The following is a 72,089-nucleotide window of genomic DNA, read 5'->3' on the forward strand; positions in this document are numbered from 1 at the left end:
CTTCTTTCCACCTTTCTTAATGTGTGGAATACATCTGGACTGTGCTTCTAGAATGGTATTTTTTGACAATGACCACGCCTCTTGGACATTTTTTACTTTTGTAGCTGCTCCTTTCAGTTTTTTTCTAACAATTTTTCTCATTTTATCAAAGTTTCCCTTTTGAAAGTTTTGCACGAGAGCCTTGGATTTGCACACTGTTCCTTTTCCAGTCATTAAATCAAATTTGATCATATTATGATCACTATTGCCAAGCAGCCCCACCACCGTTACCTCTCTCACCAAGTCCTGTGCTCCACTGAGAATTAGATCTAAAATTGCTCCCTCTCTCGTCGGTTCCTGAACCAATTGCTCCATAAAGCTATCATTTATTCCATCCAGGAACGTTATCTCTCTAGCGTGACCCGATGATACATTTACCCAGTCTATATTGGGATAATTGAAGTCTCCCATTATTACTGCTCTACCAATTTGGTTAGCTTCCCTAATTTCTCTTAGCATTTCACTGTCCATCTCACCATCTTGACCAGGTGGACGGTAGTATACCCCTATCACTGTAGTCTTCCCTGACACACACTTTTATGAATAGGAACCACATCTGTTCTTTTCCAGTCTTCGGGAAGTCCTCCTGATTCTAAGGAAGCATTGAAAATGTCAGCCAGCGGAGCTGCAAGGACACCTCTCAGTTCCTTTAGTACCCTTGGTTATATCACATCCGGCCCCTTTGTCTTATCTGCTTTATGTTTAGTTAGTTCCACATGAGCACACTCTTCTTAAAATCAGTTGAGGTTTACCTCACTTTCAATCTTATTTGTGTTTGTTTTATGTGGTCCTGCTCCAGGCCCTTCCACAGTGAACACCAAACAGAAATATTTGTTAAGCGTTTTTCCTCATCAGCGTCTTCATATTCCTCCCCTTCACCTTGAGTCTCACATTGCACTTTTGGATTTCCTTCTTTCACTAACATATCTAAAAAAAGTCTGGTCCCCCTGTTTTTCCGTATTTGCTATTTTTCTTCTCTTTGCATTTTCACATTCCTGATTACTTTCCCAGCTTCTCTTAATGTTTTCACATATTGTCGCCTGTCTTCCTCCTTCTGTGATCTCTTTTAGTTTATGACTGTGAACCTTTTCTCACTTACACTTTCAGCTGCTTCTTTAGAAAACCATAATGGTCTCTTTTTCCTCTTCCCTTTATTTACTTTCCTAACAAACAGTTTAGTTTCCCTTGTGATATCTCCTTTTCCCCAGATCTTCCCCTCCAGCTGACGACTCCTTGAGCTTCTCCCCCATTCTAACAAAGTTACATTTCCTGACGTCTGGGACCCTCACCTTAGAGACAGAAGAAGAGAAGGAAGATTAAGGCTGCACTGAACCATCTTTCTCACATCCCTCATTACTTCCTGATATTTCTCTTTAATATAAGGAGGATAATTTCACAAGGGACACTCAGTATTATGCACAGAAATGGCCATTTACAAAGGGAATATATTTATCCAGCCCTGAGAGACTGCAGAACTTGTTACTTCATTGGATATCTCCAAAGATTTGTGGTAAAGTAGCACTGACAAAATAAAAAAAAAGATGTGAAGGGGCCTGTGTCCCAGTCCCTCTCCTCTTCCTGCCAAATTTCCTACATATCTCCTTGCCGGGCCATTCACTCCCCAACATCCAAGCCCGTTCAGAATGTAAAAGTGATGATGAGGGATCCGCTGGTTAGCCCAGCCCATCCCCTTCCCTGGTTACTGTTTAAAATAAAAATCTGAATATTTCAGGCTCCCTCCTCCCCCCTCCCCAGACCCCTGTTGAACTGCCCAGACCCTAAAATCTCCAGGCAGGAGTGAGTTACACATTGTCAGGAGCTCCCACAGTTTATTCTCCCAGCAATGCTAGAGGGCGGGCAGCATGGGATACCCTGGGGCTGGGGCCCAGGAACACGGGGTATGTGAGGGACCTGATAGAGAAGTGGGGGTAAATAGTGGGGCATTTTCATCACAGCATAAAGGATGGGCAGCTTCCCTGTGAGAAGCAGGAAGAATTTCAGATGCTTCATAATTGGCTCATTCAAGATGTTGGCAGTTCCTGGAATTCCTCCTATCTGATGCTTCAGAGGTTACTGGAGCTGCAGACATTACTTTAGGACCTGTGTCTGGAAATGGAGATAGGTGTGGCTTTCCCCCTGGATCCTCATGATCGGGCAGTGATGAGGGAGATGATGTAAGTCCAGAAGGCCTTCAAGGATGCCCTGGAGGATCTGAGCTCCATCAATGACACCCTAGGTGGGGTCATCCCCATAGTAAATGTTCTGGATGAGAAGTCAGAGGGTTTCTGTGAGAAAGAGGCATTGAAAGCAGAGATTTTACAGTTTGAGGACTCCTTGCCTCAGCAGGAACAAGAGGGAGAGAGAGGGAGACCTCTGACAGCAGACAGTACTTACACGCTGGCCAATGGGTGAAAGGAAAAAGAATTGTTTAAGATAAGTTTGATCAGCTGAGCTAAGGATGCATTCAGACGTTAGTCCTCAGGGTGCTCCCACTGACCCCACATCATGTGACTATAAAACATCTGTGAGAACAGGAGAAGTAGACAACAGATGCCCAGGCTTGTGGTAAAAGAATTAGGGTCACAAGGGAAAGCAAGTTGTTTCTCAATCTGAAGTACTCTGTAGAAGTGAGGAGAGCGTGCGTCTCTTGAAGCAGGCTCTCAGATGTGCAAAAAAACAGGATCAGTATGGAAAGTCATGTTTATAAAGGGAGAGGGATAGACAGAGGGAGAGAATTCTAAACGTCTAGGGGTAAAAGAGCCTTGCAGCTTTCCTGGACCCTTTTAAATAACAGCAAAGCAAAATATTATACTGTATTATAATTATATGGTTTTTGCCCTTATTATCTCTGCACCGTTACTTTCTGAATCTTAACTGAGCAAATAATAATAAAGGATTGCATTTCCTGGAATCTAAAGAATCCTGCCTCAGGGTGTGAGTATGGTGTGTTGTGTTTCAGTGCAGCCGGTCCTGTCAGGGAAGTGCCTGCAGGATACTGGTCTTGTGCCCTGGGTACTGGGTCTCACCAGGGCTGGCTTGCCTGGGGGATACTGACCTTGTGTCTAACCACACACAGTGAACCTGTACCAGGGGCTCACAGGATGTCACTTAAATAAAGGAGATACTGGTGGGTAGGGGGTGTGAGCAGGAGCACTAGAAGCAGAGACACAGTGGGTGTATAGTGCAGGAAAGAGTGGCCACTACAGAGAGTAGTATGAGCATGAGTGCACCCTCTCAGTTACCACTTCATCTCCCACCTCAATGTGCCACAGCCTCGCTGCCCTCACAGGACATCTCTCTTGATGCCGGCCATAGCTAGAACAGCTGCAGCTGTAAATGGCTGCAAATAATTATCCCAAGCCTCAGTTTCTGTAAACAGAGGTGGGATTCACACACAGAGCTTTTGATATGTGCAATGTTAAGTGTGTGCCAGTCAATAACCCCAGGAGCAGCCAGGAGGAACTGAAGCACAAATCAATCATTTTCAATGTGAACCTATGCATGTTACCCCCTTAATGTATCTGTAGATTTAAAAGGATCCAAACCAGAGATCAGTGAATACAAACACATACACTCATTATTAAAACACAACAGCTATTGAAACTATTGTCAAATAGTAAATTGCTCTTACCAAGAATGATATCAAGTCATCATAAATATTACCCTGAAAGAAATAGAAATGGAAATGATTTACATGCACATCTTGAAGAAGCCCTGAGTCAGATCTTTTGATCCCCTGGTCATCTGGGAGAGGGAATCTGTGGAAGCAAACGTCATGGCCCCTTGGTGTCATATTCAAGCTTGACTCCAAGTGGCCGGATTTAATGCCCATCATTGCAGGGTCCCAGAAGGAGCCCGGGTGCAAGGTCTCGGGCCAGGACTTCCTCTGCAATGATAACACTGGATGTGATGAGGAGCACAGCAGGGGTTGGGGATTATAAAACAGAGGAAGATCCTGGGGTAATTGTGAATGAGGGCTCATGGCATCAGGAGTCCCTCCCTGCTTCCAACTGAGCGGGAGACCCAACGGAGCAGGAGGAAACTGCAGGGCAAGAGAAAAATGTACATCTCAGAGTTCCCCCCAAATTACCAAACCAGGATATAGCGGGATAAATATAAAACTAACACCCAAACACACACAGACTTTATCATCTCTAAATCATTCCAGCCCTGAATTCTGAGGGCAATTTCAAATGATTTTACTGAACCTTTAGCTGGGTAAAAGTGGGGGCTGACATTTGCCCTCCCCCTCTGTGGGTAAGAGAAGCTGCATCCTGCATAAGAAGAAAAGAACATAAAAAGTTGCCATACTGGTCAGACCAAGGTCCGTCAAGCTCAGCAACCTGTTTCCAACAGTGGCCAATCCAAGTCACAAGAACCTGGCAAGGACCCAAACACTGAATAGATCCCACGCTACTAAACCTTATGGATTAATAGCAGTTTATGGACTTCTCCTCTAGGAATTTATCCAAACTTTTTTTAAACCCAGTTACACTAACTGCTGTAACCACATCCTCTGGCAATGAATTCCAGAGCTTAACTATGCGCTGAGTGGAAAATAATTGTCTATGATTTGTTTTAAAAGAGCTACTTGCTAACTTCATGGAGTGCCCCCTGGTCCTTCTATTATCTGCGAGAGTAAATAACTGATTACATTTAACTTTCATGATTTTGTAGACCTCTATCATATCCCCCCTCAGCCGTCTCTTCTCCAAGCTGAACAGCCCTAACCTCTTCAGCCTTTCCTCATAGGGGAGCTGTTCCATGCTTTTTATCATTTTGGTCGCCCTTCTCTGCACTTTCTGCAGTGCAACTATACCTTTTTTGAGATGCGGCAAACAGAATTGCACACAGTATTCAGGCTGTGGTCTCATCTCTGTTTAGTATATTGTCCACCAGGATTACTAGCCCATAATTGCTCTCCTTGCTCTACTGTTCGCCCTTGGCCGGAAAAGACTATTATCCTAGGCAATTTCAGCTGCACCTTGATTTAATCCATTTCTCTAATTCCATTGAACATATCTCAAGTGCCATGAATGCCCTTGCCTGGCATCAATTTATTTCTGCTCCTACTCATAAGCCTGGACACACCCTAGACTTGCTCTTTCTAAATCCTTCATTTTTCCCTGCTCAGATCACTACTTAATCAACACCACCATTAGATTTAATCATTCCCAACTTAACTCAGCTCCCCCACTTGCTCCTATTCACAAAGGGCCAGATTTTATAACAAGCGCGCGGGTGTAGATTTGTTCGCGCAACCCGGCGCGAACAAATCTACGCCCTATTTTATAACACGCGCACGCTGCCGCGCGCGTGTTATAAAATCCAGGGACGGTGCACGCAGGGGGGTGCACAATTGTGCAAGCTGCGCACGCCGAGCCGAGCAGCCTGCCTCCGTTCCCTCCAAGGCCTCGAAGGGAACTGTCCTTCTGCCCCCCGCACCTTCCCCTCCCTTCCCCTATCTAACCCACCCCCAGCCCTAATTAAACCCCCCCTGACCTTTATTGAAGAAGTTTCGCCTGCCTCCGGGCAGGTGTAACTTGCGCGCGCCGGCTCTCCATCCCCCAACCCGGGGGCTGTTCCAGAGGCCTCGGTCCCACCCCCCCGAACGCCCCCGGACCTGCGCCCCGTCCCCGGCCCCACCCCAGAACGCCCATTTTTTCAAGCCACATCACTTACGCGAGTCCTGGGGCTTGCGTGCGCCGCTGAGCCTATGCAAGATAGGTTCGGCGCGCGCAGCATGAGGCAGGAGTAGGTTTTCGGGGGTTGTGCGCGTATCTTATGCACGCACCCCTTTGAAAATCTACCCCAAAGGAAACCATGCGGAACCATCTGCCTTTATATAAATATTACTCCCTTTAATTTCTTCTAGACCTGCTGCATTTTGTTCAATCATTGGTCATAAAACCCTCAGTCCTACCTATATATTTTTATTGATATAAAATATTATAGATGTTTTTTAAAAAGGATTTATGTTAGCACTCTTTCCATTTCATTGATTTTATACAAATGATTCTATTCATTTGCCGCTGACTTTGGCCAAACATTTCGCCAGCAAGACAAAAATATTTTACATCAATGCTGGCGATCTGAGTTCTTTTCTTCTGTTTCCCATGGACATTTAATCTGGCCGTCAGCAATTGAATGAATGTTAAACATCTCGTGAAAGTAATGTTTTGTTTTGTTCAAGTCTTCATGCTTACTTTCAGTAGCACCTGTTTGTTTGGAATTTTTCCTTTAATTTCTGACGTACCTGATACTGATCCTCATGAAATGGTGAATACATGGGATTCTGCTTTACTTAGCACTATTGACAAACTCGCTCCCATTCGAACATTAACCAGTAACAGAATCCGCTACGCACCCTGGTATACTCGTAACTTAGCTTTGTATTAAAAAAATTACATCAGTCAAAAGTGTTTGGAAAAAACACAAAACTGCTAGGAATCTGAATCTTTTTAACAATCAACTCTCATCATATGAATCTGCCCAAAAAGCTCACTTTTCAAGACACATTCAACATGCCAAGAAAATCCTAAAGTCCTGTTTAACACTGTTAAATCTATTACACCACATCATAATCATATCTGAAAATATCCCGATGCCAGCTCTTCATATGAGCTTATGCGTCTCATTTGGAAAATTCTTTCACTCAAAAATTCAAAATTTAGTTGACACATTTCCTATCACATTGCTGATGCTTCCAACCGTGTCAGTACTTTGGACACATTTGAAACTGTCACCAGCACATAAATCTAACAAATAATCACCAAAATGAAATCTTATACGCAGACCTCTCTCACCATATTCCACTGTTCTTCTCAAACTCTTCATAGATAATATAATATTACCCATTGCTAACATTGTTAACTCTTTCTTATCCTCTGGTAATCTCCTGGATTCTCTATAAATTGCTATTAGCAGTCTATGGGTACACCATCAATCAAACTGATTGACAGCTGAGGTAAGGATGACAAGCAGCCAATCAGCATTCACTTCTCTTATAAGCCCTGCCCACTCCCCGCCCACTCCCCATAGAAGTCAATGGGGGCATAGCCACACCTCCCACTTCCTACTGCCCTTAACCCTGCCCCTGACCACAACCTTAGCTCTGCCCCAGACCCCGCCCATGCTCCTCCCCCCAATAGAAGTGAATGGTGAGGCCCCTCCAATGCCCTGCCCCCAAACCGGTCCCCCCCATGATGACACTGGTTGCCCTGCCCACACCCTGCCCCAAGCCACACCCCCTATGATGTCATGGGTATGACATCACCAGAAGTCCACCCCCTCACCACCACGCTCACCACACTCCCTAGAACATCATCAGAAAGGGTCCTGTCACTTTTTTAATGACGACAGAATTAATGGACTCTGGCTGTTTTTGATGATCTCACTGGAAGTACAATCCAAAATTCCCAAAACATGCGACCTAGAACATCAGCAGAAATGTTCCTGATGCTTTTTACTGACAGAACCGGAAGCATGCTTTGTAGCTGGAAGTATGCATTTTTCTAGCCCCTTCTGTTTTTTAAAAAGGTTACAAGTGGTGGGGTGGCAGGAAAACTGTGGCTCATTCTGTACACAAGGATTTGGTTTTATGTTTAAACAATTTTTATTAGATTTTTGCAACCTTAAGGATACAACATTAGTAATACAACACTGAAGAGGGGTGGTTTCTGCCCCCTCCTCAGAATAGAATCACAATAGATGCAAACATTCCACACAATGCATAGGAAGTCAGCAGCAGTCAGAGTTCCACCCAGGTAACACACACAACAGCAAGGTTAATCCTTAACTACAAGGCTGCGGGCACGATGTGGGAGAGATTGAAGATCATTCTGCCACACCTTCAAAAAATGCCTTTGGCAGCGAGGAGAAATTCGAGCTACCATTGACTCCATGGTCATCATTTTATGGAAACTGTTTCTCCAGGCCCAAAAGGACGGACTATCAGGCAACCGCCAGTCAGAAAGGATCATTTTTTTCCCCACAAGACAGGCTTTACGTAAAAGCATACGCGACCCAGGATCTCGTATCCAAATCAGTGAAATACACCCAAATAACAGCCGGAGGGGGTAACCGGAAAAGCAACATCTATCAAATCAGCCATGTACTCTGCCACTTTGCGCCAAAAGCGTTGTATAGCAGGGCAAGTCCAGAATACATGGGACAAAGTCCCAGAAGCGTGCCCACACTGGAGGCAGCTGGCTGAGGGTGCTGTAGTTAGTAGAAAGGCCACTTCTGGTGACACATAGGCCCAACTGAGAAACTTAAACTGTAACTCTCTATATTACATATTGGCTGAGATCCTGGAAATACGCCAAAAGCATGTCTTCGAAATATTTTGTGTAAGGACAAAATCACCATCCCCGGTCCAGCGGGTTTCCAAAATAGAACACATATCCACTTCAGCATCTTTTTGTAGGCGCTTATAATATACTGACATGGATGGGGACTTAGCCCCCTCAAAGCAAAAAACCCCCATCTAGGTTATGAAACACCAAGGGATCTCTAGTACCATCAGGGAGCGCTCTTAAGTAATGTGCAATTTGAATATAAGGGAAAGTGTGGGTGATTCCAAAACCATAAATCACGTGAAAATCCTGAAAGGATTAGGGATGTGAATCGTGTGCCCGATCGTCTTAACGATAGGCTTCGGCTGGAGGGAGAAAAAAATCTCATCGGCGGAGATGTGAATTGGAATCGGTTCCGATTCACATCGTAAATTTTTTTTTAGTGAGGCCCGACCCTTTAAAATTGACCCCTTACCTTCCCCCACTCTCCTGAACCCCACAAAACCTTTTACGAGTACCTGGTGGTCCAGTGGGGGCACGGGGACCGATCTCCCGCTCTCATGATTTTAAACACCTCTATCATATCCCCCCTCAGCTGTCTCTTCTCCAATCTGAAAAGTCCCAACCTCTTTAGTCTTTCCTCATAGGGGAGCTGTTCCATTCCCCTTATCATTTTGGTTGCCAGAGGATGTGGTTAGTGCAGTTAGTGTAGCTGGGTTCAAAAAAGGTTTGGATAAGTTCTTGGAGGAGAAGTCCATTCATGGCTATTAATCAATTTTACTTAGGGAATAGCCACTGCTATTAATTGCATCAGTAGCATGGGATCTTCTTAGTGTTTGGGTAATTGCCAGGTTCTTGTGGCCTGGTTTTGGCCTTTGTTGGAAACAGGATGCTGGGCTTGATGGACCCTTGGTCTGACCCAGCATGGCAATTTCTTATGTTCTTAAATAGTTCAGAAATTTCACCATCCGGTCCAGGTGGTAGAAGTTTGTCAATCTGGCCTATTACATCTTCCAAGGTCACAGTGATTTGTTTCAGTTCGTCTGACTCATCACCCTTGAAAACCATCTTTGAAACTGGTATCTTCCCAACATCCTCATTAGTAAACACGGAAGCAAAGAATTAATTTTGTCTTTCTGCAATGGCCTTATCTTCCCTTAGAGCCCCTTTAACCTCTCGGTCATCTAATGGTCCAATCGACTCCCTCACAGGTTTCTTGCTTTGGATATATTTTAAAAAGGTTTTATTATGAGTTTTTGCCTCTACGGCCAACTTCATTTCAAATTCTCTGTTCGCCTATCTTACCAATGTTTTACATTTAACTTGACATTGCTTATGCTTTATCCTATTTTCTTCAGATGGATCCTTCTTCCAATTTTTGAAGGATTTTTTTTGGCTAAAATAATCATTTTGCCAACCTTTCTTAATGCATGGAATACATCTGGACTGCGTGATTAGGATTGTATTTTTAAATAATTTTCATGTCTGTTGAACACATAGGGCCAGATTTTCGAACCTACACTTGGGCACGCACAAATCTACGCCCAATTTTATAACATGCGCGCAGCGGCGCGCATCATAAAATCCGGGGTCGGGGTGTGCAAGGGGGTGCACACTTGTGCACCTTGCACGTGCCGAGCCCTAGGGGAGCCCTGATGGCTTTCCCCATTCCCTCCGAGACCACTCTGAAATTGGAGCGGCCTCGGAGGGAACTTTCCTTTCACCCCCCACCTTCCCCTCCCTTCCCCTATCTAACCCACCCCCAGCCCTATCTAAATCCCCCCCACCTTTATTATTTAAGTTGCGCCTGCCTCCGGGCAGGCATAGGTTGCGCACGTCAGCCGAGTGCTGGCGCACGATCCCCAGGCTTAGCAGGCCTTCAGAGGCCTCTGGCGACGCCCCTGCCCCGCCCCAGACACACACTCCCTGCTAGGGATGTGAATCGTGTCCTCGATCGTCTTAACGATCGATTTCGGCTGGGAGGGGGAGGGAATCGTATTGTTGCCGTTTGGGGGGGTAAAATATCGTGAAAAATCGTGAAAAATCGTGAAAAATCTAAAAATCTAAAAATCGCAAAACCGGCACATTAAAACCCCCTAAAACCCACCCCCGACCCTTTAAATTAAATCCCCCACCCTCCCGAACCCCCCCCAAATGAGTTAAATAACCTGCGGGTCCAGCGGCGGTCCGGAACGGCAGCGGTCCGGAACGGGCTCCTGCTCCTGAATCTTGTTGTCTTCAGCCGGCGCCATTTTCCAAAATGGCGCCGAAAAATGGCGGCGGCCATAGACGAACACGATTGGACGGCAGGAGGTCCTTCTGGACCCCCGCTGGACTTTTGGCAAGTCTCGTGGGGGTCAGGAGGCCCCCCACAAGCTGGCCAAAAGTTCCTGGAGGTCCAGCAGGGGGTCAGGGAGCGATTTCCCGCCGCGAATCGTTTTCGTACGGAAAATGGCGCCGGCAGGAGATCGACTGCAGGAGGTCGTTCAGCGAGGGTTCCGGCGCCTCGCTGAACAACCTCCTGCAGTCGATCTCCTGCCGGCGCCATTTTCCGTACGAAAACGATTCGCGGCGGGAAATCGCTCCCTGACCCCCGCTGGACCTCCAGGAACTTTTGGCCAGCTTGTGGGGGGCCTCCTGACCCCCACGAGACTTGCCAAAAGTCCAGCGGGGGTCCGGAAGGACCTCCTGCCATCCAATCGTGTTCGTCTATGGCCGCCGCCATTTTTCGGCGCCATTTTGGAAAATGGCGCCGGCTGAAGACAACAAGATTCAGGAGCAGGAGCCCGTTCCGGACCGCTGCCGTTCCGGACCGCCGCTGGACCCGCAGGTTATTTAACTCATTTTGGGGGGGTTCGGGAGGGTGGGGGATTTAATTTAAAGGGTCGGGGGTGGGTTTTAGGGGGTTTTAGTGTGCCGGCTCACGATTCTAACGATTTATAACGATAAATCGTTAGAATCTCTATTGTATTGTGTTCCATAACGGTTTAAGACGATATTAAAATTATCGGACGATAATTTTAATCGTCCTAAAACGATTCACATCCCTACTCCCTGCCCCTTTTTTCAAGCCCCAGGACATACACACGTAACCCTTTTAAAATCGGCCCCTTAACCTTTGCAGCTGCACCTTTCAGTTTTTTTCTATTTTCCTCATTTTATCAAAGTTTCCCTTTTTAAAATTTAGTGTTAGAGCTGCAGATTTACTTATTGTCCCCCTTCCAGTTATTAGTTTAAATTTGATCATGTTATGATCGCTGTTGCCAAGTGGCCCCACCACCGTTACCTCTCTCATCAAATCCTGCGTTCCACTAAGAATTAAATCTAAAATAGCTCCATCTCTTGTTGGTTCCTGAACCAATTGCTCCATGAAGCAGTCATTTATTACATCCAGGAACTTTATGTCTCTAGCAAGTCCTGATGTTACATTTACCCAGTCAATATTGGGGTATTTGAAATCTCCCTTTATTATTGCACTGCCAAATTGGTTTGCTTCCCTCATTTCTCTTAGCATTTCATCATCTGTCTGACCATTTTTGTCCAGGTGGACGGTAGTATACTCCTATCACTATACTCTTACCCAACACACATGGGATTTCTACCCATATAGATTCTACTGAGCATTTACTCTCTTGTATGATCTTCATCCTGTCGGACTCTATACCCTCCCAGACATAAAGTGCTACACCCCCACCAAGTTGATCCTCCCTATCATTGCGATATAATTTGTAGCCTGATATAGCACTGTCCCATTGGTTATCCTCCTTCCACCAAGTCTCTGTGATGCCAATGATGTCAATCTCATCATTCACTGCTATACGCTCTAACTCTCCCATCTTACTTCTTAGACTTTTAGCATTGGGATACAGACATTTCAAAGTGTGTTTTTTGTTTGTTTTAACAACCTGCTTTTCAGTTGTTTGGGGCAATTTGGAAATTTTTAGCTTGGGTGATTTTTTACATATAGGCACATGGACTTTGTTTGCTTTTAATGGAACCTCTCTGTTGGGATGCCCTAACTCTCCTTTCATTAGTATCCTTCAAGGATACATTTCTCCGAACCATGCGCTGCTGAGCGACTGTCGGCTTTCCCCCTTGTTCTAGTTTAAAAGCTGCTCTATCTCCTTTTTAGAAGTTAGTGCCAGCAGCTTGGTTCCACTCTGGTTAAGGTGGAGCCCATCCTTTCGGAAAAGTCTCCCCCTTCCCCAAAGGTTTCCCAGTTCCCAGAAGCTTTGTGCAATGTCAGGTTTGAGTGCACTCAGTCAGTAATCAAGCAAGTATTTTCAGTGTTAACTTATACAGGTTACCCCCTTAATGTATCTGTAGAGGTAAAAGAAATCTAAACCAGAGATCAATGAATACTCACACACACACACACACACACACACACATTATTATTATGTAGAATGTAAAAAATAAGATTTAAGTAACTCAATAGTTAGTGAAACTATTTCTCATATAATAAATTGCTCTTACCCAAATACTTGCGGTCTGTGGAGAAAGTTTTCCCTGAAAGAAAAAGAAATAGAAATGATTAAAATGCACATCTTGAACAAGCCCTGAGTCGCATCTTTTGCTCTCCTGGTTATCTGGGGTAGGGATGCTGTGGGTGTAAACTTCACGACCCCTGGGGGGAGGGGGAAGAGGTTCATTGAGTGACCTCTGGTGTCATCCTGAAGGCATTGCAGGGTCCCAGAAGGAGCCCGGGTGCAAGGTCTCGGGCCAGGACTTCCTCTGCAATGATATCTTTTGGTCATCAATGTTACAACGTTATTGTTAAATTTTGAACTTATGTACACTGTTCCAAGTTTCATAACCTTGTTCTATGTAATGCCTTTTGGCAATTTTCATGTTCTGTTTCAATGTAAACCGATGTGATCTTTATTTCATATAGGAACACCGGTATATAAAAATCTAAAAATAAATAAATAAATAAATAAATAACACTGGATGTGATGAGGAGCACAGCAGGGGTTGGGGATTATAAAACAGAGGAAAATCCTGGGGTAATTGTGAATGAGGGCTCATGGCATCAGGAGTCCCTCCCTGCTTCCAACTGAGCGGGAGACCCAATGGAGCAGGAGGAAACTGCAGGGTAAGAGAAAAATGTACATCTCAGAGTTCCCCCCAAATTACCAAACCAGGACATAGCAGGTAGGGGTGTGCATTCGTTTTGAACTTAAATGTAAAACGCAACTTATTTTTTTTTTTAACTTAAAAAAGTGATGAGGCGAAAACGATCGGATTTCCAACTTATTCAACATAGCTATGTTGAATAAGTTGGAAATCGCGATTGTTGATCCTAAATAAAAATTTAAACCCCTCACCCTCCTTAATCCCCCCCCCAAGACTTACCAAAACTCCCTGGTGGTAGAGCAGGGAGTCAGGACGCCATTTCTGAAGTCCTTTGCGAGGAGCACGTGACGCGGCGTCACTCCGACGTGACGCGGCGTCACGTGATTCCCCGTGCGATCGCTCTGGGATCCTCATTGCACCCAAAAGGAACTTTTGGCCAGCTTGGGGGGGTCAGGAGGCCCCCCCAAGCTGGCCAAAAGTTCCTTTTGGGTGCAACGAGGATCCCCCGGAGTGATCGCGCGGGGAATCACATGATGCCGTGTCACTCCGACGTGACGCCGACGTCACGTGCTCCTCGCAAAGGAGGTCAGAAATGGCATCCTGACTCCCTGCTCTACCACCAGGGAGTTTTGGTAAGTCTTGGGGGGGGCGGGATTAAGGAGGGTGAGGGGTTTAAATTTTTATTTGCACGTATGGACATAGACTCAACTTATGGAATTCTCCATATGTCCATATTGACCGCAAATGGGACCCACTTTCGACTTATGGACTTATGAACATAAACTTTTGCTCTGCACATCCCTAATAGCAGGATAAATATAAAACTAATACCCAAACACACACAGACTTTATCATCTCTAACTCATTCCAGGCCTGAATTCTGAGGGCAATTTCAAATGATTTTACTGAACCTTTAGCTGGGTAAAAGTGGGGGCTGACATTTGCCCTCCCCCTCTGCGGGTAAGAGAAGCTGCATCCTGCGATGGCAAACAGAGCAGACAATTTTGGGTTTTCCATTTAAAACCTTTAGCTCAGGGGTGGCCAAGCTTTCACACACTAAGAGCCAAGGGATCAGATTGCACAGCACTAAAGAGCCTCAGGTTTTCAAGGAATGAGGGGTGAGGTGGGGGGAGGGGAGTCCCCCCTTCCCCATCAATCTCTCTCTCTCTTTCTCAATCCCTCCATCCTGTCCACCTCAAGTCTCTTTCCATCCTCTCACCCTGTCCTCAATAGTCTCTCTCTCAGTTCCCCTCCCACTGCCCATCAGTCTCTCTCAATCCTCCCTTCTCCCTCTCACTCTCCCCCTCTCTTCTGCCCAACATCTTTCCTTCTCTCTCTCTGAATCCCGCACCCCGTCCCTGCCAGTCTCTCTCTCAGCAGTGCCTGCATAGCATTCCCCATCCCCACAAGCACGACAGGGGCTCAGCGACCTCAACATTAACACCTCCCTCCCCACCCAATGTGATACTTCTTCACCCTCATCTCAGCAGCAGTTTCCACTCTGTCCCTACTCCTTCTGACCCCTCCTTTTCAATGCCCTCTCAGCTCTCTCTCACACACCTCTCCCATCCCCACTTTCTGGCCCTCACAAATTTACCCCCTCTCCACCAGCATTCACCGCTTTTCAAGTCACCTCCCCCAGAGGTATTCAGCTGCTCGCCCCTCCCGTGTCTCTCTCTCAAGTTCTTCCTACTCCAATCACCATCTCTGTCTCTCTCATCCTACCACCCCCATCTCATCTCTGGCTTCATTCTCCTCCCTGTTCCATCACCCCTTCTGCCTCTGTTTCCTCCTCTTCTTTCACCAACTCTGGCTCTCTTGCCCTCCCTTCCACCTTCACTACCTATAGCTCTCTCTCACCCACCCTCACTCTCCCTCCATTTTAAACCCTCTCCAACTGTCTCACTTACACATACACCAACCTCACCGCCTCTCCACCACCATGACACCATTTCTGTTTTTATGCCCCCACCCGCTAAATCTCCATTGCTGGCATCTTGCACACATCCCCCCTCCCTCTGGCTTTCTCACTCCTCTCTACTGCCTCGCCCCATTCTACCCCAATCTCTATTTCTCTCTGATGCCCCCCTCCACTCCCCAGTCTTATACAACACCCAATCCAGGTCTATTTCTTCCATGCAAACCAAGGTCCCCTCACTCCTGTGGCAGAACAGGGGCAGTGTGGCCATTGGGGAGGAATAAGGTAGGGATGTGAATCGTTTTTTGACGATTTAAAATATCGTCCGATATATTTTAAATCGTCAAAAATCGTTAGGGCCACGATACAATACCAATTCCCCCGATTTATCGTCAAAAAATCGTAAATCGGGGGAAGGGGGAGGGCAGGAAAACCGGCACACTAAAACACCCTAAAACCCACCCCGACCCTTTAAATTAAATCCCCCACCCTCCCGAACCCCCCCCCCCCAAATGCCTTAAATTACCTGGGGGTCCAGCGGCGGTCCGGAACGGCGGCGGTCCGGAACGGGCTCCTGCAATTGAATCGTGTTGTCTTCAGCCGGCGCCATTTTTCAAAATGGCGGCGCAAAATGGCGGCGGCCATAGACCAAAACGATTCGACTGCAGGAGGTCGTTCCGGACCCCCGCTGGACTTTTGGCAAGTCTTGTGGGGGTCAGGAGGCCCCCCCAAGCTGGCCAAAAGTCCCTGGGGGTCCAGCGGGGGTCCGGGAGCGATCTCCTGCCGCGAATCGTTTTCCGTACGGAAAATTAGCGCCGGCAGGAGATCGACTGCAGGAGGTCGTTCAGCGGGGGTCCGGAACCTCCGCTGAACGACTTCCTGCAGTCGATCTCCTGCCGGCGCCATTTTCCGTACGGAAAACGATTCGCGGTAGGAGATCGCTCCAGGACCCCCGCTAGACCCCCAGGGACTTTTGGCCAGCTTGGGGGGGCCTCCTGACCCCCACAAGACTTGCCAAAAGTCCAGCGGGGGTCCGGAACGACCTGCTGCAGTCGAATCGTTTTGGTCTATGGCCGCCGCCATTTTGCGCCGCCATTTTGAAAAATGGCGCCGGCTGAAGACAACACGATTCAATTGCAGGAGCCCGTTCCGGACCGCCGCCATTCCGGACCGCTGCTGGACCCCCAGGTAATTTAAGGCATTTGGGGGGGGGGGGGTTCGGGACGGTGGGGGATTTAATTTAAAGGGTCGGGGGTGGGTTTTAGGGGGTTTTAGTGTGCCGGCTCACGATTTTAACGATTTTCACGATACTTTAAACACCCAAACGGCAACAATACGATTCCCTCCCCCTCCCAGCCGAAATCGTTCGTTAAGACGATCGAGGACACGATTCACATCTCTAGAATAAGGTGTCAGACAGTCCAATTTAAATTGCTGACATCAAGGAGATGGGGAGGGATAAAACATTCACCTTATCCTCATCTTCCTGTTATGTTTTGTGGGTATGTGGACCCTTGGCCCGAGATGAGAGTTGTTACCACCTGTGGGGGAGGAGCTCCACAGGTCTACACCGTCGGGAGGCGAGGTCAGGCACAGCAGGGAGCTCTAGGTGAGACTGTGGAGGGGTCCCGAGGAGCCAGGACAGATTCCCACAGTAGGTAGACAGGCTGGAGATAATACCTGGGCAGAGACCCCCTAGGGGGAAGGTGCTAGGCAGGCCACAGAGCGGCAGGTGCGAGACTGGCCGTGCAGGAGGTATTCCAGAGAGGGAACCCCGAGGTGCGGAGCTGTACAGCGAAGGAGGTGCTGATGCAATGATGTAGGCCAACCCATGGAGCAGGGAAGCCTTAATCAGGTCTCCAATGATGATGTATGTTCAACCCCGAGGAGCGGGAAGCACTGACAGACTCTGTATAGCACAGAAGCACTGGCCCGAAGAGCGGAGAACTGCTGTCAGTCTTGTACAGCACATTGGCACAATTCCTATGAGCGGGGAAGCACTGACAGTCTCTTGAATAGCACATAGGCACAGCCTCGAGGCGCGGGGAAGGGCTGAGAGTCTCTGTACAGCACATCGGCACAATCTCAAGGAACGGGGAAGCATTGAGGTAGAACTCCCGAGTGGTAAAGATGTTCCAGGGGGCAGCCCAGAAGAGCGAGGAGCCTTGTAGGGTAGAACTTCAGGAGACGCAGGGCCAGCCCCAAGGAGTGGGGGAGGCCAGGAGACCAAGTCCCCATAGAGTGCGCACACTGCCCCTGAGGAGCGGGTACCAGACAGAGTCCAAAGTCCAAGGAGTCCGATAGCGTAGCCACAGGAACACGGAGACAGGAGCTTGTAGAGACGTAAGGAATTCGTTGCCAAGTCAGCTAGCTGGGAGCAAAGGTGGAGCTTAAGTACCTTGATCAATGACATCAATCAGGGACACCCTCAAGGCTTCCGCCGATGAGGCTTCAAAGTCGATGTGTCACGGCCACCACGAGGAGCCCTGGGGAACGTGGCAGTGAAGACTAGACTGTGCCGTAAGCAGACCCAAGGAGGGCAGGAGAATGGTGCAGGATGTAAGTAGATACGGTTGCAGCCGTCTGCGTCCGATGGGCATAACCTTTCCCCCGAAACATAAGCTCCTGCTTGTGATTTTCTCCACCCCCAAAACTCTCACAGCATTAACCCTTTTCACTTCACTGTCTCCAGACGTATTCACCCTTTCTTCAAGAATTCACCACCCCACACCTTCCCCACCATTCACTTCATGCATTCCCCTCGCTCCTTCTTCCTTGCCACAAATCATTCTGGCCTGATGGGAGCTCTGGGTGATTCCCTCCTGCCCTCTAATGTCAGCAGCATCAGAAGTGTTGGGAGCACTGTGAGGCCCTGGACCTGGGGCAGTCTGCACTCCAGCCCTTCCCCACCAGAGGGCAGGCCAGAGAAGGGCCCTCTACTCCAGGCAGCGGGTGGGGTGGAGGGGTTGGACCAGATAGGGAGGCCTGGAGCAGGACGAGACTGGTTCTTCTTTGCTATCCTGTGAGCTCCAGCCTCACCGCACTCCCTCCTGTCCTGCACTGCTGCTGTAGAGTAGGGATGAGGAGAGAAAAGCCTCTGATCCCTGTCCAGCCCCTCTGTTTCTTCTCTGCAGCAACCAGCAGCTCTATGAGCTTAGTAGGAAGGGAGTGGAGCAGGGACAGGACTGGCTCTTCTCTTCTCATTTCTATTGTGCGCTCTTCCTCCTCTAGTCCCTCCCCTCCTATCTCTGCTGGGATCTTCAATTCCCATGTGGTCAGGAGGGCAAGAGACATTTTCCTCATAATAGAGCCATATGTGGCTCCAGTGCCACAGGATGGCCTCAACTGACCGAATTTATTAAGAGAATGTGTAATTTACAGTTAATAAAACAAGGAGAAAACCACCATAAAATATAACATAATAGGAAATCACTAATCCTTCCAGAGTTACATTCTAGCTTAGGTTTATATTCCCACTATAGTAAAAACTCTCCCTGGGACAGTGTTTAATTCAGTGAAGGTTACTCTTCTCAAACACTAAAAGAGAATGAATTTTAAGTTTGAACTATAACATTTTGACTGGTCATGGGGAGAACCACCACCAGCCACATACACCACCAGCACCTCAGCCATCCCGTCAATCTCTCAGCTCTCTCTAGGGGTGTGCCCCCGACGTGCACCATCTCTTATTAGCTCCATGGCAGGAAAGACCCTGGAGGTTCCTAGTGAAGATGCAATACAGCAGGATGCCACTGCCGACTCCCATGGAAGGACATTGCCAATGACACCTGGCCCCGTTCCTCCTATGGGATGCACGGTCTTTACCTCCTCAGTTTGAAAGGGCCAGTGACAGGAAGAGCCTGGAGGCACCCTTTGATGACATCACTCTTCAGGCCTATAAATGGCCTCTGCAGATGCTCATATACTACCACGGCAACAGGTCTCCCTAAAGTCTTTGTAGAGAGAGATGACTCAGCATTCCCAAGTTCCTGGTCCTCGTCCTCAATTCTTGTGGTTGATTTTTTTTTCACAGCAGCAGGGAAATATATTTCCAGGTTTCAAAGGAAAAATTGGGATATGCAATAAAATTGGGTCTCTGGTCCTTGGAGGCAGGCACCATTGAATTTCCTGCACAGGACTGGCATCAGTAGCCTGGGATATTCTTGGTGTTTGGGAACTTGCCAGGTTCTTGTGGTCTTGATTGGCCTCTGTTGGAAACAGGATGCTGGGCTTGATGGACCCTTGGTCTGACCCAGCATGGCAATTTCTTATGTTCATATGTTCTTAAGACAGCACCATGAGCAGGCAGCAGCTGACAGAGGAGCATTAGGGGTTGAGAGGAGGAGGTGGGTCGAGGTTGGGGTTCATGGAGGTTCAGTGGTGAATCAAGCCTGTGGGAATAGGGAGGGGGGAGTTGTGGATCAAGGCCTTGGCTGTGGAAGTTACCCTTGTTAAATTTTTATAACTTGAGCGTTCTTTGTAACAATAAAGCAAAACAAAAGTGAACTTAAAAACACAAGTTTCTTTCCCTGCTCTGCTTTAGTGCTGCTCATGCACACTTACCACAGTGTCTTCCAATATGTCCTCAACGTCTCCAATAATGGGGTTGACAGCAGCACCTGCAATGTCGAGGAGGGCAGTGGCATCTGGATAATAAAGAGATGAAACAAGCTCTGTAACTAAAGACTGCTCTGTCACTGAAGCTATCATTTTCATACAATTCTTAATCTTTTGGTCACTGAAACAACAATTTCTCTACAAAAGTATTGGATATGGTCATCAAGCTTCAGCGAAAGATGACGTTATTTTTATAATTGAAAGAAACCATTTTATAGTAATGGGAATCACAGATTCAGATAACTTTAGTGACATGACAATTTTATATGTGGATTTTCAAATGTCCGCACACGTAAAAAGCGGGGTTTTCCCGTGTGGCTGGGGCTTGCGTGCGCTGCGCTCATTTTAAAACGGGCCTGGCCACGCGTGTATACCCTGCTACGCGCAGAAGTGCCGGGCCTCTCCAGGAGGGGGAGCGGGTTCTGGGTGGGGGGTGGTCTGGGAGAGCGCCACTGTAGGCTGTCCTGGGGAAGCGCGTGCTGGCAGCCGGCCGGCACGTGAAAGTTGCTTCTGCTCCAGAAAAGCAGTAAGTAGAAAAAAAAAAAAAAATTAGGGATCAGGAGGGTGGGGGGTTGTAGCTAATTAAATTTTAGTCAGGAAACGAATAAGAATGGAACGCATGAACGGATCGGGGGCCCCCCTTGCCAAATTCAATGTGTCTGCCTCCCGACGAATACGAATACCTAATGTAATGTATGCGGTCCCTCTGCACATCCCTATTATGTGCCCCTGCCAGAAATTGTATGTTGGAAATCAACACGCATGATAAAGGCCAGAATCATCGAACATAGATCCAGTATTAATATTCAATGGGAAAATGCACCCCTAGTGGCACACGGGGTGGCTCAGCCGCAAATTATCTCTGACCTAAGGTTTCTTGTTATTGATGTGTTATCTCCTCCACGTCGAGGGGGAATCTTTTCTGAAATGGTTATTCGTAAAGAGCAAAAATGGCTTTATAATCGTAATAGTATCTCTCTACACGGCCTCAATAATGAGATCGAGTGGTCCTTTTTCACTTAGTGTGGGTGTTTTCAGTTTCCTTTCACATCCTAGCTGTCTTGGTTCTGATCTCTTTTGATTGGTTGGCGGTTTTCGCGCCATATTTACAGTATTTAAAGGACTTCATTGTCATTGTATCTGTGCACTCCCGGTTATCTCGAGTTGAAATTTACACAGGTAGGTGTACGCTTTGTTAGTTATACCAGTGACATAGGTTCCCCATCAATATGTTGTTCCACCCTATAATGTACTTCTGTTTGTATTTTCAGATTTGATAATCTTTTGTCTGTCCCTCCCGATGCAGCCTTGCAGTGAAACACGGGATCCGTGTCGGGGGACCTGCTGCAATCCTTTGATGTATATTTCAGAAATAGTGCAGTTGCCGTACCAGGTAAAACTTTTATAAGAACATTTATTTATTTATTTTATTTATATTCTTTTTTATACCGAAATATAGCAGAATGCCTTCATTCCGGTTTACAGTGTAACAGTGTAACAAATTTATACAGAGAACAGGTATAACATATAGATTATAACATTATACAAGAATAGAATATATATATTTATAACATCTCGGCAAAGGCAGAGTATAACAAGTTAGCATGAGACAAAAGGGATTAATTATGCATATTAACATATATATAAAAACTATTGTGTGGACGTTTACTTTACTCTGCACTATTTCTTTATATTGTTAGATGAATTAAAACGGTGTTTGGATGCATTCCAATGACCAACCAAAAAGTGGGTCCTACGAGTGATCACACTCCACCGGTTGGTCAATGAATACAGTGCTTCAATTTACCAAGATCTCAAGGCTGGGTCCAAGCTCCAAAAGCTTCTTTGCCTGAGATTACTATGGTGGGTGCTGGGCGTTTTGACAGCCAACTCCCTTTTGTTTGTTAATGGTTCCTTGTTATACTGTTGTAAGGTCTTTTTCAGTGCAAAGAAAGGTATTATGAGTGGCAGCACAGTCACCTCCAGGTGATTTCTTATAATTGATTACAAGTAGGAGTGATATTGTTTAGAATCGAGTTTGCTAACATGACTGCTGGAATTAATTGCTGTGGATGAATTGTAAACCAATAAAATATCATTTTGCTTTCAAACGCTGGCTGGTCTCCCCTCCATTTAGCTGCATGAGGGCGTGGGATGGGTAGGGGTGGGAGGGGATGGTGGGGAGAGAGTTGGATTGGTTTTGATTGGGTTAATGGAGGATCAGGGGTGCCTCATTGGCACCAGCCGGGGCTGTGAAAATAGCAAAATTATATCTGCCATTGAATTGCACAAAGGGCATTCACATGTAAGTGCACTTTACAGGCATAAATAGCTTTTAAAAATTGCTATGATAGCATGTTACATTTTCACGTTACTCCTTTTACAATTAATTCCTAAGATAATAATTTTCAAACATCGCGGGTAATTTATGTGGTAGCTACTGCATAAAACTTTTATCCTGGCAAAACTTCTCTCACATAGTCACGCCTGCTATGTTGTTTGCATCGTTTTGCCAAAAGACTGAGAAGCATGAGGGAGAATGAGGACTACATCGATGAAAGGTTTATTGAAGCATCAAAGATAGAAAACTGAAGCAGAGGAGAAGGTGAAAATGGAAAAAAACAATATAACACCTGGACTCACATCACTGCCCTGACTTCAGTTTCCCTTGAGCTGAAGAAATGGTACTGAGCCCTGGAAGTGGAGGAGGGAAACCATCCTAAGCTCAGAAAAAACCAAAACTTGCAAATCACAAAACTGAGGGCGCAACAACCACTGAAACTGGGAGGCAGAGGGTACTGCTGGTTGGTCACTCACTTCTGAAGGGCATGGAGGTGTTCATGACAAATATGTTGTCCCAGGAATTGTGCTATATCTCATTTCTATAATTCTATAACCGATACAGATGAGGTCCCTGATAGAATTACCTCTCTGATATAGCTGTGGAGTGATGACCTGCAGCTTGCACTTGATGACATGCATGGGGATAAGATATGACAGGAGGCACACTCCAATCAATATGCGTAAAAAGGACTTACCTAATGGTTAAGCTCTTGATTTGAGCATACCAATATGCTCAGGTTTTTACTGCCTTCTCTAGATCTGCTGCCCCGATATTTTGGAATGGTTGCGAGCTAAATGGTACATGCTTGCATGTTTGACTGTCATGTCCACTATGGTGTCTTTTTGGCAGGATATTGAATGGAAAATAGGTTAATGGGTAATAATTCTTTTTCGCTATCTCCCTTTGTGGGGTTGTTGGGTTATTGGAAAGACACCATGGAAACAATCTCAGCCATGGATAAAGTTCTTACTAATCACTCTATTCATGCTGCCAGGCACATGATTGCATTGTTGTGGAAGAGAGCTCACAGCATGTCTCAGTGGCATTCCCACATGGATGAAATTGCAATTATTTAGAAAATTACTTATTCCTTAACGGAAAACCTGTTAAATATAATCTCAACTAGAAGAAATTTTGGCACTATCTGCAAAAATAAATGCATTCTGTGTGGGCCATCGGGGATAAACCCTTCCATGTTTTCTCGGAGTTTGGGTGAGTCTGGTATTGCCCGACAAGAACCTGAGTATTGTATTTTGTGAATATGTGAGAATGTTGCTCTCACTTTGTTCTAACAATTGCTCTTGAATGTATTCCAGTCTGTTAAAATAAAAATTATTAAAAAAGTGATTTTATGACTCTGAGGGAGAGGGTAAAGCAAATATGTGCACAGGAGTTTTCTGCATCCTATAGACTTCAGTAAACCTGGAGGTTTCTGCTCAATATTCTTAGATAATATAAAGATTTCTTACCCTGATAGAAGCAGCTCAGAGCCACCACCAGAAAGGCAACTGCGATCTTCATGGCTGGGTTGGTTGTATATTGAGTTCTGAGCTTCGATACACAGAAGAGTCTGAGAAGAGAAGTCGGTGCTCGAGCTCATATATTCACTGAATGCCCCCCTCACTCCACCCAGGATCTCAGGAAACAACGCACCTGGTGTTGTCATTCATGACATCTTTGCTAACATGAGAAAAGAACACAGCGATGCCCTAACTGACGCATGATCATTATTAATCCAAGGAAGGACACGTGTACAAATCACATAATATTCTGTGTCCTGATTTCAACATGAAACAGATGAACATAAATGGAAACTATGAATGAGACAAAGGGACCTAAATAGATTTACCAAAAAGGAGAGTCAAGATGGGGGAATATGATACAAAATGTTAAATATCAAAAAGGTATTAATAATGTACAGAAATCAAACCTTTTTTGTTGGAAAAGAAGCTGTAGAACATGGGGTCATGATATGATGCTACAAGTAGGTAGACTCAGAAGCAATGTCATGAGGGAAGGATGCTTTCTTTTCTTAAACTCCTCTCAGAAGACCCCCAGGATTTATTATACTAGATTTTAGCAGGAGACCTGTAGGGGAAAACAGTAAATCTTAGGGATGTGAATCGTTTTAGGACGATTAAAATTATCGTCCGATAATTTTAATATCGTCTTAAACCGTTATGGAACACAATACAATACAGATTCTAACGATTTATCGTTATAAATCGTTAGAATCGTGAGCCGGCACACTAAAACCCCCTAAAACCCACCCCCGACCCTTTAAATTAAATCCCCCACCCTCCCGAACCCCCCCCAAATAACTTAAATAACCTGCGGGTCCAGCGGCGGTCCGGAACGGCAGCGGTCCGGAACGGGCTCCTGCTCCTGCATCTTGTCGTCTTCGGCCGGCGCCATTTTCCAAAATGGCGCCGAAAATGGCGGCGGCCATAGACGAAAAAGATTGGACGGCAGGAGGTCCTTCCGGACCCCCGCTGGACTTTTGGCAAGTCTCGTGGGGGTCAGGAGGCCCCCCACAAGCTGGCCAAAAGTTCCTGGAGGTCCAGCGGGGGTCAGGGAGCGATTTCCCGCCGCGAATCGTTTTCGTACGGAAAATGGCGCCGGCAGGAGATCGACTGCAGGAGGTCGTTCAGCGAGGCGCCGGAACCCTCGCTGAACGACCTCCTGCAGTCGATCTCCTGCCGGCGCCATTTTCCGTACGGAAAATGGCGCCGGCCATACGCGTATGGCCGGCGCCATTTTCCGTACGAAAACGATTCGCGGCGGGAAATCGCTCCCTGACCCCCGCTGGACCTCCAGGAACTTTTGGCCAGCTTGTGGGGGGCCTCCTGACCCCCACGAGACTTGCCAAAAGTCCAGCGGGGGTCCGGAAGGACCTCCTGCCGTCCAATCTTTTTCGTCTATGGCCGCCGCCATTTTTCGGCACCATTTTGGAAAATGGCGCCGGCCGAAGACGACAAGATGCAGGAGCAGGAGCCCGTTCCGGACCGCTGCCGTTCCGGACCGCCGCTGGACCCGCAGGTTATTTAAGTTATTTGGGGGTGGGGAATTTAATTTAAAGGGTCGGGGGTGGGTTTTAGGGGGTTTTAATGTGCCGGTTTTTCGATTTTTCGATTTTTCGATTTTTTTAACGATTTTCACGATTTTTCACGATATTTTACCCCCCCAAACGGCAACAATACGATTCCCTCCCCCTCCCAGCCGAAATCGATCGTTAAGACGATCGAGGACACGATTCACATCCCTAGTAAATCTTCCCCTAGGAGGATCAGACATGCGAGGAGGTCTAAATCTGTCTTAGAAAAGTGGGCTTCTTGGACCAAGTTTTTCCGGAGGCAGATGAAGGCACAGAGGTAGCAGCCATAATTGTCACAAACTAAATAAAAATATCAATGAAGCAGATCAGATGAAAATGTTTTAGAACATCATAAATCAATGAAAACCATCATAAACAGAGTGTGTTTGATAGAACTAACTAAATATGATTGTGTGTGAGAAATAACAGAGTCTGTGCGGCATCCCTCCCCCCAAACCATTGCAATCTCAGGGTGAGTGGAAAGTGGAAATCAGTAGGGATGTGAATCGGGCTTCGGACGATTGAAAATATCGTTGATATTTTCAAAATCGTCAGAAACCGGGGGCCCCCCAAAACAATAGGAAAACCCCACGATATTGTTCCTGGGGGTTCTCTTATCGTTTTGGGGGAGGGCGGGAAAAACGGCACACAAAAATAACCCCTAAATCCACACCGACCCTTTAAAAGTAACCCCTTAGCTTCCCCCACCCTCCCGACCCCCCCAAACCTTTTTACAGGTACCTGGTGGTCCAGTGGGGGTCCTGGGAGTGATCTCCCGCTCCGGGCCGTCCTCCGGCTCCAGGGTCATCAGATGCCACTAATCAAAATGGCGCCGATGGCCCTTTTCCCTTACCATGTGACAGGGTATCCGTGCCATTGGCCGGATCCTGTCACATGGTAGGAGCACTGGATGGCCGGCGCCATTTTGTGCTCCTACCATGTGACAGGGGCTGACCAATGGCATGGGTAGCCCCTGTGACATAGTAAGGGCAAAGGCTATCGGTGCCATTTTGATTACTGGCAGCCGATGGCCCGAGTGCAGGAGATAGCTCCCGGACCCCCGCTGTACCACCAGGGGCTTTTGGCAAGTCTTGGGTGACCCTCCTGACCCCCACAAGACTTGCGTAAAGTATAATACAATTCAGAAATTTAGAAAAGTCAATCATTATAGTAAAACCGTACTAAAATAAATAAATATTTCAAAAACAGCTCATGAATAGAACATTCTCAAAACTCATGCACAATTTCCCAAACTCCAATTAATTTTTCAAAAGTGAAGACTCAAAGAACATCCAATAACAAGTAAGGATTAAAAACGTCCCACATTGCACTCTTCATGCCAGGGAGCTTCTGCTTTCATGTCAGCCTGCGATTGTTGGGGATTATTAGCTGGAGGGAAAGTAAAGGGAAGGCATAAACTTTCTTCTGTCATACACATGTTCATCCGCTCTCAAATAGATACACACTTGAAGAAGCTGAGGGGTGATATGATAGAGGTCTTTAAGATCATGAGAGGTCTTGAACGAGTAGATGTGACTTGGTTATTTTCACTTTCGAATAATAGAAGGACTAGGGGGCATTCCATGAAGTTAGCAAGTAGCACATTTAAGACTAATCGGAGAAAATTCTTTTTCACTCAACGCACAATAAATCTCTGGAATTTGTTGCCAGAGAAACATAGAAACATAGAAACATAGAAATGACGGCAGAAGAAGACCAAACGGCCCATCCAGTCTGCCCAGCAAGCTTCACACATTTTTTCTCTCATACTTATCTGTTTCTTTTAGCTCTTGGTTCTATTTCCCTTCCTCCCCCACCATTAATGTAGAGAGCAGTGATGGAGCTGCATCCAAGTGAAATATCTAGCTTGATTAGTTAGGGGGTAGTAGGGGTAGTAACCGCCGCAATAAGCAAGCTACACCCATGCTTATTTGTTTTAACCCAGACTATGTTATACAGCCCTTATTGGTTGTTTTTCTTCTCCCCTGCCGTTGAAGCAGAGAGCTATGCTGGAAATGCGTGATGTATCAGTCTTTCTCCCATGCCGTTGAAGCAGAGAGCTATGCTGGATATGCATCGAAAGTGAAGTATCAGGCACATTTGGTTTGGGGTAGTAACCGCCGTAACAAGCCAGCTACTCCCCGCTTTGTGAGTGTGAATCCTTTTTTCTTCTCCCCTGCCGTTGAAGCTATGCTGGGTATGCGTGAAGTATCAGTTTTTCTTCTCCCCTGCCGTTGGAGCAGAGAGCTATGCTGGATATGCGTGAAGTATCAGTTTTTCTTCTCCCCTGTCATTGAAGCAGAGAGCTATGCTGGATATGCATCGAAAGTGAAGTATCAGGCACATTTGGTTTGGGGTAGTAACCGCCGTAACAAGCCAGCTACTCCCGGCTTTGTGAGTGCAAATCCTTTTTTCCACATTTCCTCTTGCTGTTGAAGCTTAGAGTGATGTTGGAGTCACAGTAACCATGTGTATGTTTATTGAATAAGGGTATTGTGTCCAGGCAGTAGCCATCATTCTGGCGAGTCACCCACTCTTCATTGGCGGCCTCTTGACTTTATGGATCCACAGTGTTTATCCCACGCCCCTTTGAAGTCCTTCACAGTTCTGGTCTTCACCACTTCCTCCGGAAGGGCATTCCAGGCATCCACCACCCTCTCCGTGAAGAAATACTTCCTGACATTGGTTCTGAATCTTCCTCCCTGGAGTTTCAAATCGTGACCCCTGGTTCTGCTGATTTTTTTCTTATGGTAAAGGTTTGTCGTTGCCTTTGGATCATTAAAACCTTTCAAGTATCTGAAAGGTTGTGGTTAGTGAAAGTTATCTGAAAGGTTATCTGAAAGTTATCTGAAAGTTATCTGAAAGGTTGTGGTTAGTGTGGTTATCTGAAAGGTTGTGGTTAGTGAAAGGATGTGGTTAGTGCAGTTACTGTAGCTGGGTTCAAAAAAGGTTTGGATAAGTTCTTGGAGGAGAAGTGCATTAATGGCTAGAAATCAATTTTACTTAGGGAATAGCCACTGCTATTAATTGCATCAGTAGCATGGGATCTTCTTAGTGTTTGGGTAATTGCCAGGTTCTTGTGGCCTGGTTTTGGCCTCTGTTGGAAACAGGATGCTGGGCTTGATGGACCCTTGGTCTGACCCAGCATGGCAATTTCTTATGTTCTTATGTTCTTACTCGCTGTCTCACATAAGCTATCACCATGCTCTCTCTCACTCACACACACACTCTCACATACGCTCTTACTGACACACAACTCACCTGGTGTCGTCCTTTGTGAGATCTTTGGAGTCTCTCCAAATTTCAAGCCTTGTACAAGTGCCAATGTCCTACAGCTGATCATGAGCTTCTCTGAGAAAAGAACACAGTGATGCCCTAACTGACGCATGTTCATTATTAATCCAAGGAAGGACACGTGTACAAATCCCATAAAATTCTCTGTCCTGATTTCAACTTGAAACAGATGAACAGATATGGAAACTCTATGAGATGAGACAAAAGGACCTGAATAGATTTACCAAAAAGGTGAGTCCAGATGTGGGAATATGATACAGATTTTTAAACCCTGAAAAGGTATTAATAACACACACACCCTCTCACACATAAATGTTCACATATATTTATACACACGTATACACACACATACACACACACACACACAGAGTCACATATGCTCTTACTGATGCACAGACACACACACACAAACACACACATAAATGTTCACATATATTCATACACACGTATACACATACACACACACACACACACTGTCACATATGCTCTTACTGATGCACAGTCACACACACACACACAAACACACACATAAATGTTCACATATATTCATACACACATATGCACACATACACACTGTCACATATGCTCTTACTGATGCACAGACACACACACACACTGTCACATATGCTCTTACTGATGCACAGACACACACACACACACACACAAATGTTCACATATATTCATATACACATATGCACACACACACACACTGTCACATATGCTCTTACTGATGCACAGACACACACACACACACACATAAATGTTCACATATATTCATATACACATATGCACACACACTGTCACATATGCTCTTACTGATGCACAGACACACACACACACACACAAACACGCACATAAATGTTCACATATATTCATACACACATATGCACACACACACACTGTCACATATGCTCTTACTAATACACAGACACACACACACACACAAACACACATAAATGTTCACATATATTCATACACACATATGCACACACACACACACACACTGTCACATATTAATGTTCACATATATTTATACACACATATATACACACACACACACACACACACTGTCACATATGCTCTTACTGATGCACAGACACACACACACACACACACACATAAATGTTCACATGTATTCATACACACATATGCACACACACACACTGTCACATATGCTCTTACTGATGCACAGTCACACACACACACACACACAAACACACACATAAATGTTCACATATATTCATACACACATATGCACACACACACTGTCACATATGCTCTTACTGATGCACAGACACACACAAACACACACATAAATGTTCACATATATTCATATACACATATGCACACACACACACACTGTCACATATGCTCTTACTGATGCACAGACACACACACACACACACAAACATGCACATAAATGTTCACATATATTCATACACACATATGCACACACACACACTGTCACATATGCTCTTACTAATACACAGACACACACACACACACACACACAAACACACATAAATGTTCACATATATACATACACACATATGCACACACACATACTGTCACATATTAATGTTCACATATATTTATACACACATATATACACACACACACACTGTCACATATGCTCTTACTGATGCACAGACACACACACACACACACACAAACATGCACATAAATGTTCACATATATTCATACACACATATGCACACACACACACTGTCACATATGCTCTTACTAATACACAGACACACACACACACACACACAAACACACATAAATGTTCACATATATACATACACACATATGCACACACACACACTGTCACATATTAATGTTCACATATATTTATACACACATATATACACACACACACACTGTCACATATGCTCTTACTGATGCACAGACACACACACACACACACAAACACACACATAAATGTTCACATATATTCATACCCACATATGCACACACACACACTGTCACATATGCTCTTACTGATGCACAGTCACACACACACACACACAAACACACACATAAATGTTCACATATATTCATACACACATATGCACACACACACTGTCACATATGCTCTTACTGATGCACAGACACACACACACACACAAACATGCACATAAATGTTCACATATATTCATACACACATATGCACACACACACACTGTCACATATGCTCTTACTAATACACAGACACACAGACACACACAAACACACATAAATGTTCACATATATACATACACACATATGCACACTCACACACTGTCACATATTAATGTTCACATATATTTATACACACATATATACACACACACACACTGTCACATATGCTCTTACTGATGCACAGACACACACACACACACACAAACACACACATAAATGTTCACATATATTCATACACACATATGCACACACACACACTGTCACATATGCTCTTACTGATGCACAGTCACACACACACACACACAAACACACACATAAATGTTCACATATATACATACACACATATGCACACACACACACTGTCACATATGCTCTTACTAATACACAGACACACAGACACACACAAACACACATAAATGTTCACATATATTCATACACACATATGCACACACACACACTGTCACATATGCTCTTACTAATACACAGACACACAGACACACACAAACACACATAAATGTTCACATATATACATACACACATATACACACACACACACTGTCACATATGCTCTTACTGATGCACAGACACACACACACACACACAAACACACACATAAATGTTCACATATATTCATACACACATATGCACACACACACACACACTGTCACATATGCTCTTCCTGATGCACAGACACACACACACACACACAAACACACACATAAATGTTCACATATATTCATACACACATATGCACACACACACACACACTGTCACATATGCTCTTACTAATACACAGACACACACACTCTCTCACACACACATAAATGTTCACATATATTCATACACACATATGCACACACACACACACACACATAAATGTTCACATATATTCATACACACATATGCACACACACACACTGTCACATATGCTCTTACTGATGCACAGACACACACACACACACAAACACACACATAAATGTTCACATATATTCATACACACATACACACACACACACACTCTCTCACACACACATAAATGTTCACATATATTCATACACACATATGCACACACACACACTGTCACATATGCTCTTACTGATGCACAGACACACACACTCTCTCACACACACATAAATGTTCACATATATTCATACACACATATGCACACACACACACACACTGTCACATATGCTCTTACTGATGCACAGACACACACACTCTCTCACACACACATAAATGTTCACATATATTCATACACACATATGCACACACACACACTGTCACATATGCTCTTACTAATACACAAACACACACACTCTCTCACACACACATGCTCACATACTGGGAGGTCAGGTAGGCCCCATGTAATGTGGTGCCAGGCTCGCTGTGCTAGCCTGATAGGCTGGGGAGGTTGGGGGGGCATGAGGGGGTGGGTGAGCACATTTTCCCTCGTGGACTGGTTGGCTGCTTGCAGCCGTTGGAGTAGTTGGTGGTTTAAATTTAAACCACTGGGATTTTCGGGAACTGATTGGTTCCCTGGGGGCTGGTGTAGTCAGGAGTGGGAGGAGTTGGGGTTGGGCTTCTGGTGCGCAGCTGAGCAAGCGCCACTTGTCTGCTGCTGCACCCGATGCGACATCTCCTCTGCTGCCTCGGTGGTTTCCACGCCTTCATTTGTGTTGCTAAGGCCCACATGGAGTCAGAGGAGGTGGCGATGCCGAGCGGGGAGGAGCCTTGTTAGTCCTGCGGGGGTAGGCCTGTCCCAGGAGCAGAGGAGGTTCGCGGCGGCCTGACTGATGCGTCTGTTCCTCCCTCGGTGAACGCTGAGGGCTCTGCGGTGGCAAAGGAGTTTGGCGCCGTCTGTTTTCTGTGTTCTCTTCCTGGGTGGGAATGCGGGTCTGAAGCGTTTTCGGGGGGGGGGGGGGGTGTCGGTGGGCCTCCTGGTCCCGGGTGCGTAGCAGCAAGGCCGTGAAGGCTAAATCAAGGGCAGGCGTTCCCTTGGTTGCTCCTCGCCCGACGAGAGCTCCCACGCCGTGCCGCCCCCTTCCTTGCGTGAGACTTCGGAGAGTAGTTTGCCAACCATCTCGTGCTTTGGCTGTGCACGTGGAGCTGTCCGGTGCTGAAGCTGTAGGCAGTGCTGTTGCCAGTGATGCTGCTGGTTATATTTCTCAGCCAGGTCGGTGCAGGGCCCCATTGCAGGGGTTAGGGATGCTGGGCTTGGCTTTGGATGGGATTGCGGCAGGTGCAGTGATCGGCTGGTGTGGGACTTCTGGTGGAGGCCTTTCGCGTCCTGGTGGGGAAGTCCCTTTGGGCACTGAGGGTGCTGTCCCTGCCCCCTGTCCCGGTTTTCCTGGCGAGTGGGGGTTTGGTATGGGCGGTGTTCCTGGGTGTCCCTGGGGTTCTTGGGACACTTGCGGCCCATTTCCTCCATCTTGGGGGGAGGGCCTGATGGCTCCTTGGTTTGGTTATTACCCTCCTAGGCGGTCCTCTTATGGCTCCCTTTGGGGTTTCAACTCTGGTCGTTGGCCTGGGGCTTCGGGCCAGGACTCTTTTGGCCCTGGCTCTTGGCACCGGCCCTCCTTCTCAAGCGGTTCTCAAGGGTCCTCTGAGGGCCCAGTAATGTCTGGGTTTTCTGGGCCTGCGGTTTCTGCTGTCCCTTCTGTTTTACAGACACATCCGGATGGTGTGTCTGCTGATGGTCCTGGGCCTTTGCACTGGGAAGGATGGTGCAACAATCCTGTCTCTGCAGCCTCAAATACCGCTGGTCCTGTTCTCCCAAACCCTGGTGGAGTTGATCCTGCCAGCGAGCAGCCAGGTGAGTTACCTTCTTTTTATGGCGGGGAGGTGTCGGTCTCTGTTCTGGGTGAGTTTCCAGACGTGCCCAGTAATGGAGTTACCAGTTTCAGACAGAGTGCTTTGACCTCTTTGGTGGGAGTTTCTGTTTCATCTGCTCCAATCCTTGTGCTTTAAAGAAGCAGGAGAATTCTAGGCGTAAGAAGAAGAGGTCCAGATCTAGTTTGTCAGACCCTTCATCCTCTTCTTCCATAGAAACATAGAAACATAGAAAGGACGGTAGGAGAGGACAAACGGCCAATCCAGTCTGCCCAGAAAGCTTTCACACTTGTTTTTTTCTCATACTTATCTGTTACTCCTGGCCCTTAGTAACCTTTTGGTTCTATTTCTCTTCCACCCCCGCCATTAACGTAGAGAGCAGTGTTGGAACTGCATCTAAGTGAAATATCTAGCTTAATTGGTTAGGGGTACTAACTGCTGCAATAAGCAAGCTACTCCCATGCTTATTTGTTTACCCAGCCTGGCAATTCAGTCCTTGTTGGTTGTCTGAATATAAATCCACTTTTCTTCACCCCCTGCCGTTGAAGCAGTATACTATGCTGCATATGTATTTCAAGTGAAGTATCAGGCTTAATTGATTCGGGGTAGTAACTGCCTTAACAAGCAAGCTACACCCATGCTTATTTGTTTCCAAGACTATGTAATTCAGTCCTTGTTGGTAGTTGTCTGAATATAAATCATCTTTTCTTCATGCCCACCTGCCGTTGAAGCAGAGAGCTATGCTGGATATGCATTTAAAGTGAAGTATCAGGCTTACTGGGTTTGGGGTAGTAACCGCCATAACAAGCAAGCTGCTCCCCACTTTTTTGTGAATGCAAATCCTTTTTTCCACATTTCCTCTTGCTGTTGAAGCATAGAGCAATTTTGGAGTTGCATTAACCGTGTATATGTTTTTTGAATAAGGGTATTATCTCCAGGTAGTAGCCGTCATTCCCACAAGTCCCCCTCTCTTCATTCACATCCTCTAGACTTTATGGATCCACAGTGTTTATCCCACGCCCCTTTGAAGTCCTTCACAGTTCCTCTTCTTCCTCTTCTTCCTCTTCTGTCCCTATATCTGCTGGATCGAGCAAGAAGGGGGAATCTAGTGAGAATGGTTCTGATGGGGTGCTCCAGCTTTAGTTAGCTTATCGGAGTTATGGGAGGATATACCTAGATCCTTGAGAAGGAAAATTCATCAGCATAAATATATAGATATTTTTCAGTTGTTAGAGGGGTGTAGAGGCATGAGGACGGAGAAGAAGGAAAAAGGTATCATCGAGAGATTCCTGGGGACTCAAAAGAGGGTGGCTCACAATGTCCTCAATTGGATCCGTTCCTTCCTCCAGCTTGCTAGTGTGGTGGGGTGGAGTGATCCTACTCAGTATGGTCTTCTGCTTGCCTATGCAGATGCCATTTTAGCTGCCAGCCACATATATGTGGGGTGGTCATGGCTCAACTGTGAGGAGCAATTCCATGACAAGATGAGTGCTAAGACGGGTCTTCTGCTGGGCTTAATTTCACAGGAGTTTCCAGTAGGTCTGGAGCACAGTTCCTTCATTCAGGAGCAGGTTCAACTGGATTATCGGATGTATGCTGGAGGTTCAACCGTTCCACTTGCAACTTTCTGATTGCAAGTTCAAGCATGTTTGTTCCAGCTGCGGGTCTGGTCACCCCGCCTCCAAGTGTACAAAGCGATCTGGGGATGGGACCGTTGGAGGTGTCTCCACAAAAATCTCCTCTAAATGAACTTTTCTTTTAGCCCATCCGGGCTTCCATGATGTTGCCCTGGCTGGAGTGGTACCCAAAAGTTGAGGTGGCACTTTTCATGTTTTGCGGTTTTGAGTTTGGGTTTTCCATTCCCTTTGTGGATCTAGTGAATATTGGCGGAGGGCAGAATTGTCCATCTGTTCAGAAGTTGTCTCACGTGGTGGCTGTCAAGTTGCAGGCTGAGATTGACTTGGACAGAATCTCAGGCCTTTTCTCAGCTCCTCTGTTTGAAAATTTGGTTCTGTCTCCTTTGTCAGTTGTGCCAAAGAAGGAGCCAGGAAAGTTCCATCTGATTCATAACTTTTCATTCCCAGAGGACAGTCCTGCCAATGACGTCATTCTGAGAGATCTTTGCACCCTATTGTATGCTTCTTTTGAATCGGTGGTGGCTGTGGTCCACTGGGGGTCCCGGGAGTGATCTCCCATGATCTCCCGCTCTGGGCAGTCCTCCCACTCCCGGGCCGTCGGCTGCCACTAATCAAAATGGCACCTATGGCCCTTTGCCCTTACCATGTGACAGGGTATCCGTGCCATTGGCCGGATCCTGTCACATGGTAAGAGCACTGGCTGGCCAGCACCATCTTGTGCTCCTACCATGTGACAGGGGCTGACCAATGGCACCGGTAGCCCCTGTGACATAGTAAGGGCAAAGGCTATTGGTGCCATTTTGAATACTGGCAGCCGACAGTCCGAGTGCAGGAGGTCACTCCCGGACCCCCGCTGGACTTTTGGCAAGTCTTGTGGGGGTCAGGAGGGTCCCCCAAGACTTTCCAAAAGCCCTGGTGGTCCAGCGGTGGTCCAGGAGCGACCTCATGCACTCGGGCCATCGGCTGCCAGTAATCAAAATGGAGCCAATAGCCTATGCCCTTACTATGTCACAGGGGCTATCGGTGCCATTGGTCAGCCCCTGTCACATGGTAGGAGCACAAGATGGCACCAGCCATCCAGTGCTCCTACCATGTGACAGGATCCGGCCAATGGCACGGATACCCTGTCACATGGTAAGGGCAAAGGGCCATCGGCGCCATTTTGATTAGTGGCAACGGACGGCCCGGGAGCCGGAGGATGGACCGGAGTGGGAGATCACGGGAGATCGCTCCCGGGACCCCCACTGGACCACCAGGTACCTGTAAAAAGGTTTGGGGGGAGGGGTCAGGAGGGTGGGGGAAGCTAAGAGGTTACTTTTAAAGGGTCGGGGTGGGTTTAGGGGTTATTTTTGAGTGCTGTTTTTCCCACCCTCCCCCAAAATGATGAGGGAATCCCCACGATCAATATCGTGGGGTTTTCCTATCGTTTTGGGGAGGCCCCAATTTCTGACGATTTTGAAAATATCAACGAAGCCCGATTCACATCCCTATTAAATATCACTGTTTGGGCTTGCCATGTTCCTGGGGTGTCTAACTCTGTAGCTGATTCTCTATCTCATTGCAAGTGGGCCTTGTTCTGGGAGCTTGTTCCAGAAGTGGATCAGCATGGAGCATCGGTACTGCCTTTCCTATGGAACTTCAGTTCCAGGAAACATGAAAGCTGCTCCGAGCATCCTTAGCTCCTTCCACCTGAAACAGTTATGTGAAGGCTGTGGACAAGGTTGTGTCCTTCCTCGTAAGCTTGGGCTGGCAGTGGGGTCCAGTCCCAGACTGCTATATTGTGCAATTCATCAAAAGAGCAAGTGCGGAGGGACTTTGAAGGCTACGGCCTCTAGGCAACTGTCAGGGTTCTCCTTCTTCATGAGGACACACGGATGGAGCTTTCCTAAGGGGAGGTTCCTGGTCTGTTGTTTGCTTTTGGGGTGGTCCTGCACCTTTGCGCCTGAGCCTGATAAGCGTCTGCCCATTACACATGATATTTTGGACAAGTTGTGGACATGTATAAACGTAATTTCACGTTTACTTTAAACAAGATTAAGTTGCAGCTTTGGAGATGTAGAAATCTGCCTCTGTCACTTATGGGGCGGTGTGTCTTGGTGAAGTTGGTAATCCTTCCTAAGAGACCATTATGGTTTTTTAAAGAAGTAGCTGAAAAGGTAAGGGAGAAAATGTTAGAATTCCTAAGCAACATGAGATCAGAGAAAGGAGAAGACAGGAGACAATATCTGGAAAAATTAAGAGAAGCTGGGAAAGAAATCAGGAATGTGAAAATTCAAATAGAAGAAAAAATAGGAAATGCATTAAAATGGGGGGACAACATTTTATTATTTAGATATATTAATGATAGAAGGAAGTACAAAAGCAGCATTGTGAGACTCAAAGGTGAAGGAGAAGAATATGTAGAGGCCGGTGAGCAAAAAACAAAATTGCTTAAGAAATATTTCTGTTCAGTGTTCACTGTGGAAGGACCTGGAGCAGGACCACATAAAACATCCACAAATAAGATTGGAAGCGAGGTAAATCTCAATCATAAGAACATAAGAACATGAGAACATGCCATACTGGATCCGACCAAGGGTCCATCAAGCCCAGCATCCTGTTTCCAACAGTGGCCAATCCAGGCCATACGAACCTGGCAAGTGCCCAAAAACTAAGGCTATTCCATGTTACTGTTGCTAGTAATAGCAGTGGCTATTTTCTAAGTCAAATTAATTAATAGCAGTAAATGGACTTCTCCTCCAAGAACTTATCCAATCCTTTTTTAAACATAGCTATACTCTGCACTAACCACATCCTCTGGCAACAAATTCCAGAGTTTAATTGTGCACTGAGTGTAAAAGAACTTTCTCTAATTTGTTTTAAATGTGCCCCATGCTAACTTCATGGAGTGCCCCCTAGTCTTTCTATTATCTGAAAGAGTAAATAACCGATTCACATCTACTTATTAGCCCAAAGCTCTGGAATTCGCTACCTCTCTTCCTCTCCAATCAAGAAAACTTAAAATCCTTCAAAAAAGACCTAAAATCCTGGCTACTCAGCCAATCTTTTAAGGACAGCACTCATTGACTTTTTAAGGACAGCACTACGACTTTAAAGTACTTTTAAAGTTCAATAACATAGCCTGCTATCCTTTAATATCCCCTAAGTCAATCTCCCCTACTTCATGATATAGATGCCCTCTTTATACGATGTTCCCAGATATCTCTGTTCTTCTATTCAGGGTATCTACACTGTGTTATCTTGTTTCGTTCATTCTCCTAGTTATGTCATTTCTCATTATTGTTAATTTTTAAACTTCAAACATCGTTCAATGTAACTGGTTGTTTTGTATGTAAACCGGAGTGAAGGCAACCCTGCTATACCTCGGTATATTAAAAAAAAAATATGCTAAATAAATAAATAAATAAATACTTGTTCTAGAGCTCTCAGGATTTTAAACATCTCTATCATATCCCCCCTCAGCAGTCTCTTTTCCAAGCTGAAAAGTCCTAATCTCTTTAATGTCTCAGAGGGGAGCTCTTCCATTCCCCTTATCATTTTGGTCACCCTTCTCTGTACCTTCTCCATTGCAATTTTATCTTTTTGAGATGTGGTGACCAGAGTTGTACACAGTATTCAAGGTGCGGTCTCACCATGGAGCGATACAGAGGCATTATGACATTTTCCGTTTTATTCACCATTCCCTTTCTAATAATTCCCAACAGTCTGCTTGCTTTTTTGACAGTGTGTTCATGAGGAGCTAACTAAACTTAACTGACTCTCAAATTTCCCCACTCTCTGATGAGATCCCATGATTCCTATCACACTGACTTTTACCCCCACACAAGACAACTTCCCTCACAATACTGATTACCATTCCCCACTTATCCTTTAATAACTTTACCTGGACCTCTGCGATGTTCCGTAGTTATGCCTTCTTGCAGGTGTTGTTTATTTATTGAGTTTTATTCTGTTCTTCTGTTTTTATTCTGTATTCATCCCAACCCTACTATTTATGTTTAATTCCTGCCACCATGTATAATGTATTCATATGTCTTTTATGTAAAGCCTGTTGCTGCATTATGTTCGATTGTAAACCGAGGTGATGTTCCAAACGTGTCTCGGTATATAAAAAACCCTTAAATAAACAAACAAATAAACAAATAAATAAATAAATAAGTAAGTATAATAGATAAGGTGATGGGGCCGGGTGGGATATATCCGAGGGTACTAATGGAACTTAGAGATGTCCTGGAAGCTCCTCTGTGTGACCATGTCAATGCTTCTTTAGAGTCTGGAGTAGTCCCAGAGGACTGGAAAAGGGTGGATGTGGATCCTATTCATAAAAGTAGAGGTAAGGAGGCTGAGAACTACAGGGAAATTAGTGGGTTCTCTGTGGTGAGCAAACTAATGGAATCACAGCTAAAACAGAGGATAGCGCAATTTTTGGAATCCAATGGATTGCAAGATCTGAGACAGCATGATTTTACCAGAAGTAAATGTTGTCAGACAAATCTGAACAATTTCTTTGATCAGGAGACCAGAGGGTTGGATCAAGGGATTGTGCTAGGCATAGTGTTCATGGATTTCAGCAAGGCCTTTTACATGCACAGAAAACATACAAGTAAATTATGCACCCTTTGTACGGATCCTAGAGTGACTGACTGGCCATGTGGGAGGCGACAAAAAATAGTGGTAAATGGAGTTTCCTCTGAGAAGGAGGTTGTTACTAATGGTGTGCATCAGGGATTGGTCCTTGGACTGGTTCTTTTCAATATTTTTCTAAATGACATAATGGAAGGGTTGTCAGGAAACGTTTGTCTTTTTGTCAATTATACCAAGATTTGTAACATGTTGGACAGCTAGGAAGAAGTGGAAAGCTCGAGGAATGGTCTTACATCTGGCAGCTAAGATTTAATGCAAAATGCAGGATAATGTATTTAGGATGCAAAGCCCTTAGAGAAAGGTTCAGTATTGGAGGTGAAATTCTTCTAAGCATAAAGAAAGAGTGGGTTCTGGGGTAATTGTATCTGATGATTCTGATGATCTTAAGTTGGTCAAACAGGTGGATAAAGCAATGGTAAAAGCCAGAAAAATGTTTGGATGCTTAGGGAAAGGAATGTTCAGAAGCAAAAGGGAAGTGATATTGCCTCTTTATAGGTCCCTGGTGTGAACTTACTTGGATTACTGTATAAAATTTGGGGACCACACCTTCAGAAGGATATCAACAGGATAATGGTTCAGAGGATGGCTACTAAAATGATCAGTGGTCTACATTCTAAAGCATATGGGGATAGACTTAAAGGAGTGATAGAGATATGATAGAGAGTTAGAGACATTCAAATAAGTCAAAGGTTTCCATGCACAGGAGGTGAGCCTTTTTCATTGGAAAAGAGACTCTAGAATGAGGGATCATGAGATGAAAGTGAAAGTGGGGAGATTCAGGAGTAATCTTAGGAATTATTTATTTACAGGGAGAGTGGTGGATGCATGGGACAGCCTCTCAGTAGAGATGGTGGAGAAGAATACAGTATCTGAACTCAAGAATGAAATGGATAATTACAGGAAGGAATGCTGAATTAATTAGATGGATAGGCAGACTGGATAGGCCATACGGTCTATTTCTGCTTTCACGTTTCTATGTTGCTATGCTCTGAGACATATACTTGCTAATGTGTATTCACTGACACGCACATGCATTGACACACACACTTTCCCTGACACTCACATACTCTGACACACTCATGTAATATGCTCTAACACTAAAAAAAGAAGTTAATGTACTAGTTAGTTGGGTTCCGGCAAGCATAATTTTGTAATAGCTCATGATACTTAATGATCCTCTTTTCTAATGATCCTCTTAGATATCAGGTCAGCTTTCAACACTTTGAACCATAACTTATCTCTCAATCGTCTTTCCAACATTGGTATTTCAGAAACCGTCCTATCATGGTTCACATCCTTTCTCACAAATGGAACACAACAGGTGACAATAGCTAATGATACATCTTCTTGGTTTCTAATCACTGTGGGTGTTCCTCAAGGTTCTGCTCTATCCGCCCTACTTTTCAATATTTACTTGGCTTCCCTCTGTCGACTTCTATTCACTAAGGGGAGGATTTTAAAAGGCGCGCGAATAGCCTACTTTTGTTTGCGCTCCAGGCGCAAACAAAAGTACGCTGGATTTTAGTAGATACGCGCGGAGCCGCGCGTATCTGCTAAAAACCTGGATCGGCGCGCGCAAGGCTATGGATTTTGTATAGCCGGTGCGCGCCGAGCCGCGCAGCCTACCCCCGTTCCCTCCAAGGCCGCTCCGAAATCGGAGCGGCCTCGGAGGGAACTTTCCTTTGCCCTCCCCTCACCTTCCCCTCCCTTCCCCTACCTAACCCACCCGCCCGGCCCTATCTAAACCCCCCCCCTTACCTTTGTCGGGGGATTTACGCCTCCCTCTGGGAGGCGTAAATCCCCGTGCGCCAGCGGGCCTCCTGCGCGCCGGGCCGCGACCTGGGGGCGGGTACGGAGGGCGCGGCCACGCCCCCGGACCGCCCCGGGCCGTAGCCACGCCCCCGTACCTGCCCCCAAAACGCTGCCGACACGCCCCCGAAACGCCGCGACGCCCCCGACACGCCCCGACACGCCCCGACATGCCCCCCTCGGAGAACCCCGGGACTTACGCGAGTCCCGGGGCTCTGCGCTCGCCGGGAGGCCTATGTAAAATAGGCTTCCCGGCGCGCAGGGCCCTGCTCGCGTAAATCCGCCCGGTTTTGGGCGGATTTACGCGAGCAGGGCTCTGAAAATCCGCCCCTAACTAAACTACAAAAAACACATTGCAACAAGAACAAAAGAAGGCTTCCATAAACTCCAAATACTCAAACACCTAAAACCAATGCTGCACCTCCATGAATTCAGAACCGTTTTACAAGCCCTCATTTTCACCAGCCTTCACTATTGCAACTCTCTCCTAAATCGGCCTTAAAACCACTCCAGTTACTTCAGAATGCCGCTGCCAAAGTCCTGATTGGTAAAAAGAAATCAGACCACATCACCCCCATGCTCAACAATCTACACTGGCATCCGGTAGAAAAAAAGAATAGAATTCAAAGTCCTTACAATTCTACACAATGCAATCCATAAAGCAGACAACACAGCCCTGGTCAATGTCATACACATACACAGGTCACTACGTACGACTAGGTCAACAAGTAAACTACATCTTAATGTGCCATCACAACCGCTAGCCAAACTGTCATCCACAAGAAACAGAGCCAACTCCATTATTGGCCCGAAATTATGGAATTCTTTACCTCAACACCTGAGCTCACAAGAAAACATTAAATCTTTTAAAAAAGCTCAAATCATGGTTGTGCAGCCAAACTTTCAAAGATGGCATAGGATAAGACAACAGACCACACCCATTGCATTTCCACTTCGGGCATGCAATATCTTTCCAATGACTATTTCACTGATTCACTGAAACCTTATCGAGTTTCCCCCTTTTTTCAACTCCCCCCTCTCATGATTTGAGCACGGCTATATACCGCGTTATATTGTAGATATTGTTAAATGCTTTAAATGTAGCAGGTTGTTGTAAATGTAAACCGGAGTGAAGGCGATTTCTGCTGTACCTCGGTATATAAAAAACTGCTAAATAAATATCCAGTTTTTCTTTCCCATCATCTAACCCTTATCAGTAAACCACCAATTTGTCATCTTATTTGTCATCTTGTTTCTTAGCTGGTACTAAGAAACAAGAAAAGGACTTATACACTGTGAAGGCTCACCGCCCGTGCTGCCCTGGGTGCCGCTCTTCTGCCTCTGGTTCAGGCCGCTCGCGAACATAAGAAAATGCCATACTGGGTCAGACCAAGGGTCCATCAAGCCCAGCATCCTGTTTCCAACAGTGGCCAATCCAGGCCATAAGAACCTGGCAAGTACCAAAAACTAAGTCTATTCCATGTTACCATTGCTAATGGCAGTGGCTATTCTCTGTGAAATTAATAGCAGGTAATGGACTTCTCCTCCAAGAACTTATCCAATCCTTTTTTAAACCCAGCTACACTAACTGCACTAACCACATCCTCTGGCAACAAATTCCAGAGTTTAATTGTGCGTTGAGTAAAAAAGAACTTTCTCCGATTAGTTTTAAATGTGCCCCATGCTAACTTCATGGAGTGCCCCCTAGTCTTTCTATTATCCGAAAGGGTAAATAACCGATTCACATCTACCCGTTCTAGACCTGGATTAATCACAGCAGAATCTCACTAAACCTTGGTAAAATAGAAATTATGGCCCTAGGGTACTCTACTCCATTTTCCATTCCTTCCATTCCTTCTTCTCTGCAATTGAATACACAAGCCATTATCTTGTGGTTCAATTAGACCTCATGCTGTCAATGCAGGACATGCAAAATCTCTTGTTCGGATAATAGAAAGACTAGGGAGCACTCCATGAAGTTAGCATGGGGCACATTTAAAACTAATCGGAGAAAGTTCTTTTTCACCCAACGCAAAATTAAACTCTGGAATTTGTTGCCAGAAGATGTGGTTAGTGCAGTCAGTATAGCTGTGTTTAAAAAAGGATTGGATAAGTTCTTGGAGGAGAAGTCTATTACCTGCTTTTAAGTTGACTTAGGTAATAACCACTGCTATTACTAGCAATGGTAACATGGAATAGACTTAGTTTTTGGGAACTTGCCAGGTTCTTATAGCCTGGATTGGCCACTGTTGGAAACAGGATGCTGGGCTTGATGGACCCTTGGTCTGACCCAGTATGGCATGTTCTTATGTTCTTAGAAACTAAGCTTACTGAATCATTTAAAACCCTGTTAGATGAACAAAACCTTTCAACTGCACTTTGGTCTTTAATAGGGATGTGAATCATTTTTAACGATTTAAATTATCGTCTGATAATTTTAAAATCATCATTAATTGGTAAGGGACTTGATACAATAGGAATTATTTGGGGGGGAGGGCGGGAAAACCGGCACACCAAAACAACCCCTAAACCCACCCCGACCCTTTAAAACCAATCCTTTACCCTCCCCCAGGGTGGGAGGATACTAACAAACTCATTTTAAAGGGTCGGCTGTATTTTTTGGTTATCGGCTCGGGCGCAGACGATAAAAAAAACCCGATCGGACTGGAAGATAAAATTTTCACCATGTGAATTGGAACCGGAATCGGAACCGATACCGATTCCGATTCACATCTCTAAGTGAATGTTCTTGATGAATACTGGGGGAGAAGTGAATGCAGTGAATGCTTGAAGGAGAAGTTGTACAAGAGGGGGTGAAAGCTGCAAGAGCAGGGGAGATCAGTACAAGGAGGAGCTTATGTGAAGAAGATGAGAATATTGTTCCCTCCCAATTTACCTAAAGTCAGCAATGAAATTGGACTGACTGACACCTTATTCCTCTTTAAGGTCCATGCTGCCACATATTCTGCAAACGTCTGAGGGAACCAGAGCTTGGGTGGAATAGAGGAGAGAGAGAGAGAGAGAGAGAGAGAGAGAGAGACAGGTGGGACAGGGCGTTATATGAGAGCCATGTGGGGAGAGTGGACTCATTATCCAGAAGTATTATACAGCTAACTTTAGATCTGCTATCGAGCAGGTCTAACTTATCCATTTATATTAACCAGATACGTTCAAATATTGCTACTTATCTGGCTAAATTTGCTGATAAGAAGCTCCTCCTTGAAATGCCCATTTCCTGCCCACCACTAACCCAGATAAGTACGTATCTGGCTAAATACTTTTCCGGATAAGTGTCAGCCCCTATATGCATCTAGATATTCAGCCATTGCCACTTAGCTAGGTAAGTCCTTACTTATCTGACTCAGCACATATCTGGATAAGTGTCAGTCCCTGTATGCTGCTAGATAGATATTCAGCCACTGCCACTTAGATAGGTAAGTCCTTACTTATCTGACTCGGCACATATCTGGATAAGTGTCAGCCCCTATAATCAGCTAGATATTCAGTTACTGCCACTTAGATAGGTAAGTCCTTACTTATCTGACTAAGTACATATCCGGTTGGTGTCAGCCCCTATAAACAGTTAGATATTCAGTTACTGCCACTTAGATAGGTAAGTCCTTACTTATCTGACTAAGTACATATCCGGATAGGTGTCAGCCCCTATAAACAGTTAGATATTCAGTTACTGCCACTTAGATAGGTAAGTCCTTACTTATCTGACTAAGTACATATCCGGATAGGTGTCAGCCCCTATAAACAGTTAGATATTCAGTTACTGCCACTTAGATAGGTAAGTCCTTACTTATCTGACTAAGTACATATCCGGATAGGTTTCAGCCCCTATAAACAGTTAGATATTCAGTTACTGCCACTTAGATAGGTAAGTCCTTACTTAACCGGCTAAGTACATATCCGGATAGGTGTCAGCCCCTATAAACAGTTAGATATTCAGTTACTGCCACTTAGCTAGGTAAGCCCTTACTTATCTGACTAAGCACATATCTGGATAAGTGTCAGCCCCTATAAACAGTTAGATATTCAGTTACTGCCACTTAGATAGGTAAGTCCTTACTTATCTGACTAAGCACATATCTGGATAAGTGTCAGCCCCTATAAACAGTTAGATATTCAGTTACTGCCACTTAGCTAGGTAAGCCCTTACTTATCTGACTAAGCCCATATCTGGATAAGTGTCAGCCCCTATAAACAGTTAGATATTCAGTTACTGCCACTTAGATAGGTAAGTCCTTACTTATCTGGCTAAGTACATATCCGGATAGGTGTCAGCCCCTATAAACAGTTAGATATTCAGTTACTGCCACTTAGATAGGTAAGTCCTTACTTATCTGACTAAGTACATATCCGGATAAGTGTCAGCCCCTATAAACAGTTAGATATTCAGTTCCTGCCACTTAGATAGGTAAGTCCTTACTTATCTGACTAAGCACATATCTGGATAAGTGTCAGCCCCTATAAACAGTTAGATATTCAGTTACTGCCACTTAGATAGGTAAGTCCTTACTTATCTGACTAAGCACATATCTGGATAAGTGTCAGCCCCTATAAACAGTTAGATATTCAGTTACTGCCACTTAGATAGGTAAGTCCTTACTTATCTGACTAAGCACATATCCGGATAAGTGTCAGCCCCTATAAACAGTTAGATATTCAGTTACTGCCACTTAGATAGGTAAGTCCTTACTTATCTGACTAAGTACATATCCGGATAAGTGTCAGCCCCTATAAACAGTTAGATATTCAGTTCCTGCCACTTAGATAGGTAAGTCCTTACTTATCTGACTAAGCACATATCTGGATAAGTCTCAGCCCCTATAAACAGTTAGATATTCAGTTACTGCCACTTAGATAGGTAAGCCCTTACTTATCTGACTAAGCACATATCTGGATAAGTGTCAGCCCCTATAAACAGTTAGATATTCAGCCACTGCCACTTAGATAGGTAAGCCCTTACTTATCTGACTAAGCACATATCTGGATAAGTGTCAGCCCCTATAAACAGTTAGATATTCAGTTACTGCCACTTAGCTAGGTAAGCCCTTACTTATCTGACTAAGCACATATCTGGATAAGTGTCAGCCCCTATATGCTGCTAGATATTCAGCCACTGCCACAGATAGGCAAGTCATTACTTATCTAAGTACTTATCCAGCACACTTCCAAGAGACTGATCAGAAGTGCTTACCAGAACATGCTTCACACACAGCCGGCTAAAACACTTCTACGGAAACGAGCTCTGTCCACCGCAAGTCCCCCTCTCTGGAACCAGCTCCCACCGGACCTCCGCCAAGAACACTGCCTTCTGACATTTAAAAAGAAGCTAAAGACTTGGCTATTCTCCCAAGCCTTCCCTGAGAGCTAAAAACCTGATGAAGCGATAATCGATATCTTTACCACTGTACATATGTTCCTGTAGTTTATTCTCTGTTACAGTTTAGCCTGTTTATGAACGTCCCCAAAACGTTTTCCTGTTAACTTGTTTTAATGTATTTCACCCATGAGGTGATTGTTTAGTTCCATGTAAACCGGTGCGATATGTATTGTATACAGGATCACCGGAATATAAGAAATTAAAAATAAATAAATAAATAAATGTAAGTGTCAGCCTCTATATGTGGCTAGATATTCAGCTACTGTCATTTAGCTGGGTAAGTCCTTACTTATCTGACTAAGTACTTATCCAGGTAAGTGTCAGCCCCTATAGGCAATTAGATATTCATCCACTGCCACTTACCTAAGTAAGTTCTTACTTATCTGACTAAGAGACGCTGAATATTGATCTCATAATAAGTTGGGGACATAGTACCTTGACTTATCATATTTGTCCAATTGTAAGGAGCTGGTTTGATCTTACACAAACTTATATACATTAGTATCAGGCAGGTATACTATTGGGTTAAAACCTGTTCCAGATATTCCTGTCACTGCATCTTTGGTGATTAAATGTATTGACGTGTTCTCCTCCGCTTATTGCAGAGAAAGAAACTGTGAAGGAGTCATAGCAAGGATGCCTGTAGTGACTGATTTTTTATCTTCTAATGAAGATTTCCCCTGATGTAGATTAGTTGAAAGAATGGACAGTGCTGGTTTTTATCTCTACAAGTGGTCAGCATTGAGATTAGTTCTTAGCCACTGGATTTGAACTGCATAAGCAAAACTTAACAAATCATTGGGACAGAGACATTTTAGGACTGATGACTGGATCATAAATCAACATTAGATATGTGTACAGTTCTAAGAACAATGGTCTCTCCTTGTAAGTACAGGAGTTGCTCACAGTTTCATTATTTACAAGGAAGGATATTTTGTACTGTTCCATGGAGCCGTCCAGTCTAAATGCTCTGAGCGTGCTGCTTCTGGTTAGAGATGTCCTGCACGTCAAGCTTTCACTCACATCATGGTTTGTTCCAGGTTTGCTTACATATTTCTCTTTAGCAATAAAAAAATATAGTATAAATGTCAACATGGCTTTCACAGGAAGTAAAGTGAGTTGTGCAGCTGTGGCAATGTCCTGGTCCTGACTCACTCCAGCAGCAAATGGGAGCAGCAAAATGCAACAGATTCCCAATACAGAGAGGCTTAAGGGACTCAGAGGAACATGAATTCATGGATGAAGCACCAGGATATTAAGCTGGAGGGGAGAGAGACTTCAGAATTCTTTATTCAGAGGGAAATGGAACTCATGGATGAAGCACCAGGATATTAAGATGGAGGGGAGAGAGGCTTCAGAATTCTTTATTCAGAGGGAAGTGGATACATCACAAAACCTAACAGTAGGATTGATAATTGCAAGACTATGACCAGAGCAGAACTAAGCACACTTAGGTCAGATACCGTGTGCAATGGCCTGCAGAAGGGAGATGCAGGTTAAAGAAATAGGGGACTGCTATGTTTGTTTTTCTTTTTAGGTGTGGAAACTCACATGCCCATGGTACAGGGCCAAAGGAGGAAGTAGCAAAATTGATTTCGAGCTCCAACTGTTTTGAGCTCCACGGGAGAAGTGGCAAGACTGAACAGCAAGGTGTAGGAGCAGGGTTTTGATATGTTTGCAGGTATGATTGGTAGCAGGTCACCTATTTATTGTATTCAATTATATGGACTTATGTGCTGCCTTTCCAAATATAAGATCAAAGTAGCTCACAATAAGCATAGACCAATACATGTCTGGTGGTTTGCAATGCTGCACTCCCAGTTAATCGCAGAAAAGATAAGAAACAGCCACCTGAAGGTACTCGAGCATGTTTGGGTAACAGCTGGGTGATCTCCCTAGTGGTGCTGGTCAATTCAAGGAAAGGTGATGACCACATGTACAGCTGAGCGGGTGGGAACATGGGATATAAGGAGTGGACAAATTGTCCTTATCTGCAGACCTCCTGTAAAATACTATCAGTAAGCAGGTTTGAGAGTGAGGTGCATGGATATTTGGGATACTGTGCTCCTGGGCATGGCTGTGGTTGGAGTGGAGCTCATTAGTGGGGTTTTTAAGACAGCTGCCTTTCCTCTCCACCCCAAAAACCTTTTTTTTCTGAATATTTGCTGTTTCCTTTTCATTAGTGCTATTTTTCAAAAACCTGAATATTTCCTGCTATTCACCTTTCAGAGGCCAAAATTAATTTGGATAACCTAATTAATGTAATCATAGTCTTGATAACCAAGACCAATATCCAAAATTCTGAAAATGGATACATTATCCAGCTAAAATTAGTTAAATAAGTTAACCAATATATTCAATGGGATTAATGTCCCACTGAATATCAATGAATAAAATTATATGGCTATCTTTTGTCAGATAACTATAAACCTAATTAGCTATGTTTGAATATATCCAGCTAGGTTTAAAAGGGTCAGTATTCAAAACTGACCCTATAAGAAACTTAACTGAATAAAACTTATCCAGCTAAGGCCTGGATTTATCAAAATTCGATAAGTATCGCATGCGATAGTAAAATGGGTGTGTTTTATGCTAATATATGGTTTATTGCAATTTGTGCTAATTACCTATGCCTACCTGGTGCGAAGGTGGTGGACCTCACGCGCCATCTAGAAAGGATTTTAGACAGTGCTGGGGAGGAGTCGGCTATCGTGGTACATGTGGGCACCAACGACATAGGAAAATGTGGGAGGGAGGTTCTGGAAGCCAAATTTAGGCTCTTAGGTCGAAAACTAAAATCCAGAACCTCCAGGGTAGCATTCTCTGAAATGCTCCCTGTTCCATGCGCAGGTCACCAGAGGCAGGTAGAGCTCCGGAGTCTCAATGCGTGGATGAGACGATGGTGCAAGGAAGAGGGATTCAGTTTTGTTAGGAACTGGGGGAAGGGGGAGTCTCTTCCGAAGGGATGGACTCCACCTTAACCAGGGTGGAACCAGACTGCTGGCACTATCCTTTAAAAAGGAGATAGAGCAGCTTTTAAACTAGAACAAAGGGGAAAGCCGACAGTCACTCAGCAGTGCATGGTTCGATGAGAGATATCTTCAAAGGATACTAATGATGCATTAGAATTAAGGAATCCCGACAGTGAAGTTCCAATAATTAGAAAAGTAGTCCAAGTGCCTGTAACTAAAAACTCACCTGAGCTAAAAAATTCTAACTTATCCCTATCAATTAAAAAGCAGAATAAAAATACAAACAAAAAACAAACTTTGAAATGTTTGTATGCTAATGCCAGACGTCTAAGAAGTAAGATGGGAGAATTAGAATGTATAACAGTGAATGATTTGTATATATCAATAATAATCTCACCCACCTTCCCTTATTGATTCAAGAATGAATTTTGTTTTTTATTTGTTTATTTGAAAAATAATTTAATGCAGGGAAAGACAAGTTTCATACGTTTAAAGCATGCCTTCCACGGCCTTGCTTCTTTTGTATAATGTAATCATTAACTTGCCTCCCTCCCGATCTCTTTATTGTTTTATATCAATTTTTAAAAAAAATTTTTTTATTATTATTATATTTTTACTAAAAACTATTAGTGTATACTGAATGGTGCCCTTAAAGGCTTTTCTGTAAATTCTTATTATAGTCCACTTTATATTAGTAACCAAAACGCCGATGTCATGCTGCTGATTTCTGCCTAAGTAGGTTTCTCAATAATTCATTCTCTCTTAAACCCTTGATGGTTTAAGAATTATATCACTTTTTTCTCAATGTTGGATAGTCCATGCTAACGCCAAAAGTTATTTGAAATATAAGACTTATCTCCCAACACAGCTGTTTTTCGAAAAGGTGTCCTTTCTTCCTCAGGGGAGCTTATGTCCGTTCTTTGAATACGCGCTCTCAGGTCCTGAAAAACTCTGCTCTGTGGCGTGCTTTTGTTGACTTCTTGCCTCAGGTTAACAAATGCTGATCCATGGCGTGCTGGTTCCTCTCCTTCTCCTGAGCTAAACAGCTCCAAATGTCGGCGTTCTTTCTCCTGCACTAAAGATTGTGCTTTTTAAATTGGTCAGCAGATAGAAATCCCGCCAATGGTTAAGCAGACGTCTTGCGTGTTACGTCATACTTGGTGTTACCAATCAAAATGTGTCTCTATTCCCAGTCCTCTAATCTCCATGTCTCACAGTAGACCTAATTGACCTTGTTAGGCTTTCTCTCTTTTATTGTAAACAGATTACATCTGTTTAAAGTAATGTTGTCCACTCTATTTCTTCATTAAGCCCTTGTGGGGCTACTGTATTCAATTTGAAGATCCAATACTGTTCGTTGTAATTCAAGCTTCTTTTCTGATCCCCTCCTCATTTATTATCCTCTATCATGTCTAAAATGGTCCATCTTAATTGTTGAAACTGATGTTCCTTTGTGACACAATGGTCAACTATTGGAGCTTCCAATGTTTTGGTGTTTAATTTTGATCTGTGCTCGATCAATCTCGTCCTAATGGTTCTTGATGTCCTGCCCACATAATTTTTTGGGCATGGACATTGAATAAGATAGACTACATTTTTAGATGTGCAATCGGTGTCTCTCCTCCTCTTTATGCAATATCCTGTTACGGGATCTTCCCATTCTTCGCCCTCAATAGTCGTAGTGCACATGTCGCAATGTTGACATGCTCTATGTTGTCCCCTATGATGTTCATCATTTCTTATTATGTCTGTGTGTACTACCTTGTCTCTGATGTTTGAACCTCTTGTAGTAGCTATCAAGGGAAATTCTTCAAATGCATCTTGTACTGTCAATATCGGCCAATGTCTCCGTATCGAAGCTATAACAGATGCCGTTGCTGTGCTTTGTGGTATGATACAAGTCAGTCTGTTCTGTTCCTTCTTGTTTTGATATTGTAAAAGTTGATTACGATCTGAAAATTTGGCTCTTTTATAAGCTTTGTTAATAATTTTCTTAGGATACCCCCTGTCTTTGAATTTATTTTTCAATAATTCCGCCTGTCTTTCAAATTCTTCTTTAGTGGAACATATTCTTTTGTATCGGAAGAATTGGCTACCCGGTAATCCCTGCTTAAGGGACAAAGCATGAGGCTATGGTACTTTAAAAGGGTATTTCTTTCTGTGCTTTTATGATGTACAGTTGTTTCAAGTTTCTGATCCTTTTTTTGTATTTCTACATCCAAATATGCTATTCACTCTTTACAAAGCACAGCAACGGCATCTGTTATAGCTTTGATATGGAGACATTGGCCGATATTGACAGTACACGATGCATTTGAATAATTTCCCTTGATAGCTACTACAAGAGGTTCAAACATCAGAGACAAGGTAGTACACACAGACATAATAAGAAATGATGAACATCATAGGGGACAACATGGAGCATGTTGTCCCCTATGATGTTCATCCTCTATAGTCCTCAATAGTCCTCTATAGTCCTCTATCGCCTTCAATAGTTGTAGCGACATGTGCGCTACGACTATTGAGGGCGAAGAATGGGAAGATCCTGTAACAGGATATTGCATAAAGAGGAGGAGAGACACCGATTGCACATCTAAAAATGTAGTCTATCTTATTCAATGTCCATGCCCAAAAAATTATGTGGGCAGGACATCAAGAACCATTAGGACGAGATTGATCGAGCACAGATCAAAATTAAACACCAAAACATTGGAAGCTCCAGTAGTTGACCATTGTGTCACAAAGGAACATCAGTTCCAACAATTAAGATGGACCATTTTAGACATGATAGAGGCTAATAAACGAGGAGGGGATCAGAAAAGAAGCTTGAATTACAACGAACAGTATTGGATCTTCAAATTGAATACGGTAGTCCCACAAGGGCTTAATGAAGAAATAGAGTGGACAACATTACTTTAAACAGACGTAATCTGTTTACAATAAGAGAGAGAAAGCCTAACAAGGTCAATTAGGTCTACTGTGAGACATGGAGATTAGAGGACTGGGAATAGAGACACGTTTTGATTGGTAACACCAAGTATGACGTAACACGCAAGACGTCTGCTTAACCATTGGCGGGATTTCTATCTGCTGACCAATTTAAAAAGCACAATCTTTAGTGCAGGAGAAAGAACGCCGACATTTGGAGCTGTTTAGCTCAGGAGAAGGAGAGGAACCAGCACGCCATGGATCAGCGTTTGTTAACCTGAGGCAAGAAGTCAACAAAAGCACGCCACAGAGCAGAGTTTTTCAGGACCTGAGAGCGCGTATTCAAAGAACGGACATAAGCTCCCCTGAGGAAGAAAGGACACCTTTTCGAAACACAGCTGTGTTGGGAAATAAGTCTTATATTTCAAATAACTTTTGGCGTTAGCATGGACTATCCATCATTGAGAAAAAAGTGATATCATTCTTAAACCATCAAGGGTTTAAGAGAGAATGAATTATTGAGAAACTTGTTTAGGCAGAAATCAGCAGCATGACATCGGCGTTTTGGTTACAAATATAAAGTGGACTATAATAAGAATTTACAGAAAAGCCTTTAAGGGCACCATTCAGTATACACTAATAGTTTTTAGTAAAAATATAATAATAATAAAAAAAAAAATTTTTAAAAATTGATATAAAACAATAACGAAAGCGGGCGGGAGGCAAGTTAATGATTACATTATACAAAAGAAGCAAGGCCGTGGAAGGCATGCTTTAAATGTATGAAACTTGCCTTTCCCTGTTGTGTTATGGGTGTGGATCCTTGGGCCGACCGGCAAGATGAGACGGTCGGAAGGCAGACACACTCAACGAGGGAAGGATCTTCACCTGGAAACCCGAGACCCCACCAGAGGAGCTGTTAAGGCCCGGGTCGCTAGGACTTAGGTGGCTTCGCCCTGGAAGTCCGAGGTCCCCCCAGGAGGAGCCCGTAGGAACCCGGACCACTGGGACTTAGGAGAGTCACAGGCGTGTAGGAAAACCGGGGGCGGACTGGAGTCTGGACTGGCAGCTGAAGACAGGAACGAGGAGGCGTACCGGAGTCTGGGTAGGTAGCAAGCAGCGGATCCGTGAGACGAACCAGAGTCGGGACAGGCAGCAAACAGGCAGAACGAGAGGCAAACCAGGATCAAAGACAGGCAGCAGGCAGGCAGAATCGTGAGACAAACCAGGATCAAGACAGGCAGCAGGCAGGCAGAATCGTGAGACAAACCAGGATCAAGACAGGCAGCAAGCAGGCAGAATCGTGAGACAAACCAGGATCAGGAACGTAGGAATGCAGCAACTAACTCTCTCCAAGGAGTGACCACGTTGCAAGGCAAAGCAGAGAAGAAAGCTGCGGGTTTAAATCCCCCGCCGGGGCTGACGTCAGAAGGAGGGCGGATCGGCACTTCCGGGTGCTGGGAGCTCAAAAGGACTGCCCTCGCGCGCGCGCGTTCTCTTGCAGGGGGCGGAGCTATCATCGGGCCTTGCCGGCGTCCCCATGGGGAGGACGCCGCTGCCATGCGGCCAGGCCAGCCCGGAATCGCGCGGCTCGCGGCGCGGAGAGGAGACCCGCGGGGAAGGTAAGGCCCCGGTCGCTGCGTAAGCGACTGGGGTTGCAACAGTACCCCCCTTCTTACGCCCCCTCCTCAGGGGACCCGGCTTACCGGGATTGTCCTGATGGAAGTGAGCTAACAGCGATTTGTCCAGAATATTCCGGGCTGGGTCCCAGGAATCCTCCTCAGGACCGCAACCCTCCCATGCCAACAGGTATTCCCAGCGACGAGCCCGGAAACGGACATCCAGTACTTCACGTACCTGATAAGTAGGTTCTTCATTAGAGGAGGATGATACAGCATCAGTCGAGGGTTGATGGAAACGGGAGAGTACCACTGGTTTCAGTAGAGAGACATGGAACACGTTGTGAATACGTAAAGAAGAGGGTAGACGGAGTCTATATGAGACTAACCCAATTCGTTCAGCTATAGTGAAAGGGCCACAGTATCTTGATGCCAATTTCTTGGAGCGGCCCGGCAAATGGAGGTTTCTGGTGCTTAGCCACACCTTGGTGCCGGGTAGGAATACGGGTGCTGGTCGTCGGTGGCGATTGGCATATTTTTGCGCCTTTTCTGCAGAGGATGTGAGTCGTTGTTGAACCGTCCTCCATAGCTGATGAATGTGCTGAGCCACCGTTAGCGCTGCCGGTGAAGGCACGGTAACTGGAATGGGCACCGGCGGTTTCAGGTGGCGACCAAACACGGTCTGGAAAGGTGATTGTCCTGTTACCGAGTGGGTGTGATTGTTGTAGGCAAACTCGGCCCAGGGAAGGAGGGACACCCAGTTGTTTCCTCTTTCGGAGATAAAACTTCGAAGGAATGTCTTCAAGGACCTATTCATGCGTTCGGTCTGTCCATTACTTTGTGGGTGGAAAGCTGTAGATAGATTCAACTGTACCCCAAATTTCCGGCAGATGGCTCGCCAAAATCGAGCCGTGAACTGAGGACCCCGGTCAGAAACGATACTCTGCGGGAGCACATGAGCCCTGAAGATATGCAGTGTGAACAGACGGGCCAACTCTGGTGCTGAAGGCAACTTGGGTAATGGTACGAGATGAACCATTTTGGAGAAGCGGTCTACCGTTACCCATATCACCGTATTGCCCTCGGAAGGAGGTAAGTCAACCACAAAATCAGTGGCGATATGGGTCCAGGGTTCCGTGGGTATAGGAAGAGGCTGCAGAAGCCCCCATGGGCGACCGCTTACAGGTTTCTGCCTGGCGCAAACAGGGCAAGAGTCCACGTACAGGCGTACATCCTGGCGCACCTTAGGCCACCAGTAATAGCGATTCAGAAGATTGAGGGTCCTCTCCCTACCGGCGTGACCACCAGAGAGGGAATCATGAGCCCAGGCGAGAACTCTCTTGCGGTCCCTGCAAGGAACTACAACCCGTTCTACAGAGGATACGATAGTATTGGCTAACTGGACCTTGGCTGGATCAATAATATACTGAGGGATTTCCTCCTTCTCCTCCGGAATATCATTCCTCGAGAGGGCGTCCGCCCGGAAGTTCTTAGCGGCTGGTCGGTACTTGAGGAGAAAGTCAAACCGACTAAAAAACAGCGACCACCGTGCCTGTCTGGGGTTCAGCCGCTGGGCTTGGTTCAGGAATTCCAAATTCTTGTGGTCTGTGTAGACCGTCACAGGATGACTCGCGCCTTCCAACCATTGCCTCCACTCTTCTAGTGCCAACTTGATTGCCAATAGCTCCTTATCACCAATCCCATAGTTGTTCTCGGCGGAAGTAAACTTCTTGGAAAAATAGGAGCAAGGGAACAAATGGCCAGAAGAGGACTTTTGCGAGAGGACCGCCCCTACCGCAACACTAGAGGCATCTACCTCCACGAAGAAAGGCTGAGTAGGATCCGGATGTCGCAAACAAGTGTCTTGGAGGAAAGCCTCCTTTAAGTCCTCAAAAGCTTTGCAAGCCTCGGAAGGCCAGATTCGAGTGTCCGCACCCTTCTTAGTTAGGGTGGTGAGTGGCGCCACCAGCTGGGAATACTGTGGGATAAAGTGGCGGTAGAAATTTGCAAAGCCCAAAAAACGTTGCAAAGCCTTCAGGCCCACCGGCCGGGGCCAATTTCGGATGGCAGATACCTTGCTGGGATCCATGCGAAAACCAGTTGCAGAAACGATATAGCCTAAAAAGGGCAAGGAATTCTGCTCAAAGAGACACTTCTCCAACTTCGCATACAACCGATGATCCCGCAGAATCTGGAGTACCTGTCGAACATGTCGTCGGTGAGAGACTAGATCCGAGGAGTAGATAAGAACGTCATCTAAGTATACTATGACGCATGACTGTAGGAAGTCCCGAAGAACTTCATTCATTAAGTGCTGGAACACTGCGGGAGCGTTGCATAGGCCGAATGGCATCACTAAGTATTCGTAATGTCCATCCCGGGTGTTGAAAGCGGTCTTCCATTCATCCCCGGGACGGATACGGACCAAATTGTAGGCCCCTCGCAAGTCCAGCTTCGTGAATACTTGTGCCCCCTGGAGTTTGTCCAACAGCTCCGGAATTAACGGCAGTGGGTAGCAATTCTTCTTGGTTATGGCATTAAGTCCACGATAGTCTATACAGGGCCGCAAAGATCCATCTTTCTTTGCCACAAAAAAGAAACCCGCTCCTGCGGGCGACTTAGAGGGGCGGATAAACCCCTTCGCGAGATTCTCAGAAATGTACTCTGACATGGCCCGGGTTTCAGGCTGGGAAAGTGGATATACTCTCCCACGGGGGGGAGTGGAGCCAGGAAGCAATTCAATCGCACAATCAAATGGACGATGCTGTGGAAGTAGCTCCGCTTTTTCCTTAGAGAATACATCAGCAAAATCCTTGTATGGGGACGGAAGCTGAGACCTGACATCAGTCTGTGCCAGAGGCGTTTGCGGACCCTTCCAGGGCTGGATGCAAGAATGGGAGCAGTGTGCACTCCAGCGGACAATTTGAAAATCGTCCCATCGAATCTCCGGGGAATGCAGTTGGAGCCAGGGTAACCCCAGAACCACGGGATATACCGATTTCTCCAAAACCAGGAACAAAATTCTCTCTGTGTGAAGCAGACCAGTCTGGAGGATGATGGGCTTGGTACTGGTAGTTATGCTGCCGGAGAGCGGTGTACCCTGAATGGAGGTGACCCGTAAGGGAGGTTCCTGACGTTGCGTGGAGAGCTGAAGGTGTCGCACCAGATCTTTAGTGATAAAGTTCCCTCCTGCGCTGGAATCAATGAGGGCCTTTGTGTTGAAAGAACCCCCTGGATACTTGAGGGTTACTGGCACGGTACAATGAGGAGTTGCATTAAGACAACCTAGGGAGACCTCCTCACTTACCCCTAGGTGCGGGAGTTTCCCGGCCGCTCCTTGCACTGGGCCAGGAAATGGCCCTTACCTCCGCAGTATAAACATAAACGCAAGTCTCGGCGGCGTTGCCTCTCTTCGGGGGTCAGAGCAGATCTTCCTAGGTGCATAGGCTCCTCCAGGGAAGACTCTGCTGGGGTGCCGGTGGTCCGAGATCCGGAGTTCGAGGATCTAGCAGTAGCCGACGGTACAGGTACCAGGCGGCGAGGAGAGCGCCCCTCCTTTGCTCTTTGCTGCAGGCGTCGGTCGATGCGCCCAGCCACATTAATAAGTGAATTAAGGTCCTCTGGAAGATCCCGAGCGGCAAGCTCGTCCTTAATTCTAGCCGCCAGGCCCTCTAGGAAAACCCCCCGAAGGGCGTTATCGGCCCAACCCACTTCTTGAGCAAGGGTGCGGAATTCCAGAGCGTAGTCGGCTAGGGTTCGTGTCCCCTGCCGAAGCTGAAGTAGTTCAGAAGTTGCGGAGGCCTGACGTGCAGGTTCGTCGAATGCTGCTCGAAACTCCTCCACGAACAAGTTCAGATCACTCAGGGCGGGATCATTTTTGTCCCACATGGGAGACGCCCAGTTTAAGGCTCGACCATCAAGTAATGAAAAGATGTAAGCCACCTTGATACCATCTGAGGGAAACTGATTGGGTAGCAGGGCGAACCGTACAAAGCACTGATTCAGGAAGCCCGCACAGGCCTTAGAGTCCCCAGCAAAAAGTGTGGGAGCTGGAAGCTGCGTGGGAGTATGAAGCGTCACCACTGGGGCAGGTATGGCTACAGGAGCCGGTGCCGCGGGTTCAACGTCCATGCGGGTGGCCAACCGTTCCACGGTGGCCGCCAAGGAGTCCAGTACCTGTTGCTGTTGAACCAAGCGTTGAGCCAGTCCGGGAATGGCCTGTAGACCAGCTAGGTCTGCCGGATCCATGGCCTTGCAAACTGTTGTGTTATGGGTGTGGATCCTTGGGCCGACCGGCAAGATGAGACGGTCGGAAGGCAGACACACTCAACGAGGGAAGGATCTTCACCTGGAAACCCGAGACCCCACCAGAGGAGCTGTTAAGGCCCAGGTCGCTAGGACTTAGGTGGCTTCGCCCTGGAAGTCCGAGGTCCCCCCAGGAGGAGCCCGTAGGAACCCGGACCGCTGGGACTTAGGAGAGTCACAGGCGTGTAGGAAAACCGGGGGCGGACTGGAGTCTGGACTGGCAGCTGAAGACAGGAACGAGGAGGCGTACCGGAGTCTGGGTAGGTAGCAAGCAGCGGATCCGTGAGACGAACCAGAGTCGGGACAGGCAGCAAACAGGCAGAACGAGAGGCAAACCAGGATCAAAGACAGGCAGCAGGCAGGCAGAATCGTGAGACAAACCAGGATCAAGACAGGCAGCAGGCAGGCAGAATCGTGAGACAAACCAGGATCAAGACAGGCAGCAGGCAGGCAGAATCGTGAGACAAACCAGGATCAAGGCAGGCAGCAGGCAGGCAGAAACGTGAAACAAACCAGGATCAAGGCAGGCAGCAGGCAGGCAGAATCGTGAGACAAACCAGGATCAAGACAGGCAGCAGGCAGGCAGAATCGTGAGACAAACCAGGATCAGGAACGCAGGAATGCAGCAACTAACTCTCTCCAAGGAGTGACCACGTTGCAAGGCAAAGCAGAGAAGAAAGCTGCGGGTTTAAATCCCCCGCCGGGGCTGACGTCAGAAGGAGGGCGGATCGGCACTTCCGGGTGCTGGGAGCTCAAAAGGACTGCCCTCGCGCGCGCACGCGTTCTCTTGCAGGGGGCGGAGCTATCATCGGGCCTTGCCGGCGTCCCCACGGGGAGGACGCCGCTGCCATGCGGCCAGGCCAGCCCGGAATCGCGCGGCTCGCGGCGCGGAGAGGAGACCCGCGGGGAAGGTAAGGCCCCGGTCGCTGCGTAAGCGACTGGGGTCGCAACATTCCCTGCATTAAATTATTTTTCAAATAAAAAACAAAATTCATTCTTGAATCAATAAGGGAAGGTGGGTGAGATTATTATTTATATATACAAATTACACAAATTGTTTGATCTCACCGTAGCGGAGATTAACAGTGAATGATGACATAGACTTAATTGGCATCTCAGAGACATGGTGGAAGGAGGACAAACAATGGGACAGTGCTATACCGGGGTACAAATTATATTGCAATGACAGAGAGGAGCACCCGGGAGGTGGTGTGGCACTTTATGTCTGGGATGGCGTAGAGTCCAACAGGATAAACATCCTGCATAAGACTAAATGCAAAATTGAATCTGTATGGGTAGAAATCCCTTTTGTGTTGGGGAAGACTATAGTGACAGGAGTGTACTACCGTCCACCTGGTCAAGATGGTGAGACAGACAGTGAAATGCTAAGAGAAATTAGGGAAGCTAACCAAATTGGTAGTGCGGTAATAATGGGAGACTTCGATTACCAATCCAAAGAAAGAAGAAGCAGGAACCTTGCACATCCGCAAGAATCAAAGTACACTGGTGCAGGATAAATTTTATCACCACCAAAGGTTCAAAATGTAATTTTTATTCCAGTTCAAACCAAGACCAGGTAAATAATTGTCGAAGTGGCAACTCCATAAATTAAATGGCATATATTTTACAGCGATCCCCCGACACGGACCGTGTTTCGCTAGGCTGCATCGGGAGGGACCAGCGTGGGCATTTAAATCTAGGCATAAACAAAAGTGTAAACAGATTATACAGCGATAGTGAAAATGGCCAGACATATTCAAAGGAACAGTACACATACCTTCTCATAGGGTTCAATGGAGCGCGAACGCCCTCAATACTGACAACCATTTAAAGGTAAAAAAGGCGCGAAAGCAGACAGTCTCGCGAGAGCTGTCAAAAGTAAGCGCAGCAGCCAAGTACAGGACTCAGTCGAACAGATACCACTCAATATCCTTGTTGAGTCCTTTGGGGGAAACAGTGTCCAAGGTAAAAATCCATTTCTGTTCCCTCCGACCCAGAACCTCGGGATAGTTGCCACCCCTAAGGGGACGGCGAACCACCTCGAGGAATGAGAAGGAGAGGTCAGAGATGGAGTGGCCGCGTTCCGACCAATGTGAAACCAGGGGTTCATCTAGTCTGCCTAAACGAATGTTCGAACAGTGCTCTATCATGCGGGTCTTAAGCATACGGGTAGTCTTGCCGACGTATAGCAGAGGGCAGGGACATTTAATAACATAGACTACACCTTTTGTGACACAATCAGAGTCTATTCGAATTTTAAACAGACGACCCGTAAGGGGATGTACAAAGCCCGCAGATAGCTCAGTGTGGCAACACATACTACAGTGTCCACATGGTCTATGTGTGGCATGCATAGAGGAAGTAAAATCAGCCGTAGACGAGGCAGTGTGTACAAGCCGGTCGCGTAAGTTTTTACCCCCCGAAAAGTGAAGCGGAGTGGGCTGTGCAGTAGCTCTGAAAGTGACAACGACGTCCAGTGGCGGCGAATCATAGTGGCTATAGTGCTGCCCAAGATGGAAAATGGTAAAATACAGTTATTAGCCACGTCGTCCGAACTAGTCGAAGGAAGGAAGAGCCAAGCCCTATGTGTATAAAGTGCCCTCTTAAAAGCTTTCTTTACCACCCTAGGGGGGTAGCCAAGTTCTAAAAAGCGGGTTGTTAGACCCTGTGCCTGTGTCAAAAATTCGGTTCGAGAAGAGCAGAGGCGGCGGAGCCGCAAAAACTGCCCAGTGGGAATATTATCCTTCAAAGGCCGGGGATGGCAACTCTGATATTGGAGAAGAGTATTCCGATCGGTGTCCTTTCTGAACAGCGTGGTGTGAAAACTGTCCCCTGCCACCGAGACCAGGACATCCAAAAAAGGAAGCTCTGACGAATGTATACAAAAATTAAATTGAATATGTTGGTTAAGTGAATTGATCCAATCCAAGAACATATAAAATTGAGGGTCAGTGCCCTTCTAGATCAGAAACACGTCATCTATATAACGTCGCCACTCAAGGATAAAGCCAAACCATTCCGAAGAATAGAGAAAATCTCTCTCAAATTTATCCATGAACAGACAGGCCAGGCTAGGGGCCATCGTGGCACCCATAGCCGTACCTTTAGTCTGCTGGTAATAAAGATTCTGATATTGAAAAAAAATTTTTGTGAGGGCAAATTCAGATAACGCAGTGATTGTGTCACAAAAGGTGTAGTCTATGTTATTAAATGTCCCTGCCCTCTGCTATACGTCGGCAAGACGTATAGCAGAGGGCAGGGACATTTATGCTTAAGACCCGCATGATAGAGCACTTATGCTTAAGACTCGCATGATAGAGCACTGTTCGAACATTCGTTTAGGCAGACTAGATGAACCCCTGGTTTCACATTGGTCGGAACGCGGCCACTCCATCTCTGACCTCTCCTTCTCAGTCCTCGAGGTGGTTCGCCGTCCCCTTAGGGGTGGCAACTATCCTGAGGTTCTGGGTCGGAGGGAACAGAAATGGATTTTTACCTTGGACACTGTTTCCCCCAAAGGACTCAACAAGGATATTGAGTGGTATCTGTTCGACTGAGTCCTGTACTTGGCTGCTGCGCTTACTTTTGACAGCTCTCGCGAGACTGTCTGCTTTCGCGCCTTTTTTACCTTTAAATGGTTGTCAGTATTGAGGGTGTTCGCGCTCCATTGAACCCTATGAGAAGGTATGTGTACTGTTCCTTTGAATATGTCTGGCCGTTTTCACTATCGCTGTATAATGACTGTTTACACTTTTGTTTATGCCTAGATTTAAATGCCCACGCTGGTCCCTCCCGATGCAGCCTAGCGAGACTTCGATTACCCCAATATTGACTGAGTAAAGGTATCATCGGGACACGCTAGAGAGATAACGTTCCTGGATGGAATAAACAATAGCTTTATGGAGCAATTGGTTCAGGAACTGACGAGAGAGGGAGCAATTTTAGATCTAATTCTCAGTGGAGCACAGGATTTTGTGAGAGAGGTAACGGAGGTAGGGCCGCTTGGCAATAGTGATCATAATATGATCAAATTTGAATTAATGACTGGAAGAGGAATAGTATGCAAATCCACAGCTCTTGTGCTAAACTTTCAAAAGGGAAACTTTGATAAAATGAGAAAAATTGTTAGAAAAAAACTGAAAGGTGCAGCTACAAAAGTAAAAAATGTGCAAGAGGCATGGTCATTGTTAAAAAATACCATTCTAGAAGCACAGACCAGTTATATTCCACACATTAAGAAAGGTGGAAAGAAGGCAAAACGATTACCGGCATGGTTAAAAGGGGAGGTGAAAGAAGCTATTTTAGCCAAAATATCTTCATTCAAAAATTGGAAGAAGATTCCAACAGCAGAAAATAGGATAATGCATAATCATTGGCAAGTTAAATGTAAGACATTGATAAGAAAGGCTAAGAGAGAATTTGAAAAGAAGTTGTCCGTAGAGGCAAAAACTCACAGTAAAAACTTTTTAAAATACATCCAAAGCAGAAAGTCTATGAGGGAATCAGTAGGACCGTTAGATGATCGAGGGGTTAAAGGGGCACTTAGAGAAGATAAGGCCATCACGAAAAGATTAAATGATTTCTTTGCTTTGGTGTTTATTGAAGAAGATGTTGGGGAAGTACCCGTACTGGAGAAGGTTTTCATGGGTAATGACTCAGATGGACTGAATCAAATCACGGTGAACATAGAAGATGTGGTAGACCTGATTGACAAACTGAAGAGTAGTAAATCACCTGGACCGGATGGTATACACCCCAGAGTTCTGAAGGAACTATAAAACGAAATTTCAGACTTATTAGTAAAAATTTGTAACCTATCATTAAAATCATCCATTGTACCAGAAGACTGGAGGATAGCAAATGTAACCCCAATATTTAAAAAGGGCTCCAGGGGCGATCCGGGAAACTACAGACTGGTTAGCCTGACTTCAGTGCCAGGAAAAGTAGTGGAAAGTGTTCTGAACATCAAAATCACAGAACATATAGAAAGACATGGTTTAATGGAACAAAGTCAGCATGGCTTTACCCAAGGCAAGTCTTGCCTCAGAAATCTGCTTCACTTTATCTGAAGGAGTTAATAAACATGTGGATAAAGGTGAACCAGTAGATGTAGTATACTTGGATTTTCAGAAGGCATTTGACAAAGTTCCTCATGACAGGCTTCTAAGAAAAGTAAAAAGTCATGGGATAGGTGGCGATGTCCTTTTGTGGATTGCAAACTGGCTAAAAGACAGACAACAGAGAGTAGGATTAAATGGACAATTTTCTCAGTGGAAAGGAGTGGGCAGTGGAGTGCTTCAGGGATCTGTATTGGGACCCTTACTTTTCAATATATTTATAAATGTTCAGAGTAGTTAAATCACAAGCAGATTGTGATAAATTGCAGAAAGACCTTGTGAGACTGGAAAATTGGGGCATCAAAATGGCAGATGAAATTTAATATGGATAAGTGCAAGGTGATGCATATAGGGAAAAATAACCCATGCTATAGTTACACAATGTTAGGTTTCGTATTAGGTGCTACTACCCAAGAAAAAGATCTAGGCGTTATAGTGGATAACACATTGAAATCGTCGGTTCAGTGTGCTGCGGCAGTCAAAAAAGCAAATAGAATGTTGGGAATTATTAGAAAGGAAATGGTGAATAAAACGGAAAATGTCGTAATGCCTCTGTATCGCTCCATGGTGAGACCGCTTCTTGAATACTGTGTACAATTCTGGTCGCTGCATCTCAAAAAAATATAATTGCAATGGAGAAGGTGCAGAGAAGGGCTACCAAAATGATAAGGGGAATGAAACAGCTCCCCTATGAGGAAAGACTTAAAGAGGTTGGGACTTTTCAGATTGGAGAAGAGACGGCTGAGGGGAGATATGATAGAGGTGTTTAAAATCATGAGAGGTCTAGAACGGGTAGATGTGAATCAGTTATTTACTCTTTCGGATAATAGAAAGACTAGGGGGCACTCCATGAAGTTAGCATGTGGCACATTTATTTATTTTATTTATTTAACAGTTTTATATACCGACCTTCATAGTAAATAACCATATCGGACCGGTTTACAATTAACAAAGAATATAACTGGGGTAACAATTCAAGTAAACAAAAAGTAAACAGTAGGTAGGAATGAGTCAAAGTTACAATCAACAGGGTAGGAGAACTTGTAGGAAAACTTGTAGGAAAACTAATTGGAGAACTTGTAGGAAAACTAATCGGAGAAAGGTCTTTTTTACTCAACGCACAATTAAACTCTGGAATTTGTTGCCAGAGGATGTGGTTAGTGCAGTTAGTATAGCTGTGTTTAAAACAGGATTGGATAAGTACTTGGAAGAGAAGTCCATTACCTGCTATTAATTAAGTTGTCTTAGAAAATAGCCACTGCTATTACTAGCAATGGTAACATGGAATAGACTTAGTTTTTGGGTACTTATGGTCTGGATTGGCCACTGTTGGAAACAGGATGCTGGACTTGATGGACCCCTGGTCTGAACCAGTATTGCATATTCTTAAAGAGCTAAGTGAGTGCAAATTGTGATAACATTGTCAGATTTTGTGATAAGTGAAACATAGAAACATAGAAACATAGAAATGACGGCAGAAGAAGACCAAACGGCCCATCCAGTCTGCCCAGCAAGCCTCACACATTTTTTCTCTCATACTTATCTGTTTCTCTTAGCTCTTGGTTCTATTTCCCTTCCACCCCCACCATTAATATAGCGAGCAGTGATGGAGCTGCATCCAAGTGAAATGTCTAGCTTGATTAGTTAGGGGTAGTAGGGGTAGTAACCGCCGCAATAAGCAAGCTACACCCATGCTTATTTGTTTTACCCAGACTATGTTATACAGCCCTTATTGGTTGTTTTTCTTTTCCCCTGCCGTTGAAGCAGAGGGCTATGCTGGAAATGCGTGATGTATCAGTCTTTCTCCCATGCCGTTAAAGCAGAGAGCCATGCTGGATATGCATTGAAAGTGAAGTATCAGGCACATTTGGTTTGGGGTAGTAACCGCCGTAACAAGTCAGCTACTCCCCGCTTTGTGAGTGTGAACCCTTTTTTCTTCTCCCCTGCCGTTGAAGCAGAGAGCTCTGCTGGATGTGTGAAGTATCAGTTTTTCTTCAGCCCTGCCGTTGAAGCAGAGAACTATGCTGGATATGCATTGAAAGTGAAGTATCAGGCTTATTTGGTTTGGGGTAGTAACTGCCGTAACAAGCCAGCTACTCCCCGCTTTGTGAGTGTGAACCCTTTTTTCTTCTCCCCTGCCGTTGAAGCAGAGAGCTCTGCTGGATGTGTGACGTATCAGTTTTTCTTCAGCCCTGCTGTTGAAGCAGAGAACTATGCTGGATATGCATTGAAAGTGAAGTATCAGGCTTATTTGGTTTGGGGTGGTAACCGCCGTAACAAGCCAGCTACTCCCCGCTTTGTGAGTGCAAATCCTTTTTTCCATATTTCCTCTTGCTGTTGAAGCTTAGAGTGATGTTGGAGTCACAGTAACCATGTATATGTTTATTGAATAAGGGTATTGTCTCCAGGCAGTAGCCATCATTCTGGCGAGTCCCCCACTCTTCATTGGCGGCCTCTTGAATTTATGGATCCAAGTCCTTCACAGTTCTGGTCTTCACCACTTCCTCTGGAAGGGCATTCCAGGCATCTACCACCCTCTCCGTGAAGAAATACTTCCTGACATTGGTTCTGAATCTTCCTCCCTGGAGCTTCAAATCGTGACCCCTGGTTCTGCTGATTTTTTTCCTACAGAAAAGGTTTGTCGTTTGCCTGTTGTATTTCCTGCATTCAAAGAGAGAGAGAGAGAGAGAGAGAGAGAGAGAGAGAGAGAGAGAGAGAGAGAGAGAGAGAGAGAGAGAGAGAGAGAGAGAGAGAGAGAGAGAGAGAGAGAACCTAGCCATAATGTCCTTTCCCTAGATAGGTATGTGTATCCCTATGGGTGGCCCACCTAGTAACTCGAGGTGAGGGTTAGGTATTAGTGTAGGGGGTTAGGGGCCACTTAGACATTTAATGTGAGATGTACAAACAGAATAATGGTCTCTTGTGAAGATTTGATGACCTATAGAGTGAGGAACTCACTCAAAGATGAGATTTGTGCAAGGTTCTGTCAACCTAGCTTGATGGACTCTCTACCTGGGTAACATCTCTCTCTCTCTCGTGGCCTGGGAGCTTCAAATCTACTAAACCAGGCCTTTCCAGATTTGCATCGCACCATACGATATGGTGCTATCACATGCGTTAAGGGCTTTTCGCATGCGATAAGCCCTTAACGCATGCAAAAACACCTTACCGCATTTTGATAAATGACCTCCTCAGTTAGATGTATATTTGGCGGCATGGCTATGTCACTGAATATACACATATAACTGAATGCTTAGCCGGATAACTCTAACCAGGGCACATATTCAGTGACAGCTACTTAGGCACATAAGTTCCACTTATCTGGCTAAATAACACTGAACGTGCTTTCAAGACTGATCTCAAAGTTATAGAGGTGCATGCACCTAGATATAAATAAGATTGTGTGCCCTGGGGACTTAACACATCCTGCTAAGGGTTGCCTAATTTGGTGCCCAGGAATCGTAGGGCTTTGAGGAAGGTGGAAAATATGAACAGTGTGTTTTTGAAGTGAAATGTGAAGTTTAGCATTAGTACAATTTACAAAAAAGTAGAAAATGAACTGCGAAGTATGCAACAAAATGGCGCCTGTTCCTGCAATGTGGATCGTCGGGAAGGGGTGCGCTGAAGAGAATGCATATGTAAAGTGTGCGTCTAAAGACACCACAGAACAAACGGCATCTTACCAAAGAAGTAGTATAAAAGTGGCGGCATAGACAGCCATGAAGGATTGCGTTTAGTGGGTTTGGTGCTAATAGACTGCTAGCAAGGCCTAATCATGGATAGTCAAGCCTGCAGTTTAAACCACCAACTTTACCAGAACTTCTAATTTATTAATATGTATGGGCATTCTGATTTAAAGAAAATTGTGACTTTTGTCAAGAAACGCTTTGAGTGACATAGCAATATAAATAGTGGCGTTTATCAAATTGAGGCAATATGTCTGACAAGCCGATTCTCAAGAACTCTGGTTCAAGGGATAGTAGTCCTCCTAAATCACCACTGGAAGAGGCTTACACCATGCAGATGGTCGGAGGCCAATGGGTAAGCAAAGCAATCATCCCCATTGGAGGGCCCGGCCAATATTTTGGGTTAATGCAAGCTATGAGACCAGTACAATACCGTGCCAGATTGCTCATGTCATTTGCCTGTACCAGAGCCATTCTCGCTGTCAGATTTGTTGACTGCAATGTGGTACAATGACCGGAGCATGTTTTTATGCACTGCTACTGCTGCAAGGGACTCCTATTCCAAGACATCAGAGGAGGCCCGGGGGATTACTGTTGGGTGGCAGCCGGTCCATCCGCCTCAAGTGCATTTTGCTGTTTAGCGGTGGCACAGCGTGATAGTCCTGTATCACCTGAAGGGTCTGAAATGAGCAGGAACAGCTCGATTCAAATGAAGACTTTGTCATCAGCAAAACCTCTTTCACCAGCAGTGTCATCAACACCTGAGGTGGCCCCTGTGGTAAAGGCTGAGGCCGAGTGGAGCCAGACAATGGCAAGTGGCAATGCCCCAGACATGGTACTGGAGGCCATCAAGGAAGACCCCTCTATAGGCAGGCCTGGCAGTGATACCAGAAAGCTCTCCTGGGTCAAACAGATGGAGGCCCAAGAGCAACTTTAATTAGCAGCGGAGACAATGCTATTGGCTGTTGACCACATCAAAAGTGTACCCACGCCATCTCAAATCAGTGCCACACCCTCGATTTGCCTGCACTGTTTCTGCAGCAGTGGATACAACCTCTACAATCTCTGGAGCCTCATGCAGCCGGTTTTGGGCCAGATCACATTTACACAAGATGGAGCGCCGTGAGTGAGGCACAGCCATTACCTCCCGAGAAAGCAGAGGAAATGTATAGAGTGGTTACACCTAAATGTAACCTTATGGCTAGAAGTCATATCTGTCTTTGGACTGTTATAAAGTTATTTCATTTTTACTAATTTGTCTTAAATTTGTTCCAGTGATGTTGTGCAAGTAAATTTATTCCAGTGGCACCCAAATTTATTCCAGTGGCCGGAATACATTTGGGTGACTCATAGTCCTATGTAATTAGGCTTCTGGTAATAACACAATGTACCGATCCCTCCTCTTGCTCTCAGGAAACCTATTCAGGAGCACTTGATATGTGAGGGAGAGATCATCTGGCATCCTAAAGAATCGATGATGCACAGGCATGGATCTCATTGGGTACCCTCCTTCCACCAGGCCATAGTAATGTGGTGAAAGAACAAAATGGTCCATCCAATCTGCTCAGCAAGTTTTGTTTTTTTTTGGGTGGGGGGTAGTAGCAACTACTGCCCCGTTTCTCAATAGAGAAGGCATGCAGTGGAGTCCAGTAAGCGTTTGTGACATTTTACTGGCCTGCTGCTTTCCAGTTTATTTATTTGATGTACTTTCCGCCTTTCAGCCACTCCAAAGCAGATTGCAGTCAGGTAGTGCAGGTATTTCATTGTCACCAATCTAAATTCCAGTGACCTGGAAATGCCATTTGAAGGGTCCGTGCCCAGCATTTCGGATCTCATTCTCTACTCTCTGTGCCAGCGTTTCCCAACCTTTTCAAGCCCAAGGCGCCCCTACTATGGACACGGAGAGGACTCACGTGGTCAAAAGAAGAGCCAGGGAAGCACCTCAGGTCCCACAGTCTCCCTTCTAAATTTTAAAAATGGGCAGAGCGGGCAGAGACCCACATTTATTTTATTTTTATTTAAAAGTATTTATATACCGCTTTTTAAAATAAAATTTTATCAAAACGGTTTACAACATGTTAAAATAAAGTAAAAATAAAATATAACTAAAATAAACTTAAAATACATACATTTTAACTAAGTAGCTAGATAAATGCTAGCTAAAACAAATTATTAATTAAAAAATAATAATAATGGTAACATGCCATGGGTGAAGAGGAGGGAAGGTAAAAAGGGATGGAGGGGGGGGGGGGGGTAGCAACTTATCGAATTGTAATGTCCTAGAAAGAACACAGATGGGATGATAGGGGAGAGAGGTTGAGGTAATATGTGTCTGATGAGAGAGAGAAATTTAGGAGATGAAGCTTCATTTTTGTTCGGGGAGATGCTTAGTGGGGGTGTTAAATGCTTGTTGAAAAAAGAATGTTTTTAGAGCCTTTTTGAAATGATGAGGATTTGATATCCTTCTGCATACAAGTGTAGGAAACGGGAGAAGATGCTGTGACGCGAGCAGCCGAAGGCCACGGGCCTGCAGGGCTCCACCGCCTCTGCTCCCAGCACTCAGAATGAGTCACATCCAGGGCTCAGTGCATGCTCTCCCTGGGGATAAGACACAGGTAAGGACTCAAAAGGGGAAGCTCTGAAGGGGGTAACAGGAGGGGGTGCTGTGTGCGCCGACGAAAGCAGAACCCGGCTAGCCTTGCCGTATACGCTGCCCATTAATTACCACACTCTGGGGGTCCCTGCTGTAGCGTGGAAGGAGAGGCATGCATGATTGCGTGTTCTCAGAAAGAGGCTCCTACGCCTTTAAGAGCCAGTGCTGGTGTCTCTTGTTGCTGTGATTTGCTGAGAGCGGGTCCTAGGTGCTGGCCTGGATTTGAGCATCAGGCAGTGGTGACTTTTCCATAGAACACCTGATTAGGCCTACATGGCACACCAGTGCGCCACGGCCAACCAGTTGGGAAACACTGCTCTAGGCAATGGTGCAGACTAAAAGGGAGGATGACATATGCAACGCAAACATCCATTTTTAAGAACATTTATGACTGCACAGCTAATTGGGTTTTCAGGATATCCACAGTAAATATACGTACACAGGGTTTTCTAGCTAAGTAAACGTATCTCATGCATATAAGTGGAAACGTGATCCTATTGTATTCTACACATCAGGATAAGAGAGCCCAGGTGACTGCATGTCCCACCAGCCAACCCAGAAGAAACTCTGGCAGAACAAGCAGTTCCCAAAGCGACGGCAGAGTCAGGAATTCAGAGAGCTGGTACCTTCCTGTGACTAGAAAGCACTGTTCCGTGCCTCATGGGGAGCGGCAATGACACAAAACGTGCAACAGCCGTCAGCGAAGTTCTGCAGTCCCTGTTCCTTTTGCAAGAGGAAAAATAACCGTGCTTTGATGAGGTAATATCCTACGCAGGGACCGAGGGACCAGCAATGGAGTCATCCTTTAAAAAAAAAAAAAAAAAAAACCCCAGTGCAGCCCTGTTGTGAAACATGTGGTTTCCTTCCACTCTCATAAGCTCAGAGGAATGAGTCAAACGCTACTTCCCTCACCAAGACGCCACAACAGAAAACCGGAGAGCACCACTTAAAGTGAGGGTGCAACCTCCCAACCTCCAGGGAGGTCAGTGTGGGTTTCTGGCCAGCAGAGCTCTTTCTGTTCTGTCCTAGTACTTCTATACCACCTTATTTTCCTAATAAGAAAAACCAAATACAGCAGTGCAAGACTAATAAATACATTGCCAATGTTAATCTCCCTCGTACAGAATCCTCCACTCCCTACCCTGGGCCATATCATAGCTCAAAAAAATAACATTTCCTCCTCCTTCCCATGCATTACTTTAATTCTCACATAGCCTTCACAGGTTAAAGCCTGAGGGGAATTTTTATCTGCAGACTTTAGATTGAATTTTCAAAGCAGACGTGCTTAAACCGGCTCTGAAAATCCACAGGCATGCAGCAGAGCATAGCGTGCCTATGGCCAATATGGCCATGGCCATAGGCACCATTACCAAAAAGTGCCAGAGCCAACAAGAGCAATGCGGCCAGTGGGTTCTCAGCAAGAGAAAAAGCAGTGCAGTCCCCGTCAAAATCGACAGCATGGTTGGCGGGGCCTTGCTAAGTGGATGAACAGCGCTGCTCCTCTGGCAATCTGCTGATTCTGGAGGGGCCATGCTGCTTTTCCACTTATAAGGCCATGCTTACCATGCTGTCAATTTCAGTGAGGATGTGCTGCTTCAGAGGAGAAGGAGGAGTGCACCTTGTCCTGCCGGAAGT

The 72,089-nt window shown here is 45.5% G+C and overlaps 1 long non-coding RNA gene across 1 annotated transcript; it reads right to left on the reverse strand.

Annotated features, from left to right (window-relative positions):
* Window positions 1–12,811: 12,811 nt before the first annotated feature.
* LOC115082455 lies at window positions 12,812–24,007 on the reverse strand. The gene is made up of 3 exons (XR_003854174.1): window positions 23,761–24,007; window positions 19,894–19,976; window positions 12,812–12,845 (listed from the first exon to the last, which is right to left on the reverse strand). It is a non-coding gene; the product is annotated as an uncharacterized LOC115082455 (long non-coding RNA).
* Window positions 24,008–72,089: the final 48,082 nt, after the last annotated feature.

This window comes from Rhinatrema bivittatum, chromosome 1, assembly GCF_901001135.1.
Source record: "Rhinatrema bivittatum chromosome 1, aRhiBiv1.1, whole genome shotgun sequence".
In the NCBI taxonomy this organism is placed as follows: domain Eukaryota; kingdom Metazoa; phylum Chordata; class Amphibia; order Gymnophiona; family Rhinatrematidae; genus Rhinatrema; species Rhinatrema bivittatum.